This window comes from Phasianus colchicus, chromosome 3 (assembly GCF_987193195.1).
Source record: "Phasianus colchicus chromosome 3, bPhaCol1.hap1.1, whole genome shotgun sequence".
NCBI lineage: Eukaryota > Metazoa > Chordata > Aves > Galliformes > Phasianidae > Phasianus > Phasianus colchicus.
The window spans coordinates 2,014,006-2,086,094 of NC_143438.1; the positions used below are offsets into that span (position 1 = coordinate 2,014,006).

Genomic DNA, 72,089 nt, shown 5'->3' on the forward strand with positions numbered 1-72,089 from the left:
AAGTCCTGTCTGGATGCCTACCTGTGCATCCTGCTGTAGGGAGCCTGCTTTGACAGGGAGTTGGACTTGATGATCTCTGGAGGTCCTTTCCAATCTGTGCAATTCTGTGATTTCTTCCAAGTCTTTCTGTAATTGTGTTTCTTTTTTTGGTTAGATAATTAGGGTAGACTTAGACAAATTACATTTGTGAGAGCAGTGGGGGGAAAAAAAAAAAAAAAAAAAAACTAAAAAAAACCCAACCCCACTTTGCATGTGTTCAACGTTGTCTTCACTGTGAACTTCAAGTCTTGGTTTGGCTTTTGGCTCTTGCCTCTCCTAGCACAGTGCTGTACTTTCCCCTTGTGGCTCTTCTACACTGGGTATTCCTTTAAGTGTTCCAGTTACCCAAGCCAATATCTGGCAGTCAATTCCACCTGAAGTCATCAGGCTGCAACTAATTATTCAGCCAGCTGATACAGTGTGTTGCATGAGCACTGTTGGTACAACACCTGCTGAGCCTTTCACATTGTACCTTCCATAAGGACTGAAAAGTTCAAAGGAAAATCTTCCTTCTGCTATACCTGATATTTTTATTTTATGATAGATATTTAGTGTTAACTAATCAGTAAAGATACGCTTTCTTTTTCTTGATAATATCTGAAACTTCTTTAAAAGTAGGTTCATTCTTGGTGAAGCACTGTGACCAGGTGCACCTTCTTAGCAGCATATGCTGCTGTCTGATGTAGAGTGAAGACTGGAAGTGCTACCAAGATAATTTTCAATTCATTGTCCCCACCCATGCCCTAATCTTATTTTTGTGCAGCTTCAGATGTTTGAAATCGATTACTTTTTCTTTCTCTTGATTAATTCTAACCTTTATCTAGTTTACTGGACAGTAACAAATGTCTGTGCTGGCAGCACAGCAAAATGATGAAAATCAGCTGAAGTGCCAGCTTCTGACTTTTATAGGAACCAGCATGCTCAGCAGCTGTCTATTGTCAGGGGTCAGAAGAACCCAAGCAGATGCCATGTTTTCTGTAAGTGCAATAAACTCAATTAAACCTTTAGTTGATACACTGGTGAATGCAAATAGTAGTTTCGTGGCTACCTTGGGGAAATAATTAGTCTTTTTTTTATCAAAGTTGATCGGAGGGAATTCCATTGTTTATAAACTGGAAAGTAGCTGTCACATGTAACCACACTATGGATGCTTTGAGATTACTGGAAAAATCTATGGCATTGGTGGAAAAAAACAGGAGCAGTCAGGTGTCTCTGATCCTTTACTCTCCCCCTTCTCTCCTTTCAGTGTCAGTGACTATAAGTGGTGACAAACTTAGCTGACAGTGTTCCAACTCACTCCAAATTTCCAGTTAAAAAGCAAAAGCATCTATTGTGCATCACTTCTTAATTGGGAATGTGATACATATGAAACAAACACATGGCGCTAAGGTGTAGCGTTCTTGAGCTTATCTTTTCCTTCTGTGCTTGGAACTGAAGCTCTGCACTGCAAAGCAGACAGATCAAGAGAAATGTGATAAGGCAGTCTTTGTGTCTGGGCACTTTTGCTACTGTGTGTGGCAACTGTGGTGAGACAGAGGTGTAAGTTATCTGTGGGTGAACTGTGGTTGCCTTGGGTCTGTAAAGATTATGAGATTAAAATAGGGTGATCTATTGCAATAGAAGTATAGCTGTGTGAATGTAATAGCTGGGTGAATTTTGCCTTAAAGTCTTTTTCTTCTCTTAATCTTCCTTTAAGAGGAGAACTGCAGTAGTCCTATTAAGCATTAGGAATAGGGGAAAAAAGAAGTTATGTCTTGCACATATTTGTGCTTCCAAATTATCTTTTATTCACTGTACCAATGCTTTCCACTTTTCATAATACTGCATTTTTTCTGTACTCATTTATGGAACTCTCCCATCTAAGATGTGCCCTAGGATCTTATCTTGCTCAGCCCTAAAACCAGTCTTTCATTTGTCTGAGAAAGATAATTGGGCTGTTTTCATGTTAAGGGGATGCTGTCCATTTTCTAATTGCAGTGATTAGAGTCAATATGTGGAATCAAACTCAGGGCTCTCCCTGAACTGAAATAGGTTTTATTGCTTTCCATTGCATTATGTTGTTACTATGTGCTGTTTCACCAGTCTCTGAATTTCAAGAGTTACAAGAGGATTCTCAAATATTCCTTCAGATTACTGTAAAATTACTGATAATCTGAATCTTGTAATCTTTTTTGTATAAAGAGAAGCAGTATTGTTATCTCTTAAAAAAAAAAAAAAAAAGTTGGGGTGGGGGGAGGATTCAAATATGAAGGGATTTCCATTTCTTATACCTTTCTCTTTGATTTTCCAACCTGTAATCTACATGTTCCTTACTGGCATTTCCCAAGATGCTCTGTCAATATGGAAGAAAAATAAATGCATTTCTGAGTAAAAAAAATTCAGGGCATCTAGAACATACTTGACAGTGGAATGTTTTAAAAGCCATAAATTATTTTTTGGCTTTTAGTTTGTATGGAATAGAACATTGTGTGTATTTATTAATGTTTACATTGAAAATGAAGGCATTATTTTTTTTTTTCCTGTGCATGAGCCAAATTGCAAAGACTCTTATGTTGAATCTCCTCCCTGATGGACAACAAAGAATGGTAGTGCGCAACAGGAAGGAAAGATCACAACGTGCAAGGCATGAACTTAGAAACAGACTTGATGGTCCTTTTGATAGGGTAAGTGTGACTGGAAATCAGTTTCACATCTCATTTCTTGCAGACTAGGTCTCCTTGAAGAAATCCTTTTATACTGCTGACAAAACAGGCACATTAGTTGGGATAAGGGTGAGAGAATATCATGCTGGTGATCTGTTCCCACTGTAGCTGCTGTTTATCCTATTTACTGTGCTGGGGACAACTTCTTGGCATGGTGTGGACTATGGAAAGGGCAGGCATGTTGATTGAGGTTTCTGTTAAGGTGTTTTGCCCTCCAGCAGCAGTAGAGGTGATGTTGGCTGACCGAGGAAAGAATGCTGCTTACCTGTGTTACGGTCTGGTATGTGAAGTGCTTGCTCTTCTATGGAGCTCTTCCTGGAATCCTGGTGTCACCTCCTGCTGGTACTGTCTGTAACTGTATTAACCTAAAGCACTACTTTAGAGGTGTCTGTCTTGTTTCCAGAAGCTGCTTGGACCTGGGGAGGTGAGAGGACAGGAAATAAAGACCACACAAAACATGTAAAAGCTACTTCAGTTATTTGTTTCTCCCTGGAAATATTTTATTTCCCCTATCTCCATCATGATATTAGTGTTATTAGTTGTAGGCATGTTAATGATGCTAGTAACCAATTATCTTAAACTTTTTGCATCAATACGGTTTATCGTACTAGAAACTTAAAAGAGTAATGCGATAGATATTATTTTAGAAGTAATAGATTCATTCTGGTTTCTTCAGACCTGGTTCATGTTTTGTGCCAGTGGGAAGGCTGTCGTGCAGCAGCTGGGCATATAAAATGGTCTTAAATACAGCTCAGCACCTCTGAAATTGAGTGCCTGTTGGATATGTACTGACTGTTCATTACTTAACTGTGAACACAGGAGCCCTGCTTGGGTCACAGAATGCATTCACATACGTCTTAAACTGTAAAGTTTTAGAATGCTGGCAAAATATGCATTTTCCTAATCCATGTCTGCCCTTATGTTTAAAAAAAAAAAAAACCTTGCATCAAAAAATGCCCATTTTTTTTCCCCCTTCAGATCATATAGACATGAGGATTTTCGGCTCATCAAATGTGAGAAAACTAAAAAAGTTTAGTTTTTCTGTGCACTGTAGTGTTCATTTCATATGAAGAAGCCTTCTTTTACTATGTCAATATTTTTGTACATTTCCTACACTGGTGGTAAAGAAGAAAACATAGGTATGGAATTATGGAAACAAAATACAAGAAGGAATTATTTTAATTATCTGGTGCCTTTTATCTCTACTTCTTAATTGCTGGAATAAGGAAGGCATATTCCTGGGGTGCTGAATGAGAGAGCATGGTGACCTACTTTAGTTGAAAAACAGAGATGAAGTGAAGCTACTCCTTCAGGCCTCACAGGAGTGAGCAATTCTTTTCAAATATGGTTTTAAAATCTTAATGCAAAAACGTTGCATTAGTAAGAGGATGAGAATACTTTCCAGCCCACATCCAATGAGGCCTCTTTCTACACAAGCACATAGGCAGTCTATCTGGGCCGTGACTGCAGGCTACAAGGAAAGGTGATGTTGATGCTACTGCAGCTGAAGGGAACAGTCTTAATGAAAACCTTAAAACACCAGAAGTTGCTCTTCCTGATGGTTCTAATGATAGTTTTGTTTGTGTGTTCATCTGCACATCAGATGTACTCATTTTACTTCATGTTGCTGAAGATAATCACCAAGTGCATTGGCCAGTAGTTCACTACAATGTGACTATCTCCAAATTAGTTAACTTATGTATTTTAGGTATTTTTCTACCTTGAAGATAATAACTGCACCTTGGTACTGGTTATTATTATCATCGAACTTTGCTAGTTGAAAGCAGTGACTTTCTCACCTGAAACAGGTGAGGGTAATGATACAGGTGAGAAAACTGGTGGCATTATCTGTGTTCTATGCAACAGAAATGTTGATTGTAAACGGTGCGTTGTAAAATACATTGTTTTAAGGATGTGTTCTAGTGCTCATGAACATCAGTTCAAATTCTTGAAAATACTAATAGTAACTTTGGATACTGCCTGATTTTTATGAGGAGATCAGGCTGACCTTGATAGGAAGGATGCTATGTTAAGTATGCAGCATACAGAGCTTCCTGCATGTCACTACTCTGTGTTCTGTAGATCCCTCTGGCAGAAGTGGCTTGCAAGTGCTCTTGGAAAAGCAGAAGCAGCAGTCCATGTGCTGAACGATGACCTTCCTCAGCTATGGGTTATTTATGGCTTACAGTATTGTACAAGATTTCCTCTCAGCTGAGAGGAAATGTAGACAAATAATAGAAAAAAAAAATCATTATAACTGACATGCATCTGCAGAACTACTTCAATGCTTGGGATTCACAGCCTTCTCAGTGGCTTCCCAAGTTCTGTCAACCCAGATGAGTGCATCTGTTGGAGAGTTGCTCTTGATGTACTGAGCAACTTGTGCTTGAATGCATATGTAAGTAGTTTTGCTGCACTAGGGTCGCACTATCCAAATGAGTTTGGAACACACCTTTCTAGGCATTTCAAATCCATGGGAGCGAAACAACTGAAAAAATAAAAGCAGCTACAGTCTTGTTTATGGCATGAAAATATTTCTGCAATCTAATTTTATGGTACGCTTGACCTTTAACAATGATGACTGTGATATAATGTTTTACTGAGAGGCAGTTACTGAGGTGAATTGTGGCTTTTTATTCTAGAGCAGTACTGATACTTTCAGCTTAGAAAAGGCTTCTTTAGTAGCTTCTCAGCTGTTTTCTTTGTGCAGATGCTTATATCCTAGAGAGATAAAGAACTCAAGTTCACAGCTTTTCAAGTATTTAAAAAAAATGAGGGCCTTACCATTCTCCCTATGGACAGGGCCAGGCAGGGATGAAACAACACAAATCATAAATAAATTTTGTAGTGTTTGTGGCTGCTCTACTCTGGGTACTAAGTTAGCTTTCTGCACATGTTCAATTCTAGGAGCTAACACGTGGCTCTCCAGCCCCTCATGCCTTCAACCTGCTGCTGGGTTGAAGAGGCAGGAAGTAGAGGCTGCTTCAGCTTCTGGAGCAGGTGGAGAGTTCCATGCCCCCCCTTGGATGCTGGTGGCACACACGTTTCCTGTGGGTGTGAAAGAGCGGAATCCTCCTTTAGTTCAGCTTGTTGGGCGTGGTATCCTGCTGCTTGCTTGCAGTGGCTTCTGGGGGCTTAAGGGGAAGGGCATGGTTGCGCATATGCATGCATATTGATGTACGTGCATAGGTGCACACATGAATCACGCAGCTGTGCACTTGCATGCATGGATGTGCAAATGGGAGCATGCATGCACATGGGTGTACACTCAGTCATTAGGGAACCTGCTTTGGCAGGTGGGGGGGGGGTTGGACTCGATGTTCTCTGGAGGTCCCTTCCACCCCCTGCGGTTCTGTGGGTGCATGCATGTGCACACATGGATATGGATGCACGTATATGGTTGTACCCGGGCATACGCACGGCTGCGCACAGGAACGCACACACGTGCACTCACACACGCGGCCACAGGCACGCTCCTGCACACCCAGCTGTGCAATGCCGTACACAACCGCACACCCAGCTGTGCAATGCCGTACACAACCGCACACCCGTGCGCACGCTCCTGGCTCACCCGCATCCCCCGCGCAGGTCCTCGCAGCCCGCCCTGCCCCTCCCCAGGAGCATCCCGAGGGCGGAGACGCTGCGTTCTCCCGCACCCGCTTCGCCGCCTCCCGGGACCGCCCGCCGGGCCGTGAAGCGGAGCCTGCCCACTGGAAGCGAGTGAGACGACCGTGGCATTGCGCGGCTCCAGACCGGCCCCCCATGTGGGCTCCGTTCTTCGCGGCCCCATCCGCGTCGGGATGGAGGCGTCCGACCGCTGCCGGCGGCACCTTCCCGTTCTGCTTCTATGGGGTAAGCGGGACGCCGGGCAGGGGAGAGGCGTGGTGGTGGGGAGCTGCTTGTCGTCCCGAGGCTTTCCGTCCTCGCAGACGCGGGGCTGAGCTGCGGGTACGGCGCGGCTTCTGCCCTCGAGCAGGGAGAGCCGCCCGCTGCAGTACGGTGTGTGCGTTCCTGAAACTGAGCTGAGCAGCGCTGTTTGCCGCTCCGGCTGGGAGCCTCGGTCCGGTGCCGGTGAAGCAGTTCCGAGTGCAGGAGCAGGGAAAATTTTCAGTGGTAAAAGAAGGGTTATTTCGCGTTAGAGAGGCTGGATTGCACACGGGTAGTGGTAAAAGTGCAGGCATCCTTCAGACCTTCCACTTAAGGTGAGATCAACTCTATTGCCAGAAATACTTGCGTGGCTTATTTATTTATTTACTTATTCGTCATTAGGTAGGTTGTCTTAGGACTCAGAGGTGTAGTATGTTGTGGTCAGGTCAGAAGTTTGTGGCAGATGTCAGCTCTGAACTTCACTCCACAGTAACCCCCCCCAAGGTACAGCTAATGTGTCGTGGATAGGAGAAAAGAAAATCAGCCTTGTAGATTTAGACTGAGTACTTCATAAACTTTGTTTGCTAACTTCTTACTCTTTTCAAAATACAAAGCTGGTAAATGCTGGAAATACCAATAACTATATTGGTAGTTACATTGACAGTGTTCAGTAATGTTGTCTTGATCTGCCTGTCTCAAGAATGTAATGTCAGATAAATGCAGTTTGTGATTCTCCGTGTTTTGGGTGCTGCTAAAAACCTTACCTTGATCATTCAGATTTTTTTTTTTTCATTTTCCAGCTGTAAAGGAATAATAATAATAATAAAGGCTAACACTTGCCTTGGCATGTGATAATCTGTGCAACCTTGAGCTTAGTGAACTAACTAGTAACTTTTCTGAGTGGGAAGACCTGATGTTACTGTGACTCTTGCAATGTGAAATTACTTACTGAAGATTTTGGAGAGTGTGTAATGAGGGACTGTTTTGCTGTGGTTCTGAAAACTCGCAGTTATTTTTCACCAGGAAGGAACAGGTAAATCAATTGTGCCAGACAGTTTTTGACTGTGCTAGTTGCTTTCTTAATAACACTAACTAAATGGTTTTAAGGATATCTGATAATGTATTACTTTTGCTGTAAGTTGGAAAGGATAGATATAACAAAAAATTAAACTAAATCATGCAAATTTCTCAGTAGAAAAGCCATTTGGGAGCCTTGGAAATTTTATGACATGAAATTGAAGGTTTTGATTTAAAAAAAAAAAAAAAAAAAAAAGTCTTAACAGGTAGGAAAAAAAAACTTCCAGAAATGAAAACATGTTATCAATTACTTCAGAGAATTTTTCCTTGTGTGTGCATTTCCAATTGAAAATTGGAATAGTTTTCCTTTGAATGTGGAGGCCCAGGAGTGTCTATTGGCTGAGGACTTGTCCTGTGAGCAAAGGATTCCAGCTTGATACAGGAGACTGGGAGATGATACCATTGTATCCTTTGAAGACGATACAAGCTGGCCTCTCCCTACTTCCTCTTATCTCCTGATCGAAATTTGCAAGGCACAGGATACAGGAGCAAAGGATTTCCTACAGAGATCCTGAAGCCAGGAGCTGCCGCTCTCTTGAGCAGGCTTGACCACTTTTGGTCTATAAGTAAGAGTTTGTAATGTCATCCTACTTATCAGCTGAACAGCACAACCCCCAACGAACCTCTGCAGAACCTGACACCAAGACATCGCTGGTTCGAAGAGTGGTGAACCTCTGTGTCTGCTTCTTTCCCTGTTTTCTCTCTTTTCTCTTTACCTTCTTTTATTCTTTTTGTAGTAGCTGTTGCCTAATATTTTCTTACCTATAATGCTCAGTAATTAGAGAATTTTTAAATTATTTTTTATTCCCCCCCCCCCACCCCGAGTATTAATTGTTGTTAAGAAAGCTCTCAATAAATCGATGCATACGATTCCTATGAGTCTCGGATGATTCCATCGCGGTAGCGACCCCTGCTGACTAGAGGAGGCTCGATACGTGAAATAGATTTATCTCCCTCGAAACCTACAGCGTGGGACAAAATTCCTCGGTGTCAGCGCTCACTGAATGCTGTAAGAAGCTTGTCTTGGTAGGGACTGGGACCTCATCTCTCCATACTCACACCACTGCTTTCTGCCTGTCTTTCTGCTTTTAAAATATTATCATTACATAGAACCATCTGTTGTGTTGTCCCTCTTCCCAAAGAATGGTAAAAAGGCAGCGTTTGTTTGTTTCCCACAAGCCCAGAAATTACAGAAGTTGGATTTGCTGTGACGTATTCGTGTCTGCTGGGATGAAGCAATCTGTGAGCTGAGGTAGCTGATGCAAGGGCACATAACTGATACTGTTCCTATATGAAGTGTAGATGCTTAGAAGTTATCTACTAGCTGTAGGGTAGGATCTAAGCAACTCAGAAGTAATGATGCATCTACTGTAACATCCTACTGGGTTCTTTTGTTCCACTTCTCTGTATGGAAACTCATACAAGGGCTTGACCAAGATATTTTACAGACTAATCAGGCTTTTTAAACAAGTATTTGTTGTCTAACTTTTCCTCCTTCATTGTTTGCAAGATGTCTGCCTTTCAGTGATATTACTTGTACATGAGTTGAATGATTCTCAGTAAAGCTGGATATTTATCTTGATTCTAGAGAAGTCTTTGACAGTATATGTATGAATGCCCATGTTAAGAGCCATTATGTGATATTATCTGGAATAGTTACTCTGAAGACTTCAAAGATTGGATATACTTGTTCATGTTTTGTAATCCCATTTCATAGAAGAATCTTCACTTTATGGCCGGAGGTGAAAAACCAGCCAGTTGGAGAACTAGGAACAAAGCTCCCATTCTTACAAAAGACCATGTCATGAAAAAATGTGTGCTGGAATCTGACTTCTGTAAGGCCCTGAGTTCCCCTAGCATTGCATACAGTGCCTGTATCTCCTAGGGAATTGGGACTCAACTGAAATTTGGACTGGGGGAAAAAAAAAAAAAAAACAACAAATGGGAAACAAGATTGTTAATCAAATCAACTTTTTTTTGTGTGTGTTGTTTCCTTATAAATCTATCATACTGTCCTGCAGCTGCAAAGGGTACAATGAAAAAAGAGAAAAACAGTGTGGCAGTGCTGTGTTTAAGAAATCCAGGTGGGTCTGTGAGTAAAACAAGCAAACTTTTGCAAGTCAGAGCACCTGATTTTGAAACAGACTGGAAAGTGATAGCAAAGATGTTTCTCTACCAAAATGAATGTTTCAAATTCTAAGTGTATGATTTTCAACACCAAATGAATGGGAAAATAATTAGCAGACCTCGTAAACATAGATTCTGAAATCAGAGCATCAAGTGTAAGTGCAACCTGTATTCCAACTTGATGCAATATCCAAACACGCTTCCCACTCTCCTTTGCTCCTCTGTATCTCCTGATTCCTTTTTTGGAGGAAGGTGTTTCTCTTTCACCGAGGTCTGCAGAGGCCATAGGAAATGAGTTCATGCTATGTGCAGAGGGCAAGCTGACCAGCAGTATTTTACTGTTGGGGTTCAGTTAATCTGAAGTGGCTACAGGTGCTCTGTAGGTGGTAGCACAGAGCATCAAATGCCCATTTCCAGCTTGTCCAGGCCCAAAAGCTGGCAGGGATGACATCCTCTGGGCTTGAAGGTCACTCCATATCAAAGGTGGAAAGGAAGATGGGCTTCCTGTACCTGATTTATGCCAATGTAAGAGAGATCCAATCCCGAAAGCTGTTTAGGCAGTGAACTCTTCCTCTTGAATTAGTAAGATTCCACTAGCTAAACAGTAGCTAGTTTTCTAAATATCCCCGAGGTCTGAGGTCCTAGCTTTTGGGTTTGGTTTAGCCATATCTGCAAGGCAAAATGTGGGAGCATGTGAATGTAAGTTAGAAATCTTTACTGAGGTTGCCAGGTAGTGCTGTAGGTATGGACATTCACAAGCAGTGAGATTTTTCACAAAGGGCTCTCAAGCAAGACTGAATTGTATCAAGAGGATCTATGGGAGGTTTTGCCTCAGGAGATTTTTTTATTTAACCATTGCAGCAATGCCTGCTGTTTTGTACAGCTTAAGGTTTTTTCTGTTTCTCCTATCTCTCTACTGGTAACAGATTATTTGTGGATTAGGTTAGAGGCAAATGAATCAAATCTCAGTTTTTCCTACTTCAAGAAGAAAACGTAGTGAGGAGATTCTTTATAAAATATTTACTACCATCTGTGCCTTGCTGTTGAACTTAACGCTTGAGAGAGAGATAGGACGGAAGCAAACTTTTCAGCCTCGTTAAGAATTTGTGACAAAGCCTATTTTAATTCACACCTTTCTATTTTAGCAAAAGCTGTATCATGAACCATCTTATTTCAGAATAGAGGTGCACTGTTTTGTGCTTTTTCCCTTAAAATAAGAGTCCCCTCACAGATGCTTACATTTTCCATATTATCTCTAGACAGGCCTGACAGAAAACAGAAAGTTTTTACTGTGACTGTATATGTAGAACAACGTAAAAAGCTGCTTGAAGAAGTTTTGGGTCCTTTGGGAGGAAGGTGTGTGGGTATGAGGAAAGAAAGGAGCAGAAAGCAGAACAGTATGAAACCTTCATTTCTAGAAATAATCAGGCTTAATCTCTGTTCATATTTAGGCTTCCCTGGAACCACACTGAAGAGAGAAAACAGTTTTGATTCTCTCTAAGGACTTTAAAAGACAGTAGGATAGTGCTATTAAAAATGACCTGAAAGTTAGAGAGGATCCCTGAGTTCATCATTAGAGCATCTTGACATGAACTACTCTACTGGCTTGAGCAAGAAGCCTATCTGCATAGGAGCTACAGGCCTACATTTAGCCCTGAAATAGGGGATTTTGTTGTGCAAAACAGATGGCCAGATTCATGGCCTTTTGCAGAAAAGATTCTGCTCAGTTCAACCTATGCTCCAAGTGGGACTTTGATCTGCAGATGATAACGTGGTGGGCTCTGCTGTGGCTGTCACACAACGCTGAACTGACAAAGGCACATCTTGTTTGCATCTAGCAAGATTAAGCTGAGTAAGCAAAAGACTCTGCAGAAGCACCACACCCTGCAATAAAGCATCTGTTTTGTTACTTTCACAATCTAATAAATGCGACTAATTTGCCTTTATTTTGGAGAGCATGATTTGGGGAAAAAATTCCGCAGGCAGTGTGAAATACTGTAATTCACGTTGGCTAAAGTTTTGTTTCCAGATGTTCTAAGTGATCAGTTTCTTTTGCATCCCTTGGTGTGCAGAGAGATTATAGTCTTTAGCATCGATGTTTAAAATATTCCTGCATTTCAGTGTCTCAGAAACTCAGAGTTCTAGATGCAACAGGATATGCTGCCCTCCTGCCTCATTAAAAAAAATAAAATAAATAGTTCACAGCCATCAGTTGTTGTGAACAGGTAGGGAGGTGACAAAAATAACGTTTTGTGAAGTCATTCAATCCTCACCAACAAGGCGTAAAATCCAGGTCTCTTCCAAGACTTTATCTCAGTGAATACTGAGACCGAAGAGGCTTAGAAACTGTTGGATTTGATTCAGTCCTCTGTTTTGTTCTCTCCCTGCTTCTGCCACTTCACGCACTGAAGAATATTACAAAACCTGTGTGAAGATGTGCTCATAAATGTGGATGCTCACAAAGGCCATGTGGGTGCTCGTAGACTAATTGAAAAGGCTCAGCTGTCAGGCACTCTACAGTTTAGAAGTGAAAGGGATCTTTTTTTGGAGGGTATCTCAGCACTGGCACATGGGCTTTTCCACCTGGCAGCCGCACAGGGCTATGGTACAAATTTCTTCTTTATGTTTGCTTCTGGGGAGTCACTGCAGGTGTTGAACAGACCTTTTAGATCTCGTGAGTTTGTGAGCTGTTCCAATGGAGATCCAGATATCAAGAGCATCGTTTGTCCAATTTAATATTCAGAGGTTTCTTTAATTGTGTAGCAGTGTGCCATCCATGTTTACTATGCACATCATTAAGTTCATATCTTCAAGTGAAATATGAAAAAAGACTTTTGAATTGCTTTCGGTTCTGGGGCACTCAAGACTGGTATTTCCATGGAGTCATTGATTTTAATGCAGCATGTATGAAATCTCCTATATTCCTGTTTCATTTTTGTAAAAACACAGTATAGAGTTTTTTTTTAATAGCTAAGTTCTTACCATAAAGTAACTCAAAGCTAGCACTTACTGTATTGTATTTAAAAAGCCATTGAAATCTCCTTTATTGTTTTCAATCAGTGGACCTTGACTAGATTTGCATTCAGGGAAGACAGCCTTTGTGATTTGGTTAATGTTGCTGCTAAATGTATTTCCAGGAATATGTTTGGTTTGGGAAGTGTTATGCAATAAAATACTAAGTAATGCACAATGAAATAGAGCTAATATTGATGGAGTAACTGTGAGTCCAGTTTCTTTCTAACTAGCTCTCTCATAAACCAGAAATACCAAGGAAGTCAGAGCAATGTGAGCGAAAGTTCAAAAATAAAAAGAAATGAAGCTCACAGTGTTTGTTGTTTTCTTCATATTTTAATATTTTGGAAAGAAATATTAATGCTCTCCTAGAAATAAATTATATTTTTAATAATAGGGAAAATATCTGTACGCGTTGATGTTATGTGTTGAGCCTGGGATTATCCAGTGAGTTTTAATTAAAATAGGTTCCAGCTCTACCTTTTTCTTCCTTTTCTGTCAGGACAGTACAGGCCAGGAAGAATGATCTGCTGAAGATTTCAGCATTGTATGCTTAGACACATTTTGGTTTTCTTTTTCTTCCAGCTACGTCATAATTTGTCATGTAATGAATTACAAGGCACCTTCCTACTGAAATATTTATTTGGCAGAAACAGTTAAAAAAAAAAAAATTACCATTTTTAGGAAGTAGGAGATTCTCTATCAGTTGCAACCTTGAAATCTATGCTGGGAATATTTGTAAATAATATACTGTCATTAACTGAAGTTAACGGCTTGGTGCAGAAATCATTGAAATTATTCTTTCCTACTACCTTTTCTACTGTTCTTACATGCTCCAAAAATCTTGAGGAGAATTTTCCTCAGGGTTGGGGGAAAAAGCAAAACAAACAATGGTTCACCCCCAAATGATATCAAAGCTATGGAAAATTTCAGCCTGAGAAGAGTGTATCGGAGACAGTGAAAGCAGACAGATTTAGACAAGCTGTTTTGCAGCTTCACTGATGGTATTTGTGCTAAACAATAGGGAATAACAAGGAATAACAAAGATTGTTCAGGGTGATTCTTTTCTTTTCTTTTTTTTTTTTTTTTTGTAAAAACAGGTCTGAATATGAAGCAAAATGACTGGACGTGTATGGAGCACTCTTTTCTCTAAGCGAGGGAGAATTAAAGCACTGCACTTACTCCCCATCACATGAACAGAGAGTTGTAGAGAGGCTCCCACAGCAATGCAGGGAGTCTTGTTTTATGCAAAACTAAGAAGTTAGCTCCAGTGTCACTTATAAAGTCCAAATTATGAAACTAAAGTCTAAAATGAGAAGGCAGTCACGCAATTTCTGATGCTTTTCTCGAATAGCAAGACATGTTTTTTTTTTGTGCAGCCTCCCAAGAGGAGCTTTTATTTTATTCTTAAATTACTGAAGAAGTTTATAGTATTTATAGTGTGTAAGTTTGAGGGGAGAAAAAGAAAAAAAACTATGTAAAGAAGATTTGGATAGTGTAACAATAGGAATGCTGTGCAGTAGGAAACTCTGATGATGGATGAGTCATCACAGAACTCAAAAAATGTATGGATCTGACAGTCTTGCCAGGATTGGGTCAGATATCTTGTCTGCTTGGGGTCGGTTATGTTGAGTGCTTCAACCTGACTTCACAGATGGCAGTGAATCTGTACTCCCTCACCATTCTTTTGCTTCAGGGGATCCAGGGGATGCCCTGTAGCATTTTTCCATACAGTGTTTACTTTCCATACTGTTGTTTCCTAGAGATTGCACCCTAGGGCATGCATGAGCTGATTCAGGGGAGGGTCAGTTTGGGTATTAGGGAGGGTGGTAGCCAGGAGGGTTGTCAGATATTGGAACAGGACAGTCACAGCACCAAGCTGCTGGAGTTCAAGGAGCATTTGGACAGTGCTCTCAGACATAGGGTTTGAATTTTGGGTGGTCCTGTGTGGAGTCAGCAGCTGGAATCAGTGATCCCTGTGGGTCCTTTCCAACTCAGGATATTCTATGATTCTAGGATTCTAATAACTCTGGAGCACTCACAGATGACTTTGGCTACTTAAGAAAAACAACCTCATGCTTGAATAGTCAACCCAACTTACTCTTTCATGATAGGCATGGAGATGACTGAAAAAAATGACTCAGTTGAAATTACATTGATAAAATGACACAACATGGTAAGTAATAACATTAGAAGAGAAGTACTACATATAGCATCAAAAAAAGGTGGATATACTGGGAAGGGATGTCTTCAAGTGTTCCATGGTTTTAAAGACTTCCTCAGGAGGGAGTGTGCTGTGTGACCCTTGACTGTGAAAATTTCATGGATCATTTCCCCTTCTCATGGCTATTTGAAGGGAAAGAAAACATCACTTAAACTCAGGCTACTCTTCAGGAGTTGATCAGACATGTTATTTGCCTTGAAGGACTGGTCATTCACAGGTGGATAGGCATAAAGTCAGTATTGTGCTGACCTTATGTTTCCTTATTACAAGGAATCCTTATGTCCCATCACCTTTTCTTTTGTCTTTTCCTGCCTCTTCAGCTAATGTCTGGTAGCTGAGTTACAATAATAAGCACCCATTACATCGTATAAATGCTTCCAGGTGAGCAGATGCTAGAGTGCCAGACAGGTCCTGGGTATGAACACCACATTTGGTAGATAACACTGTTCTCAAGCAGACTGGGAGAATCTCTCTACTGCAATTACAAGTCGTAAGGCTCTTTTGGGTGAATAGATTTGAACTGTGTTGCCTCATTTATTGATGTCTCTTCTGCAATTAGGAGACATATTTCACATCCATGTTTTAGGCAGAGAGAGGTTGTCATGTAATACAGTTCCTCTGGCAACTTTATTTGAGGAAAAGGAGCAGGTGTGTGTCAGAAATCCTCTTACAGGACTACTGTACTGCCTGTGATGTTGATTTCCATTAGTGGATTTGGACAAATTTCTTTCTAGCTGCATCATTATTTCCACAGTTGATGTGAAACGAAGACTGCAGTAGCAGTACTTTGCAAGGCTACAATGAACCTGAACTAGAGCAGATGTTTAGGAGAAAGAAAAAAATAAGCTTTTCACCTCCTCTTGCTAGAAGCATATTTATCTGTAGGCATTAATGATTAAGAGCTATGATCTGGTTGATGTAGAGATTACAAATCCGTGTGACTCCTACTGTATCCTGAGATCTCAAAGACAAGGTCTCAGGGTGGAATTTTAGATGAAAATGAGCACAACTTTGCAAGACCTGTAGATACATCCCTTTATAAATTCCCTGGGAACAGGGACAGAAATAATTTCAACCAGTGAGAGTCTGGATTTGTTTGGGAAGCTGTTCTTACATTTCTGCCTGGCTATAGGCCTACAGCACTTCCTGAGGAGCATTGTCATCTGGAATTCAGTTCTCTTTCAGAAGCCACCTTAAATTAGGTTCTGGCCCCTATATTTCATTGACTGTAATCTCTAAACAGTTTCTAGTACCATGAGTTAATTATTCTTTTTCAGTTTTCTTCTACGGAAAGATCTTGAGTTGGGATTTTCATTAAGGAGCGTATTCATCTATATCTCACTTTCTAAAATAGTGTGAAGAGTTTACTTCAAGCAAAAGGTTCTGCTCCTAGAATATTTATTTCACCCACTGTCTGAAAATAAGTAGTTGTAAAAGTACTATTTTATATTTCAGTTACGGTGTGCTTCAACAAAACCATAGTAGAACAGAAGAGAGTGGAAGAAAGTATTATTTGATATTTTAGATTGAGCCACATGACTTCCATGTAATATAGGTCTAAATATTTGATTGCTAAGTAGTTGCCTTCCTAAGTCTGTTGTTGAACTGGTATGCTTTATTTAAATTTATTTAAATACAACTTGTTGATTAGACACTTCTTTAAATACAGCATTCTGGTTTCAAGCGAAGCAGTACAAAACCCATCCAGTAATTCTGGAAGTATACAGAGGCTGTTCAGGCAGTGTCAAGTATTATGCTGGCAGCAATGCTTTAAGCACTTTACAAAGGAATACATAAAAGAAAATTGCTCGTATTTTTGCACCAAAAAAGTCACTATTGAAGTATGAATTCACAATAATTGGCATATTTCTTTGTAGTCACTGGAGAACTCTTCATCAGCGTGAATCGGAACAGTTGATGCCCTCACTAATGTTTCCCATTGATTTGCACTGATGGAATGAAAAAGCTTAAATTGCTTCCTTTCATGCTTTTCTTACTCTGAAGAGTGAAGACTTTAATGTCCAAATTTTTAATTGTCTGGAATTATCTTACCAGTTGAAAAGCAGTAACATTATATTTCCCACTGTGATGACACACAGTTTAGTGCTGTACTTTTAAATATTACCTTTCCTTGACTAATACATCTTCCACATAGCTGACACAAGAAAATAAATGTGAGGTGTTAAAAAGGTTTCAGCATCAGAACAAGAGATAATGCAGAGATGAATTCTGTGTTAGGTTTAGTCTTCAGACGATCTCTTGGTCATAAAGAAACCACTTTAAATTTCCCTGTTATACCAAAATCAGATGTATCAGTTACCTGTATGTATTCTGCCTACATTCTTTTAATGGAACCCATGAACTGTTAGTCTTGATTAAAAAAAACTAGCAACAACAACAAATAAACAACCACTAACAAGAACCATTTTTCCTACACGAGATCTCCCACCTGCTGCCAGCAGTGAGAAAATCCCTGAGCGTTCCCTTAGAGGTCAGCCCAGGAAAAATAATTTTACAAATGCCACATTGTATGCTCACATCTCCTGGGTAGACCAATCCTCCTTTCCAAACCCAGTCTGCTTTGTAGTATATTGCTGATATACTACAAAGCAGGAGTTGTGTAGAGCTGGGCTGGTGCTATACTTTACCGATGCACCAATATATAAATCCATCCTATGGTTTACCTTGTTCCTGTGTGATACAGGCATGATTCCTTTTTGGGCAATTTTGAATGCAAGTTTAGCGTGTTTTCTTCAAGTACTACATTTATTGCAAGATTCTGTTTGTTCCTAGCATCCTTTCTGTGTTGGATTCTTGTTGTTACTTGGCTCTGTGAACTTCATTTCCTCTGCTGCTTTCACACTATATGGCTTTCTCTTTGAAGGTAGGCTGCCTGAGAAGATATAATGCATTTACCCCATGAGTATATGCTAACATTTCATTGCATAGCAGGTAGAGGGCATGCAGCTGGACCAGTTTTTGATGGTGGTAGAAAACCAAAAGTGAGCAGGTTTGCTTGCAGTGCTTTGTATGGGCAGACTAGACATAGCAAAAAGTTGTGGTGGGGTTAGGGATGAGAGAAATTCCAAGTGAATCTGAGGTTATCCCAGATGTGAACTGATTCCCTATCAGCCAGACAGTGCCAGGAGGGCTCAGGTGATGGATCATCTTGGGCTTTCCCATCAAGTTTCAGGATTGCTCAGCTTTGTCATCATCTGAGGTGTCTTGGCCACATACATTTGATATATCCCATGTGGGACTTTTAGAGAATTCTTTGGAAGAGGCAGCCATGTGACACTGATGTTCACCCATTTTTTTTTTCTATATTTATACAGACTCTACTTCAGTGGGTTCTTGAGCTTGTAAATCCCAGGGCAAAGGATAATAAAGAAATCATATCTCAGCTGTAACCAAGTGCACTAGGGTGCCTGTTCACTTGTCAGAACATAGGTGAAGATCTTTCCATGGAAATTTCTTAGTAGATTAGATACTCACAGCACATATTTCTGCCAGAAAACTTGTAATGGTATGACTTTGGGTTTAAATAAAAGATTGATGAATTTGCTGACTAAGCAACAGGTAATTCTATGTAACATTTTCTTAGTTTCATATGACATCAACTGGAAGGAGTTTTTAAGGGAGTGGGAGGGCATCTCATTTCCTTCTGCAGGCTGGGGCTAGCTGGGCATCTACTGGGGGGTGGTAAACAGTTGCTTGTGCATCACTTAATGTATACATATAGTCATATCTATTTGCCTTTTCTCTTATCTTAGTAAATAGTTTTACCTAAACCCATAAGTTCTACTTTGCTTTTTTTTATTATTATTATTCTCTCCTCCATCCCACTGGGAAGAGGGGGAGCGAGCAAATGTCTGTGTAATGCTAAGCCACCTGCCAAGTTAAACCAGAACAGTCAGTTTGGCAACCAGCTTGGGGCTTGATGGGTTGAAACAACACCAGATTCTGTTAACATAGGGTGTTATGCTAGTTTGATAATTGTTGGTCTTGAAATTGAGGTTGATTTTTCCCCTTGCTCCTCCTATTTATGGAGTTCTTTGAGAGTTTTCACATTGAACTATAGTGAATAGCACCTTGCTTGCTGTCTGTTTTTCCTCCTGCGTTGTTTATTATCTCTGGGAGTTGGATTAAAGCTTTTATATTGCTATGCTTGTGACACTGACTTACTTTATGATAAAATTGGCAGCCAAGAAATACACATTTTGTGTGTATCTGACATTGTAGTCATCTTTGAGTTTTGGAAGCTATATTGTTGATGATATTAGTAATTATACTCTGCTTCATGTCCCTGGGGAGCCCGACTATGGAGGAGATAGGGGAGAACACTTTCCAGCTGTTCTTCATCCTCTCTTTCACTTTTCTTTTTTATTCCCTAGAACTTGAGTGCTAGTTACAACACTCTTGAGAATTCAAACCAGCATGCTTCTACAGCTATGTGTCATGAATGTGTTTCAGGTTATGTTTAAGATTAAACAATTATCTAAGAGTAGCATCCAGTGATCTGCCCTGAGTCAGGAATAGAGTGGCAGAGAGTGTGGAAAACTATGGGCAGGTGCCTAGGGCAGTGAGCACCCCCAGTGTTTTGGAACTTCACCTCTGAACAACTGCAGAATCCTGAAAAACTAATAGAATATTTGGAAAGGTCTGCTGTCACCCTGGCAATCCTAAAGAAGCACAGATCATTGCAGAGTGCTGGGGCCTGGCCTATGCCTACCAAGCTCTGATCAACACTATTCAGCATCCTCAAGGGGAAGAAAATATTTCAGGACCTAATGACAATATGTCAGGCTGTATGGATGCTCCAATTCCCAGGATGGGCCCTGCAGCTGCTCTAACACTTCTCATGTGCCTAGGAGGTGCCACGACCTTCACAACCACTCCTGTGGTCACTCCAATCTCTCTGACAAGTCCCAGACTGAGGGCCAAATTGATTGTTGTGGTTTAATCTGACAGATGGCTCAGCTCCATGCGGTCATTTTCTCACTCTCCATTACAGTGGGATGGAAGAGAAAATAATAATTTAACAGAAAAAAACACCAAAGTGGAACTTGTAGGTTGAGATAAAATCATTTACTAAGATAAAGAAAAGGGAAATAGTTGACTATATATATATATACGTATATATAAATGTATGTAACAAGTAATGTACAAGCAATTGCTCATTACCTCCTGGCCTATGCCTCTAGAGCAGCAGAAGAGAGCAAGATGAACTCTCATTTGCTTCAAAACTCCTTCTGCATGATGTCATATGGTATGGAACAGCCCTTTGTTCAGTTTAAGTAAGCTGTCCTAATCTTGTTCCCTCCCAGCTCCTTGGGCCCTTTGCTGTGAGTGGCCTTGGCTTTATACTGTATATATACAGTACTGCTTAAGAGGCAACAAAGGCAACATCAGTGTGATATCAACACTGTTTTCTCCTCAAACTAAAACATATCAGCATATCAGACATTCCGAAGAAAACAATTCTGTCCCAGTTGAAACTAAGATAGTCTGGAGAACAAGTCTTATGAGAAGTGACTGAGGGAACTGGGATTGTTCAGTCTGGAGAAGAGGAGGTTCAGGGGAGACCTCATTGCTCTTTATGACTACCTGAAGGGAGGCTGTAGTGATGTGTGGGGTTGGCCTCTTTTCCCAGGTGAGGAAACTAGTGGCAGGATGAGAGGTGATGGCCTTAATTTGCACTATGATCTTTTGAGGCTCACTGCAGCAGTAACTGTGGAAGATTTAGATATCAGTGATAGGAAGTGATACAGGAAAAATTGAAATTGTAGGTACAGTCTGTGGTCTTCAAGGGAACTAGTTACGTCTGTGCTTCTGGGTTGTTTCCTCAAAATGGGAGAGTTTGGCTTCCTTATAAAGTGGGCATTTTTAGTTTGATCTTCAGATTTCTGCAGTTGATATAAGTACATTTTCAAGGACAGATTAAAGAAAATCCTGTCCAGGGACTCAAGTATATTTACTAGTACAAAAACTTATAGCTTTGGAAAAAAGGGGCTTTATGAAAGAGAGACAGACATCAGAGTGTATAATGATATTTCCGTTCTGTGTGTTGGGATGTAAAAAAGATTTCTAGTGCTTTGATTCCCGCTCTCCCATTTCAGTATGTACTGGTTCGTTAGTAACTAGCATAAATGTTATTCCTTGTCTAGAAGATAAATATATTCCTGAGAACAGGGGTGTCCAGCCTTTTGGCTTCCCTGGTCTGCACTGGGTGAAGAAGAATTGTCTTGGGGTAGGTCACACCAAAAGTGTGACCTCCTTTTACTTCCACGGAAATAACAACAGCTACAAAGAACACAATTACCCTATTTGGTAGAGCACATTATCAGCTACTTGTCAACACAGTCACCACTATTATCTATGCGTTTTTGCAGCAGTGAACAAGAGCATGCTTGCCTCACTCATAAACATCTGCACTAGTGGAGGTGACCTGCTGTTGCTACTGCCAAAACACATCATCCACTGACTCACTGTGCTTACATCTGCTGTTTGGTCTCCAGAAACGTTCAGCAAGTGTCAACAAATGTCAATGGTCACATTTTTTTCTGCATGGAGTAACTTGATTACACATCACTGCTTCATATGCACTTCCATGTCAGACTCCATTTTGTCAGACTGTCTCTTTGTTACTATCTGTCACACGGCAGCAACACTTAACAGAATACTGGTGAAAATGGTCAGTCTCTACTTTCATGCCACCAACATCTGCCTCTGACTTAGTGCGCCAACATATTACAATGGGAGGCATTACTTTCAGAGCAGCCCTTGTATATAATACAGTTAATGTAGATAAGCAACAAAACTTACTTTTTATTTTTGTTAAAACATAAAAAGAGAGTGAGCAACAAAGACATGAAACTAGCAGGCTATTTGATCTTGTTTTTGTCAACCTAACGTGTCAATGTCTGGTTCGTGGAAGTGGATGCAATTCTGAGTGAGTTCTCAAGGTGCTCCTCAGAGAATTTTGATGAAATTTTCCTCTTCCCGTACTTCACCCAGAAAACAGTTGTTCATAAATGTAGCTACTGCCAAAAGCAATGACACGAATAAGGTGTGATTGTGAATTAAGGGATGTTTTTCTCTGGTAAGATCGGTCTTATGAAAATCTGGTAAAGAGACACAATCAAATCTTTTGGTTGAATATCTGATTGCAACTCTATACATTTCATTTCAGAAAATGTATTTATATTAACTGAAATGGAGTTGCAAATACACAAAAAGCCAAGATTTTTTCATCAATCTCGAAAGCTATTCTCAGATTTGTATCAAAATACGTGAGGTGTCACGCAGTGGGGAAAAGCCACCCCCGTAAATGGTGTGGAGCAGGAGGTGGGTCGCAGGGAGGTGTGAGAACCATCTCTGTGAAATTACTCATTGCATTTCTGATGCAAAGGAAACGCTATAAAGATTTGCCAGCATTTTTTTTTTTTCTTCTTTTTTTGCTTTTCAGGAGAGCAAAAATAATCAATGCCACATCCCTCTTAGTAAAATCCAATTTTGGAGTTGTGCTAAGACATTGGGTTCCTGTTTATTTCATCCACCTGGTTGTACTGTGAGTTGCTGATTAGAAAACCCCTCCTGTGGGCATATTTCCATTTGGATACTCATCTGTATAAGACAACTATGGATTTTCAACTTGTGTTTCTAAAAATGTATGGCAAACAGGATTGCATTTCCAAATGAGTAGAGAACCCATTATTTATGTTTCTGTGCTTGCTTAATTTTACTAGCAAAAGGATTTCTTTGCTTGTTTGTTTTACACTTTAGAATGTGCAGTTGATGTACATTTCAAGTGGATGTGTTAACTTCTCTAGCTCTTTCATGTCAGCACTTTCACATCAACTTTAAAGAAGCCAAAGGAAAAAAAAAAAAAAGCTATCCTCACTCTTTCCTGTAGTTTCCAGCTTAAAGGAGTAGCATAGGCAGACCTGTGGTAAATCTGTATGGCTCACCCATTTAAAGGATAGATAAAAAATAATTTAAAACATAACATTCTCCAGATTTTCCTCTCCAGTGTTTTCCTTTCAGATGTGTTCTTTAATAAAACTGAAACTTGTGTTCAGATGAACATTTTGAATACTCTGTTGAGTCAAAAAATAGGTTTAAGCCTGCATATATCGACATTAAAACTCTTATATAAGTGTGATTGAATGAAGATATCTAACTCATCTTTCTCTTTTTTTGTTCCACTAGTTAACGGTCTAATGATGCTTGGATTAGCAGGTGAGCTTTACTTCTAAAATCCAGACTTACAAATTTCTGTTTTGTTAATGCCAGCCATTTGAGAAGCACTTTCATTCTATCTCATTTCAAAACTATCCAACTTTCCTGATTTTTTTTTTTTTTTTTTTTTTTTTTTTTTACAATTGATCTTTTCCACTATATGAACACGGAGTGTTTTAGTATTTTGTAAATGTCAATCGCAATGGGAATGGTAAAATTGTAGAACTGTGCATAATTTTGAACTCCTTTAATTTAGATTTAGATAGTAACATGATGACACTAGTTTCTATCAGATGTCTCTATTGGAGTTTCTTTTACAACACTGTAAAATACTGAAGTTCTAAAAAGAAACAACTAAATATACCAAAGCCATAGAAAATCCATTTTAAAAATCTCACTGGGAAACAGCTGGAACAAATTTTCAGTGCAAATTACATAATGGAGAAGAAACTTGTATTCTGTTGGATTATAAAGTAATAGTTGGCAGTCTAGATTACCCTGCCTGAGAAGTCCAATTTGCCTAACTTTTGTCTAAACATCAGTGTGAAATTTAAGTTGACAGATCTACAACTTGTATATCTGGCTTTGGATTCTGCCCGGCTTTAATATTCATCTACACATCTAGTTTTGGAAAGTATAACTTATAACTGCATATGAATTGGTGGGAATGTTTAAATAGAAAGATTCAGAGTTTCATGCTAAGTTTCAGAGGTCAGAATTACAGTGCCCTTATTTAATAATTTTCACCATTTTTGTCAATGGTGATTAATTCTAGTCTAGATTTATTTTCTTTTTTTTTTTTTCCCCTGGGCTTAGTGTCACACATAAGAGCACTGTCTTTGAGTATAATGAAGGCATGGTCAGACGTAAGGGGTTTATTTGGTTGGTCTCAATTAGCTGTACACATGGAAAAGTTTGTGGCCAGTATGAGATAGAAAATGTAGCATAGACTATCCAGTTATGGGCCTGCTGCTGTTCGAAAGCATGTTTTCATGCTTCCAATAGATGTGATAGCTGTCTCTCACTTGACATATGGCATTAGTGGGTCAGTGACGTCGCTAGCTGAAGTCATTGGCCTGAACAGATGGAAGTCAGAAGGTGACAAATCCAGAATATACAGAGTGTGGTAGGACAAACCAGCAAAGACTGACAATGTGCTCTACAGTCTTCAAGCTGAGATGGCACCGGATGTTAATGTATTGCACGAGAAAGGCTGTCTTCTTCACTGGCCTGATTCTGGTACTGCAAATCTCTAGCTTAATCAGCATTGTGATGTAGAAGTCAGAGCTGACCTGGTTTGTCCGGGTTCCAGGATATGCAAAAGGATCATCCCTTTCCTATACCACATGACAGCACACATCGTTTTACCAGCTGGGAGCTGTGTCTTGAACTTTTTATTCACTGGGGAGCTCACATTGTCACACCATGTATTGCTGTTTTGACTCTGGCTTGTAGTGGCTTATCTTTCATTGAGCGTACATCACCACCGCACTGTGCTGATGTTCACTGTTCGGTCAACATAAATGCTCAGCAAGTGTCAAAGAATGTCAACGGGTGCAAATTTTTTCTGCATGGAGGAATTAAATTCCACGCCTTCGCTTCAGACGCTTCAGACTACTGATCTGCTTCTGTCTGTTATGTGGCAACAAAATGTAACGGAATATTGGTGAGAAGGTTCAACCTCTGCTGCCAGAACACAAATATCTGCCTCTGATGTTATAGGCCAACAGAATAAAACGGGAAACTTTCAGTGTAGCCCTTGTATTTCATTTGATGGCTATACTAAGGAAAAAATCTCATTAGCGACTATGAGAGCTAATCAGAGCTAATCAAATGCTTCTTGCAAATGTTTCTATCTCAGTGGGACACATTTGTATAAGCTTAGAAAGTACTTTCTACACTATGAATAAACTCCAGTTGGCTTTAAATTATAAGTGCAGATGGGTTGTAGTATGTTAGTAAAAGGAGAAGTTAAGATTTCAAAAGTTTCTAGACAGATTTCTCTGTATTAGATCTAATGGATAACACTTTAGATAGTCATGTACTGAGTGACATTTTGTATAAATTTATGTAAATGCATATTTTATCTAAAATTGTTTAGAAATTTGAATGTTATGTCTACAACATTAATTGTCAAGCAGGAAGAGTTTGCAGATCATGCATTCATGGTTCTTCTATTTCAATACTTGATTTTACCTAGGTGTGCATCAACAGATTAATCTCTGCAATGAATCTCTCATGTTAGAAAAGTTGCCTGTCTGTGGAAAGTTCTTTGAAGGGATGATGAAGAAAGTGGACTCCAAAAAATGGTGCAACCTGACAGAATTTATCATGTAAGTGTTAGTTTTGGTTTTGATACCTGTCACTCTAAAATGGTGTTTGTTCTTAAAAAAAAAAAAAACAACACCTGATGACCTCAAATATCTTGAAAACACCTACTAAAAATGTGCATGTTCTTTAGAACATAACAGGTTGGACATGTCTATTTTATGTCTCAAATATCACCGGCTAGGTTTGCTAACACAGGAACATAGGAATTTCCCTAAGATCAAGAGGAAATACTTATTTACTTTGAGGGTGACAGAATGCTAAAACAAACTGCTAAGAGAGTCTGTGGAGTCTCCTTCTCCAGAGATATTCAAAACCCACCTGGACACTTTCCTGTGTAACTTACTCTAGAAAAATTCTTTAGCAGGAGGGTAGGACTGGATGATCTCCAAAGGTCCTTTCCAATCTCTATGAGTATGGTGACATTTTGGCAATCTTGAGGAAAAAGTTCTTATTTATTTTACTTAAAATATCCTGCAATCAGTGAAAGAAGATTTTGCTTTAGCCTTTCACCTGCCTTTGTATTATCATTCAATTATGACAGCAGTGAAAATTCATGACAGTACTTCATGAAAGAATAATTCCACTAACAATTTTTTTTTTTTTTCCCAATTTCACAACACTTTTGTTTAGTGCTGGATGTCTTTTTCACCATATGGAAGACAGGACTTACTAGTGTCCCTAATGAATATAAAACATTTGTGTTCCAGATAAATTGAAATCTATTTGTATTTGTTTTGAAGTTGCAAAGTGCAAAGCTGTAGCTCTTAAGTCTCTTCAATATGTTCATGGGCACAGAGACCAAGCAATTTTATAAATGTGCATAATAGAACACATTAATGAATACTAACCAGAGAGCTAATCAACACTGGTATTGCTTTTACCCTAGACAGTTGTTTTATATTGTAATCTGTAAAAAAAAATATAATATAGTAATAATAAGTAATAATAATATTAACTCAGCAGAAGGAGAAAAAAAATGGATTTTCTTGCTTTAAGCTACATGTAGTATTAGTTATGTGGTAATCTGCTGATGGCATGAGAAGATATGAATTATTAGTACCTGTTTGTTCTGTATTTAGGATCTTTGTTCAGCGACAGATCTTTATTATAGAATGATACTTTAAAAAAAAAGGACTAAGCATAGGTAATTAATGAGGCTCTGGCATTTCTTTACCCTTGTTGGAAAGTAGTACTTAGACAAGAAATGTGGTGTTCATAGAATCATGGAATGGTCTGGGTTGGAAGGGAAACCTTTAAGGTCATCTAGTTCCAACTACCCTGCTATAGGTGGGGATATCTCTCACTAGACCAGATTACTAAAAGCCCCATCAAACTTGGCCTTGAATGCTTTCAGGGCATCCACAGCCACACTGGGCAACATGTTCGAGTGTCTCACCACCCTGACAGTAATAATTTCTTCCTGATATCCAGTCAAAATCTACTCTCATATATTTATAACCATTTCCCCTTGTCCTGTCACTACATGTCCTTATAAAAAGTCTGTTCCCAGCCTTCCTGTGAGCCATTTTCAGGTACTGGAAAGCTGCTATGAGGTCCCTCCGGAGCCTTCTATTCTCCAGGCTGAATAGGCCCAACTCTCTCATCCTGTTCCTGTAGATGAGGTGCTCAAGCCCTCTGATAATCTTTGTGGCCCTCCTCTGGGCCCACTCCAACAGCTCAAAGTCCTTCTTGTGTTGGGGGGCACAGACTTGGATGCAGTACTCCAGGTGGGATCTCATGAGAACCTTCTGGTCATGCTTCTCTTGATGCAACTCTCTGACTGTGACCTTCCAGCCAATTCCTTATCCAGAGAGTGGTCCATCCATCAGATCCATTTTTCTCTAATTTGGCAAATCCTTTATAAGGATGTCATGTGAGACAGTATCAAATGCTTTGCGCAATCCAGGTAGATGACCTCAGCTGCTCTTCCTTTATCCACTGATGCTGTAAATCAGTCACAAAAGGTTACCAAGTTTGTCAAGCTTGATTTGCCCTTGTTGAAGCCATGTTAGTTACCATGAGTCACCTCATCTTTATTTTCCATGTTTCTTAGTAAGGCCTTCAGGAAGATCTGCTCCATGATCTTACCAGGCATAGACTGACTGGCCTGTAGTTACCTGGATCTTCTTTTTTTTCCTTCTTGAAAATGGGGGTTATGTTTCCTTTTTTCCAGTCAGTGGGAACTCCACCAGACTGCCATGACCTTTCAAATATGATAGATAGAGGTTTGACAGCTTCACCAACCAGTTCCTGTGGAACCTGTGGATGGATCTAGTTGGGTCCCATGAATTTGTGCACCTTCAGGCTCTGCACTTTTAAAGAGACTGAACTTTTTTTTTTCCCCCTCATAATTTGCGAAGTACAAACAGATGTTTTGCTAGCTGCATTGATAAACTTGATGGTAATGTATGAAATTACTGTAGTATCTAGGCAAGATGATACTTGAGATGATACAGCAGCTTTGTAAAATTGAGGTTTTTTTTCTTTGAAAATAGATGAATCTATAAGGGGTGGTATGAACAAAAAATTCCCAAGGCACCATGGAGCAATTGGAGCACAATTCTTTTACAGCTCTCAATAAATTGATGTTTTACACTTCTCTTGGGTGGACAAACGTCCTTCATACATTTCACTGACTCTAAAATTTTCTACAGGTTGTTCTTTCAAATCTCATGTTAAAATATAATCATGTACTTGAGTTTTAAAGCAAGGCTTTTCACAGCTCTTCCTTAATCTTTATGCTACACGTTGCATTCTTTTCCGATGTTGCTACTGTCAATCTAACTCTGTGGTTAATTTTACATCAATTTTAGTCTTGTTTCTGAACTGTCCATGCACAGACTGGAATTTTAAAGAATATGTTTGTTATTGAAGACTGCAAAAACACTTTTCATAATCAAATCAAATCAAATTCTAATAGATAATAGTAATCTATTATTAAGAGTAGATATATGATTTGAAGTTAATGATCTGTAATTAGTTGCCTGATTTTTGAATCCTGCAAATTATATTGTGGAACCCACCTGGCACAAACTTTGTGATATTCCAACATTGTCACCATTGTTTGTAACTCACTGAAGCCAATAGTGAGATCTGTATGCAGTTCCCTGGTCGTAATCAGCCAATTTGCATGGACAAGCTGATAGAGACACTTCATTTTGTGTTGTGACAGCTGTGCATGGCCATCCAGAAAGTGGCTTGTCTTCGTTTGCTATAACCAAGTGTATGGTTGAATATTGGTGTTGAAACATACCACTCACTGCCTCATACTGCTAACATCTACTGTTTGGTCTACAAAAACTTTCAGCAAGCGTCATAGAATGTTTCTGCATGCAGGAATTCAGTGACACATCTTTGCTTCATATGAGCTTCCATGTCAGATGCCATTTTGTCAGACTGCCCTTCTGCTTCCATCTGTTACATGGCAACAAAATATAATGGAACATTCGTGGGAAGGTTCAGCCTCCATTGCCATACCACCAACATCCGCCTCTGATGTTATGGGCCAACATAACAGAACAGGAGGCATTACTTTCAGAGAAGCCCTCCTAAAATATACAGTATCATTAATATGTAAGTAACAAAACATTTTAATTTAAAATATTTTTCTTAAAATATATATTTTTTTTTTTTAAAGAGAGAGGAACAAAAAACATAAATCTACTGGGAAATTTGATCCTGTTTTTGTGAAACTAACAAATCAGTCTTGTTTGATAGCAGTAGCTGCAATTCTTAGTGAGCTCTCAAGGCGTTCATTAGAGAATTTTGATGACATCTTACTCTTCTTATACTTTATTCTTGACAATAATGGTATAAAATATACATTCTGCCAAAAAGTGATGACATGAGTAAGGTGTGATTGTGAAGCGAAGGATGTTTTTCTCTGTAAAGACAGGGATTATGAAAGTCCAGATTTCTGAGTTGAATATCTGATTGCAACTCTATACATTCCATTTGCAAATTTGCAGGTCGTGTATTTATATCAGCTGAAAATGGTCTTGAAAATGTAAATTGATAATTTTTTTTTAAGGCAGTTTTGAAACCCCAAGGTGTGGGCTGCATTTTGCATGCCCAATGGACAGGATGTCGTCCTAGACATGCTCGAGCAGTGAGCACAGGAGAACCTGAGATTCAACAAATCTAAGTGCAAGGTCTTGCATCTGGGTTGTAGCAACCTCCACAACCAATACAAGCTGGAGAATGAAAGGATTGAGCACAGCCCTGCCAAAAAGGACTTGGGAGTACTGGTGGATTGCAAACTGGACATGAGTCAGTCACGTGCCCTTGCAGCCCAGAAAGCCAACCTGAGCTTCATCATAAAAAGTATGGCCAGCAGGTCAAGAGAGGTGATCCTGCCCCTCTATTCTGCACTGGTAAGACCTCACCTGAAGTGCTGCATACAGATGTGGAGTCTTTAGAATAGGAGAAACATGAATCTTTTGGAGCGCATCCCGATGAGGCCACAAAAATGATCCCAGGGATGGAACACCTCCCCTTTGAGGGCAGGCTGAAAGAGCTGGGGCTGTTCAGCCTGAAGAAAGGAAGGCTCTGGGGAGACCTGATAGCAGCCTTTCAGTATCTAAAGGGCAGCTGTAAGAAAGAAGGGGACAAACTCTTTATCAAGGTCTTGGTGATAGGACAACGGGAAATGGTTTCAAACTTAGAGAGTGGAGATTTAGTTTGGGTATAAGGAAGAAGTCTTTTACAATGAAGGTGGTGAGGTGCAGGAACAGGTTGCACAGAGATGTGGTGGAAGCCCCATCCCTGGAGACATTCAAGGTCAGGATGGACCAGGCTCTGAACAACCTGCTCAGGACATCAGGCAGTGGATGTCCCTGTTCTTTGCAGGGGAGCAGGACCAGATAGACTGTTAAAAATCCCTTCTAACTCTAAGAATTCTATGATTCTATTTTCAAATTCTTCTATGAAATTGGAAATCATGGCTGCATATTCTTCACTGCTCAGCGCCTTGTCGTTAGCCAATGTATCAAAATGTATATGATTATTTGCCACCACTTGACTCAGCACTGCACAGTGCTGCCCTCGTGCTTGGGTTTCTGTTGACACCAATGATCTGGCTGTTGCTGAGAGATGGATTTGTGGCCTGGGCTGCTCCATGGGGAAGAATTGCCACCTTTAAATCCAGGGAAGGAGGTGGGCCAACGTTACAAGTCGTGCTGGACTACTTGTGGCCTGTGGGCCATGGGTTGGACATGCCTGATGTAGGCCATTTTCCGTGAAGGCTTTTTTATTTGCATTCCCACTAGAATACCATCTCCTTTATTTGTTTCTGGAGTTGATTATTTAGTTAGCAATGACGAATTCTATTCTAGGTCTGTGACTTAGATATTACGTTGTTTTTCCTGCTTTGGAATTGGAGGGTTAGGATTTTTCAGGATTAGTGTGTTTAGTGTTTTGGGTAGAGGAAGAACTCTGGTCCTAAGGAACACAACATTTAATTAGACCAAAGTTTAGCAGAACATTACTATGGGTTAACAGGGACCATTCTCACATTACTTTACTGGTAAAGCAGTTAATGGCCATGCTTATCTAGATGTGAAGAAGATGACTCGAGTCAGGGCCCCTGGCAAAATGTAAAATGCTGCTGCTCATACAGGTTTCTGTTCTCTAAGCTGCAACCATGCATCATTCTGCTAACTTAAAACTGATAGCACGGTATGTTTTTCTAAAAGCAAAACTTCCTTCTGCATTGTGGGGATAAAAATAAAACAAACAAACAAACAGACAAACAGGAAAAAAAGAAAACACCCAATAGCACTTGAGAGTAGAAAACCAATTAGTAATGCCCACCTCAGCAGTACTTTGTATAATCTTAGGACAAACAGGCTTGTGAGACAGACCTTGTAAGAAGTCTGACATGTTTTGAAAATACAGAAAAACCCTTCTATCTATGAGCCAGATGTGTTTTGATGTACAAAACCTGCTTCTTGTCTGTCAAGAACCATGTCCAGTTTTATCAGTACATGCAGAGGTGGCCAGTGGTCACAGATGGATTGGTGGAGACAAGACTCTGTAGGTGACTGCAAGCCTGGTGCAGAAGCATTGCCAAAAAAAACTGTATTTAAATCTGAAATCTGCATCCTGAGTTTACTCTGAAAGATGAGCTTCCTTAGGACACAAAAATACTAAGAACATTCCCAATTTCATTTAACAAACACTTGAGATTTCTTTTTTTTTTTTCTTTTTTTTGTGACTGAGATGGACTTAAATATCTGGCCTATAGATAAATGGAATTATTTATTTTCTGACTCATTCTTATCTGCTATCAAAGATCTTTTATTTGATCATCATTTTAATGAGAAATCACAGAAGGAAGAAACAGTAAGCATGAAAATCAAGTTTAAAGTAGTTGCAAAAGCATTATGAATCCTAAAATCTGCCTAAACTCCTCATCTTTTTGACTTATTTAAGCATATCTCAAAAAGTATGATTTCAAGTTGACAGGATAAGCAAGTTTATGTGACATAAATTTCATATAACGAGCTCTGCTGGAACTGTGTAAAAATTAAAAATTGACAGAATCGCTTGTAGAATCTAAGCAGGGTTTTGATCTCTGGATAAAAACTACAAGCTTGATACAGCAGGGAAATGAAGTAAGATCAAAGCAAGATATAGTGAGTCTCACATCTGTCTTTTTTCTGATTTCTGGTACTGCGGTGTGGTTCACTTGCTGTGAAGTGTTCCTGAAGCTTCATTTGTTGATAGCCCACGATGAGGGCTCTGCTGAAGCTTTTCAGGGTGGACTCATAAGGCCTGTGTTCTGAGATCTGCATTTGTGGAAACAAAGTGAGAGAGGAGGTGTGCATCTATGCAGAATTAGCTTGTAATTAAGTTCCCTTTAACCTGGGAACTGTTGTGCAGTCTTCAGCAAAATAAACACAATTGGAATTTACATCCAAGAGCTGTCTAGGAACAAGAGGATGTCTAGGAACAAGAGGATGTCTAGGAACAAGAGGATTTCTCTTGCATATACTCAGAATTGGGGTATGGGTTATCTTGTATACCAGCTAAATATTTTAAATTGATGATGGTTGTTTATATATTACTTATTTGCAAATGAGCAGCTTCAGGTCTCAGTAACTGACAAATCTCCTTCAGGCCACTACACTTTTGTGTATGTCTTGAGATAACTGACCAGGTGTAACTTTGTACTTTGCATTCTGTCTATGAGTTTGCCATGGACAACACTTTCCCTTCCTGGGTATGTCAGTTCAGGCAGACAGGAAGTAGTAGAAATAGGTTCAGTGTATACTTACTTTCTTCCAGATCCTAGTGGACCTCATGTTCTGTAGTCTGAGTAATCCCTGAAGGCTGAGCTTTTCTAGAGCTCTGTTTTCTCTGAAAAACATGCCAGTTTATGGCAGCTGCCTAGTTTCCTAACTAAATAAGTCATACATAGTCAGAGTCAGTGTGTGCATGTGAGTGTCAGTGTGCCAGTACCTCTTAATAGCAGTTGAACCCCTTAGCTGACTTTAACAACATTTGGAAGAGAACAGTGATAAGCTTAAGACATAAGGTTCATACAATTTTCACAAAAAAACATGTAAAATATATTGTTTTTACTGAGGGAAAGGTTGTGAGAGAAGCTTAATTAATGGGGATTTCACAAAGAAAGAGCTGTTTTCAGTACTCCAGTTACTGTTAACAGAGAAGAATCCAAGTTCAGTTTTCATTAACAGACACTGGAAATCTTGACCCTTTGGGGCTTCACGTTCTCCTTGTATATCTTTTAAAAGTGGTAGTGAATAAGTAATAGTAAATAACAGTGTCTTCATGAGTGTTGTCTCTTTTATTAGTATCATCAAACAGCTTGAGGTAGGCTGAATGTCATGCTACCTGGGATTACTTCTGAGAGTGCTCTGCAATATTATCTGTGCTTTGCTGTAGGTCTGAAGTCTTTACTGCTTGCTTTTCTGCAGTCTTAACTACTTCCATATATTTTGTGCACGTAGAAAACCAATCATGACTTGAAATCTTAGAATGGGCTTCAAAATTGAGTGGAAGATGAAGATTCTATATTCCTCTTTTTCTTCCCCCTTATGAAAGTAGACATGGATTTGTCTGAGAGAATAGAGTCTTTAGTCTCTCAAACATGCATTCTGCATGGTTCTTGCACCTGGGAGAAATGCTTGTGTTCAGTAATCCAGGCTCAGGCAGAATTTGTGATGAATCACAATTTATTTTACACTTTTGTAAAAATGGGTGTCCTTCTGGATGTAGGCACCAGCACGCTGGAAAGATACAGCAGTTTATATTCCCTATGGTCTGACTGCAAGTGAGCCCTTTCCCCATTGGCTATGGTATTTGGGGTTCACATTCTTCTTGGTACACCTATCATGCGCTCATCCCCCCCAGTAGCTTCCCCCTTGGTTTCCTTTGTTCATTACATACTTTGTAATCTGGATTCAGATTTTGTTGCTTTGACCAATTACAGTTATCTTTGTGTCATGTTTGACAAAGTCCATCCCCCTCTGTCCTGTCAAGCAGGCAATATTTACAAGTAGTTGGTAAAACCTGTCTATGTCTGTCTTGCTAAGGAAGCAAGATTTACAAATAGTTGCCAAGCTGGCATCTCCTGCCATATATCTACACGATAAGTTTGTTTAACCAATTCTTCTCAGGTTTTATTTTGCAAGAACATCTTATCCTTTCTTCTTTGATCTCAATTTCCCATTCTTCTTTTTGCCATCTAATTGTTAGCACACACAATCTTTGGGCCTAACCACAAGCAGAAACTTACCTTGTAACAAACACCCTGAGGCATATCCCTTTGGTTTCACAACATACTATTGCTATGTAAAAACATTTCTTCCACCACATACCATGTGGGAAGTCCTTGCTTCATCCTTGTCTGTCTCAGACTATGATTCCCTGTGAAGAGTTAACCAGTAACAGAAGCAGCCTCATTAGTTTAGGTAGATATAGCCTCTGTTAATTGCACGGTTCCTGAGTTTTGTTTGTGCACTTTACGCTCTTCAGATTTTTGGAGTCCTAGTAAGTTTCATGGGTTGTATCTGGACAAGACACATCCAACCTGTAGCCTGCAGGCTGCACAAAGCCCTAAACAACTAGTAATGTGTCCCCAAGAGACTGTAGAATGTTTAACATTACTAAGTGATTTTTCAGTGATATTTTTCACTAACTGATTGTGCATAGCACAAGCACGGACTGTGTAGGTGGCAATGGAACACTGTGGAGGGAAGGGCATTGCTAACTCCACCTTCTGTACCTGCCACATACAGTCAAATCAAAGCTGTGTGCGCTACATTTCACATGCGCTTACGCCACTTGACAAGTAAGTAAAACACAGTGCTTAATCTAGTATTTCAACCTACCTATATGTGTGCATGCCTGTGGTGCCCTTGTGACAGTCGGTAAAAAAAAACCATACCCAAATGGGACTTAGAAAATGAATAGAAGATTATGCAATAGCCCCCTGCAACTCATCTTGTATGAAATGTCACTGGATTGTGATGTCATTGGAAAATCCGGGAACAAAACTCTCTTAACGCCTATATTGTGTTAGAGAGCAGGCATTCTTTTTAGTTCACAATATGTACTGGGTGACTTGGCAAATCAAGTGCGCTTTCTTGGAGCTCGGATGCTACGTTTATTCAGTTAAAACATACATATGCAATATGTTTCCTGGAAATAACACATATATTCATTCGTTTTCCAAGGACTCATTAATATATGCTAATGTCCCCTGAGCAGGCGCAATACAGTTCTTTGGTGGTCTTAAGACCCAGTACTTCATCCCCTTTATTCCATCTTGAGCTTCTTCACCATGACCTTTGGCTGACTTTCAGCTGTTTTTTCCCTAATTTGGCAAATTTCCATTGATTGTTATGCCATAATGAGCAACTTCTTATCTTGGTACACTATAAGTCGAAACAATCTGTATGAAAACCAAGAAGTATCCTTGAAGCTGGATACAAAGAACTCAGGACATGTTACATAGATAAGAACTGGATATTGTAGCTTCAGTGAAGCAAGGACTTGTTCATACAAATAAAACTGTTAGGCCTTCGTGTACCAAGCAAAGCTAAACTGGAAAATCTTGTTGAAATAGCACACATCAGTTCCTTTTGCTAAACTAATATACTGGTCCTTAAACTAGTATGTTTTAATCCCCATCGCTAAACCAGCCTATATCAATCCTTCCTTTTCTTTTGAGGGTTATGATGTTTATATCTTAATCCTCACCAGCTTTGGCCCTTCACATTTAGGGATACATCCCCAACACTGAATCATACAGCAAGCGAGAATGAATATAGTTATTACATATGCTATCCTTATGAATACCTTCTTTAACTAATCCAACCCAGAAAGCCAGAAAATCATTTTGGTCAAAAGGTTGGTTAAGCTCTAACTTGCATTATTCTGCGTTATCCTGTGCAGTACTTTGAATGAGATCTTGCCAGGGCACATGCTGAGATTCTCAGGATCCCCATATCGCAGGATTGCTTCCATAATTGAAAACTAGGGCCCCTTGTGGAACGGAGGAAATAGCCATGTAGGCCAGGGACTTTTGGATGAGTGTCCTTAGCAAAGATACACTGATGACTAGAGAACCACAGTTGTCCATATCCACCATGGCATGGCCACTGGTAATGGCTTTAAATCAATTGAATGTGTCTGAAGAGGCTCTGGCTGATCACTACTACTGAATCACTGCTACGTGACTGAGTTGAAAAATTTGAAAGACAGGTGACAGTATTGATGGGGAAAAAACTGAATCAGGTCATTCCCCTGCAAAAGGTCTAGAACATCTCTTCAGAATGTACCAGGGACCCTGAACAAGGATATGTGCATAAAATAGACTCTATAAATGAGGGAACTAAAAAGTTGGATCTTGAGACTGTCTGTGAGCTGTCCCTTCGAGATTCATCCTGTCATGATGCAAAAAAAACCACAAAAAAGTTGCAAGATAGACAAGGAAGTGTCCCTTGATGAGTGTCCCCCCCCCAGACTACACTGCATATAGTGGCACACTCACACACAGCAGCCAAACTATTGGATCTTGTGCAGCGGTTTAGACAGAAACTGAAAGAAGATGCACCAGCATGGCTGCTCCAGCTAAGGGACATGGAGGCTGAGTGCATGATAGTAAATGGACCAGAAATTTCAAAACTGGCATCTGTTACTCACCTTGCCCTCAGGAAAAGTCTATACGCAACAGTCCTACATAATGAAGAAAATCATTCATTAACTCAATGGCTAATTGGCTGTATGCGAGTAACATGGCCAAATAAAAATGATATATCTTTAAACATGGGTTTATCTATGGAAGACTTACAAAACTGTATTAGAGAATTAGGTTTGAAAGAAGCAGTCTGTGAGGATGCCTTTGAAAGTCTGGATCTGATGACATTTTCATCAGGAATGAGAGATTCATCCTGCAACAAAGCCCACTATACCATTATGGTACTTTGGTATCCATAGTAAACTTACCTAGTGGCCTTGGAGGCCATAATACAACAGCCTGCACAATTGACTGGGGCTCTGTGGGAGACAGAGTGCCTACAGGGAAGGTGCAATGTCCGAATTGTGGTGGAGAGGTTGGAGGTCTGTCTGCAACCATGACTTTGGAGATTGGCCCCCAAAGGATTCTAATCTGGACCCATTAGGGTCTCAAGAAAGCAAATGTTTAATGACCTGATTAGAGCAGGAGTTCAATTTAAAAAGATGGGGCATCCCTGGAGGCATTTAAGGCCAGGTTGGATGTGGCTCTGGGCAGCCTTTTCTTGTGGTTGGTAGTACTGGAAGGCCACAATGAGGTCTCCCCAGAGCCTTCTCTTCTCTAAGCTAAACAAGCCCATTTCCCTCAATCTTTCCTCATAGGAGAGGTGCTCCAGCCCTCTGATCATCTTACTGGCCCTCCTCTGGACTTGTTCCAAGAGCTCTGTGTCTGTCTTGTTGTGGGGTTTCCAAGCCTGGATGCAGTACTGCAGATGGGGCCTCACAAGAGCTGAGTAGAGGGGGACAATCACCTCCCTCTTCCACATTTGCAGTCACTTGAGGCTAATCCTTACAGACATCATTTACATTCCTGAAGTAAGGTGATTAAGCTGGGTAAAATGCTAAAAAGATTTTATGATGTATGAAACGAAGTCAAGTTATTTATGGAATAAAAAAAAAAAAATTGACCAGAACTTGAAGATTGAAAATTGGCTCGCAGGTTTAGCATGTTTTTTCTTCTGGATTTGGCCACTTATTTAAATGAGCTAAACCACCATTTAGAGTGAAAATCAACTCACCTGTACAATGTTTCAAACAATAACAGCATTCAAAATGAAACTTAAATTATGGCAAGTTCAAGTTATGGTGAATAATTTTATGCATTTTAATACGTTGGCTAAACACAGACCTGTGAATAGCAAAAAACAGGCAGCCTTAAGATTTCTGAAAAAAATCGTCTTATTTTTAGTATGTTTGAGACTCCATTTTCAGTTGGCATAAATAAACTACCTGTGGAATGTGTAAGATTGCAATTGGATATTCATCTGAAAAAAAAAGATAGATCATATCTCTTTACTAGACTTTCATAACACCTGTCTTAGCCGAGGAAGATATCCCTTGCTTCACAGTCATGCCTCTTTTATGTCATTGCCTTTTGGCAGTATGTCCATTTAGGAACAACTGTTGTTAAGGATGAAGCACAGGAAGAATAACATTTCATCAAAAATCTCTGATGGACACTTTGAGAACTTAAGAATTGCAACCAGTGCCATCAAACCATCCTCACGTATTAATTTCACAAAACCAAGGTAAAACATCCCACTAGTTCTGTTTTCTACGTTTGGTAGATAGCACTGTTCTCATGTAATCTGTGAGAATTCTCTCCACTGTGATTTCAAGATGAAAGGCTTTTTTTGGGTGAGATCTGAACTACATTGCCTCATTGATTGGTGTATCTTTTGCAATTAATTTCACAGGCAACACATTTCACAGCTGTGTTTTAAGCACAGAGGGGTAATCGTGTACTTCCTCTGGCAAATTATCTGAGAGAATGAGACAGTTGTGTGTCAGAGATCCTCATACAAGACAGCTGTTGGGGTCACACTGCATTCAGTGTGATGTTGATTTCCCTTTCTGGCTTTGGACAAATTTCTAGTTGTATGATTATTTCCATAATTTACGTGGAGACTGCAGTAGCAGTACTTTACAAGGCTGTAGTAACTTGAAGAAGAGTAAATGTTTAGGGGGAAAAAAACAAGCTTTTCACCTCCTCTTGCTAGAAGCATATTTATCTGTAGTCATTAAAGATTAAGAGCTATGATCTGGTTGGTGGAGAGATTATATTTTGTTGATCACATCCATAGGGTTCTGATGATGTCCATCTTACTATTTCATTCCTAAGAACTTTATTTCCTGTGCAGGTCCCTTGACCTTACTTGTTTTATGGCTAAGCTGATCTTCAGAAGGATTTTGATTATTTTCATCCCTTTCTCAAAAGCTTCCTCTGCTGTGTTGCCTCACACGATGATGCCATCAAGGAATTGCAGGCATCAGTGTAGCATACCATTTAGCTGCCTTTGATTCTATTTCAGACTGAAAGATGAGCATGTCTGGCACAGCAGCACTCAGTGGCACAATTCAGTGATATGACTTCATTCAGGTGGTCCACTGTTAGCCTTCACTCTCAGATAATATATTTTACATTGGCCATATGGGACTAGTAAAGGATGAATGAGTCCTGCTGATAACTTCTTGGTTCTCCAGTTGCATAATAAGTTTATGGATGGGAATCAAGGAGTCTCAGTTTGTGAGATTTTGCCACTGATGTGCATTGTTGTGGTAGTGATCAGCATCTGCAGTTCTTCTACTTCTAGCAACTCTACAACAGGAGGGTCCTTGAGAAACCAAGCAAAGCAGTCAGCTACTTAATGTCCTATTACCAAAAGCCCTCTAGTATCATTTTGGGTCCCTGAAATACCCTCTCCTGAAGTAGTCTATGCCAAGGACGCATGGATCCTCTGTGCCAGTCAGAAAGCTTTTGCCCCTCATTCCTAGTTAAACTCACTTCAGCTCCCAGTACCTTTAGTTCTTGGGATCCCACTGCAGAACGACAGATGGATTTTCCACTTTATAGATTGATGGATTTAAAGTACACTGTGCACCAGTATCCACTAGAGCTGTATTCTTTTGTGGTTCTGATGTGCCAGGCTATTAAATCCACACAGTTCAATAAACTTGGTTATCATTGTCCTCCATGTGGCTGGAGGCAGTGCCTCTCTCATCAGCACCCACTCAGTTCAGGCTACTAGCCCCTCTATCCCAGCAGCCAGGTAACAATACGTTGACCTGGATGATGACTCAAGTCTTTGCACATATCTCACAGCTCACGCATGGTTAGGGGTCGGGTCAGCCAGCTATTGCCTCTGTGAGTTCTTCTTTTTCCTCCTCACATACTTGTTATGGCCCTCTTTCATCTGCTTCATCTTCATTTCCTTCTTACATCTTACCAGGAGTGGTTTCTTTCCTTACTAAATGATCTGACTTTTGCAACCATTTTTTCCTGTTGTGTCTAGGGGTGAATGACACTGGCTGGTTTGTTCTCTGGCTGAACTGCAAGGCCTTGTCGCAAGGGTTGGAGTGGCCGTAAGGTCTGTCACATTAAAATCTGTTTTAAAAATTATTCTGCTTTCTCTCAAATTTCAGTGAATAACAAATGGCCCTTCTTATCTCCGTGGATGTTATCTGTTTTCCATCAAATGTCGGTGTTACTGCAGTATCTGCTAGTGTTGGACCAGGGCAGAGAGCAGGCATGAGACTTTATTCAGTAGTGATGTACCATGTCCTCAGTCCTACTTGCAATATTGCATGTTAAGCTCATTCTGAATTGAGATAACAAGTTTGCTACTGCAAATTTGAGGAAGTTTTTTACTGAGGAACTTGTTAAGCAACTTTGCTATGTCTCAGGATCTTAGGCAGAATTGAGCAGTGGCTGTAAGCGTGGTCTCTATCAGCTGCTTTACCACTGAAGTTTTAATTCTATTTTAAAAACTAAGCAGTGGTTTAAAAGCAGTGATCCACAAATGACCTTATCTTTACAGTGAAGAAATATCCAATCATAAGACTGAAATGCAGTGTCCAATGTACATGTTAATTAATTCAGCAGAGCAGTATACGTTGTGTCAAACTTGCGAAAAGATTTGCCTCAACTTGGCAAATTCTGATTCAATCCATGTTCACTGCAGTGATCACTGCCGTTAATATTTACAAAAATCAAGAAGTACTTTTCCTACAAGATGTGGTAGAATATTGTTTAGTTTCCTATGATCCCTGGAGGTCAGCTATATGCATACATGAATGCGTTCATACAGAAAAACTCATTGCCAGCAGTGTTTTATTGTGATGGACATGAAAATGATACACTTATTGTTCCTTCTGTAAACATATATTTTTCCTCCAAAAGCTGGATAGTAGTTCAGCCTTCTTCATTTTAGGTCTCGTCCTTGAAGAACTAATGTCTTCTGTCATAACTTGTTCACGTAACAGCATATTAAATAAAAGTTTAGACAAATTATATTGAAGCTCCAGTTCAGGCACGTACAACCTGCTGCCTGTGGGCTGCACATAACCCAGAGTGACTTGCAATACAGCCCACCCCTTCCTTGTGACTTAAAGGTGGCAGCTCTTCCTGTGGATTGGCCCTGGACACGCACTCATTACTCAGCAAGAACCAAATTGTCAGTGTGCTATTAGCAGTGTCAGCTGAAACCAGGGCATGGCGAAGGCAAATAATTGTATGTATTTTGATACATTCGCCAAACACAGAGCTCTGAACAGCAAAGAATACGCAGCAGTGCTTTCCGTTTTGATGAAGGAATTTGAAAATGGAATCAAAGAATCATAGAATCCTTAGAGTTGGAAGAGATCTGTAACAGTCACCTAGTCTAACTCTCCTGCAGTAAATAGGGACATCCATTGCTTGAGCAGGTGCTCAGAGCCCCTCCAGACAGGCCCTGACTATCTTGAGGGATAGAACATCCATCACATCTCAGGGCAACCTGTTCCTGTGCCTCATCACCCACAGTGTAAAAGACTTTTTCCTTACATCCAACCTAAATTGACACTCTTTAAGTTTTAAACCATTTCACCTTGTCCTGTCACCACACACCCTGATAAAGAGTCTGTGGTTCAGTACAGAGAATAATAACCTTCCATTACTCGTTTATAATCTGAGAGGTAAAGTATTTGAGCTTATATTACTGTACTGCTCTCCAATTACTTGTTTTGGAAATAAATAGAAAATGACATATCTATTTTCCTATCACAAAGTCTGTAATTCGTAAGCATTTATGTTCAAGTACTTCCAGGCAGAGACCAGGACTATTTTGTCATAGGATTTTTTAGTTTAAAAAATAAAAATGAGTTGTTCTAGCTAGCCTTTTCAATTTGAACAAAGGGAGTTGCTTAAAAAATAAGGAAATTAAGCATAGGTAGGTTGATTTTGCGTTAAGTATTTATTAACCTCCACCTCCCTTTAAAAAACAATAACTAAAAAAAAACTTCTGCAAAACAATCAAATACAGAATGCACATGCCATTGTAATTAGAACTCAGTTGTTCTCTTTAAAGCAGTTGTTACGCAGTACCACATGGAGGATTTTTTTTGTTTTGTTAAAATGCAAGATATTTGTTGCAGTGCATAAGCTCTGAGCTATTAAACAGAGTCAATATTTGAGTAAACTTTCCTGTCAGACACATAGTTCTCAGATGAGATTTTTCTTATGTTCTTACAATTCCATGGGAAAAGTAGCTAACTTCTTTGTTTTGATAGAAACAATAAAGGGAAAGTTATGAGGAATTCAAACTTAGGATAACATTTATATTATATTTTGAGTCTTTCAATACAATATAATTCCCTAATTTTTTTTTATTTGACCTTCTAGTACAGTTTAACCAGATTTTTCTGGCTATGTTTGGACTTGAAATGCAAAATTGGCAGGAAATATTTTGGTTGTACCTTCTAACGTTATGTAAAAAGCTAACAACTCTTGAAGTAGTAGTAGAACTTTCTGTAGGACCTTACAATCTGTACTCCGCACAACCAGACAGGCGTACTGAGGTGGCAGCAAAGAGCTGAAGCAACATTAGTGGGACAGCTTGCTCACCACAGAGCAGGGCTGGAGCAGAGCCTGACTCACTCTGGAGCCCTGTCTGGTGTCTGTTCTAGACAGAACACTGACCTCTCAGGGCAGTTCAATGCTACGTCTAGCACCTCAGCATTGTAGTCTGTGGATCCTGGTAGACATGCCCTCAGATGTATTTTTCTTCAGGTCCCCTGGGGCTGTCTCTCCCACACTCAGCTAGACAGCTTTAGATTCTAATTTAGTCCAAGAACAAAGAGAATGAATGTAAAGGGGTTGCAGGGAAGAACGGCTCTATAAAAACAGCAAACAGCTAGTATTCATGTTTTATTTTAAGCTTATTTCCTGTTTTTGACTGTGGCCGCTGACCTTGTCACAAAAACTTCCTTCCTCATTGCTTTGCTTAAAATATACATACATTGTTTATGTATGCATCTGTGCGACAGAGCATCAAAGAGTGGACTTGTGAGATCATTCTGGTATCAACTCAAGCTCACCAAGAATGAGAACTGCAGTAACTTGCAGAAGGAACTTTCTGTGAAGCCTTTTAACCTTCTGGAAACACAGTTCTAAGAATATTGCGCTGCAGCCTGTGTTCCCAACCCATTTTCTTGTAGCATGGGCAAACAGACATTTTTCCTGATAGACGGGCTGGAGACAGTCTTCAGACTTGACCCAGACACTGACTCTCTCTCCTTTACTACTTCACAGCAAAGAACTGAATCTGCATTTGTCCTCTGTGGTATATAGTGAAAGAAAGAGTAATTAATCAGAATTTTATTTCCATTGGAAGCGAGTTTCAATCGCATAGAACTAAAAGATACGTATAAAAACACAAGAGAATATTTCATCTTCCTATATCTTCCCCTATTCATGAACTGACCAGAAATTTTGCCATCTAAATTTCTAATCTCCTCCTCGGTAATTCATTCACTTCCTGAATTTCTTTGGCTTGTGATAACAAAAAAATCTATCTGATTACTCATTTAGGCTTATTGTTCCTTATTATTATTATTCTTTTTTCTCTCATTTTTTTTCAGAGAGTTTGCCTTTTCTGATCACCAACCAAATGAATTTCAGCACTGGCTGTTTTGAAATAAGGTTTTCGTCATTATTAGGGACTCCCAGTCTTCAATGAATATTGAGAACATTCATAAATAGGAAAGACTTCCTCTTCTGCATTTACTGGAATTGAGAAGGCTGTCAAAGATTAAGGTTGTTACAAGTGAACTTTGTGTTTATTCTCCCATAATCTTCTTGCTACCTAGGAGTGCAACAGAACTGAAGTTTTTACACAGTAATGCATGCTGTGTCTCAGTTCCAGTATTGCATCATCACTGTTGCCAAAGCCTCATGCCCAGTGGTGGATGAGGTATTGATTATCCATATTTTGCTCAAAATATTTTGTTCATGCCCCATTTGTGTTCACATCTTTATACAGTACTCTAGAGGTCTCTACTGTGCAAAACTTAAATGGTGTTAGAAGGTCCTGATTATAGTAATAATATTCAAGAGACAGAGTTTTGACTGCTATCTGTCCAGGTTCTCTGGATTTCACATGAAATTTCTTGGTTGTATGAATACAAATCAGTTCTTCATCTGACTCATTACGTTTGATACCTCTAGCTTCTGTTGAAGTTTCTTCAGCGGTAGATCAAATTTTATAGATTAGCTATTGTCATGTGTTATAATTAGAAATACTGGCACAGATGAGATGGCATTACAGAAGGAAAGATTCTCACCTGTCTCCAAAGATCTAGCCTCCCAGAAGGGACTCCACAAGGGAGGGATCTCCAACCAGAGATCCTTCCTCAGGTGCAATCAGACCTTAAATGGGGTCTAAGAGAGGTGCAGCCAGGCTCAACCCCTTCCAGTCACGCAGCTAAATTGCCTTCACCTGTGCTCCCAGGGCTGACCCTGTTCTTTTCCCCAGGTGATCAATCAGCAGTTTAGGCTCTGATTCAACAGTTCCCATACATCGTGGTTTTATGATTTTTGTTATCAGTACTCCACATCATAACATCATGTAGTGTACTGGGAGTTAAAGAGTTAATGCTCCAGTTCTGTGGACTGTCAATATGTCCAAGTACCTGCTTCTGAGAAGAGAAGAAGAACTACATGCTCCAGGGAACTTTGCGTTTCTGTTTCTCATTCAGAGAGAAAGATAAAAACCGTTTGCAGTTCATGAGACATCTATTTTTCCCTTTCTGTTCATCCCAGCAGCGCGTGTGCTCATCTCACTTTTGGCATTAGAGTAAGATCTTTGGTTTTTGGATACTTTCTCTCATTTTATTTGATTTATTATCTTCAATTCCAATTAAATTGCATTATATTGTATCATATTGTGTTATCTTGCATTTAGATATATTTTCTAGCAAATTAGCTAGACTGTTTTGTTTTTAGGCCCATCTCCTTACCCTTTCCCCTTTTTCCCTTTCCCAGAGCATGGGTTCAGGGGTCCACCTGCCCCATTAGTCAAAGAACCAGGCTGAACCAGCCCATACACCACTGACATACATAGCACTCATTTTTTGTTTCTGTATGTGTAACATACATACATGTTCAATTGAAACTTCATTTTCTTCTTCTCCTAGGTATTATAATAACTTTACCCAGTGCACAGAACGTGAAGCCAACAGTGCAAGTTGCTTCTGGCCAAACCCCCTCGCAGAGAGCTTTATCACTGGAATTCATAAACAGTACTTTTCAAACTGTACTTTGGACAACGTTCACTGGGAAGATCCACCAGATGAAATTCTCATAACTCTGATCTTGATTCCAGTCATATTAACGTGCGCCATGATAATGCTGGTAGTATGGTGCAGTAAGAGAAGTGATATCCTAGTGTAAGTTGTTCCCAGTGGCTTTATTTTTTTCAGCATTTCCTTCTTCAAGGAAAAAAACCAATGAACTAAGAAAGAAGGATGAAAAAAGAAACCACGTAAAAATTCCAGACCTGCAGGAATGGAACCTGTGAGATGCTGTGACAGAGATGATGCTTCTGTGAACAAACAGCTGCTTGCTTCTGCCAAAAGCCAGTGCTTCTGAGGTTGGTCATCAGTGTTCCCAGTGCAAAGACTTCACTGTTGTTGGGTATCATAACCATAGAGTTCATGGGCATTTCTCAGAATTAAGGTAGTCCCCAGGTAAGTGGGCCCCTTGGCTGCAAGAGAGGTAAAGCTACTTTCCCATAGGTAAAGCTAGTTGGTAAACCAAGTTTTGCAAAACTGTATGTAAGTGTATATATACACAGTGTAGCATTATCTGTGAGTAAGGTGTTATCTCTTGAGGTTCTGTGCAGAACTCTTGTAGTTTTTATCTGTGAACCTTGTAACACAGACGTAAAACCATTGGCAAAGAAATTGAACATGGATGTGTAACCAAGCAACAATCTCTCCTGAAAGTTCGTGCAAAACAATAGTATCAAGACCTGGAAGTATTGTCTTGGAAAAAGGAACAATTAATGTGTTCAGTGCAACATGGGAACAAGTCATGCTGCATTATGAAATCGCTTAGGAAATTTATTTGAGCATAGTTGAAATTCTATGGCTTACAAACAAACTCTAGAAAGAATACAGATCTTACTTTACAGAAAATCTGTGAGAGGAAGATGATTGATTATAAGGGAAGAAACTTTCTTATGTTAGACTATTTATTTTTCTCTTTTATTATTATTATACTTGATGACTTGAATTCACTGTATACTCCCTGCTCTCACTTCAATTTGTGCAAGTGACATCCTTCAAGTAAATATGAAAGTGTGATGTTGATTGAGGTGCCTTTTAGAGGGTAATTTTGTACATAATTTGTTTTTTATCCTGTGAAGAGTGTGGGAATTGAAGTATGGATATCAAAGAGGTATGAATATAACTTGGAACAGACATAGGAGGAAAGAGAAGAAAAATCTACTCAGAAGTCTTATTCTATAAAGCTATCCCAATGTAAAGATTTGAATAAATGTCATATGCCCAAACTAAAACAAACTCCTTGTTTGCATTATAATTTTTTTTCCATTTCACAAAATACCTTCCAGTCAAAAGCCCTTCCATTATAAGCAAATAAAGTCTGTTACAAGTAATTGTTCATTTTATTATACCGTTTGCAGACAAATAGCTTGAATGTCAAAGGAATGATATCACATATCCTAGTTAGATTCTCTCTTTTAAGATTCTGGTCTGCTGTTTAATAACCAGGTCTGGATCAAGTTGGAAGCACTCCCGATATTGAAAATGTTTATATGTAAATACATAAATAAGTGTAGATATACTGTTTTGTGTTCACACCCTTTCACAACAGGTAAAAACACTGGCTTTTAAAAAACTACTTTATATGGTACAATGATTAATGTCCTAAGTTTGCATGTGTTTTTCCAAAGACACTCTTTCAATGTCTGGATGCTAATGGAAAAGCATTCCTTGTAAAGAAGCGTGAAATACGTTCTAGGGATTTCTATATGTATAGTCAATGAGTATCAAGATATTATAATTATGAAATAAACAAAAGAGTTTGGCAGAGCAGATTTTAATAACAAAAAGAAAATAGATAGAAAGCTTACCCATGTCCTGGGCTTGCTGCAAAACTCTAGAGAAGAGGTCTCCAGAAGAGATCCTTCCCCACTGGTAGTCAGCTCTTAAATGGGTCTAGGAGAGGTGCAGCCAGGCTCCACCCCTTCCAGCAGCACAGCTGAATTGCCTTCACCTGTGGTCCCAGGGCTGACTCATTGCTTGCCTCAGGTGATCAATCAGAGGTTCAGGTCATGATTCAGCAGTTCCCATACACTCCACCCCTTCACGGCATGAACCAAGGATCAGGTAGACTAAAGGGTAAGCTTTTCCTAATACAGAGATCCACTATATTGTGACACTTTTACAGTTTCCATCACAACACAGGTTGGTACAATTCAAGAAGAGCGAGGATTGGTGAACGCTGATATTCTTTTATGGGCCAGTGCTCGATGATGTTACTGGAGGCATGTGGTTGCGAGGCGCAGGTCCCTATTTCTATCCTGGGTCAACACTTCAGCTTGTACTGGGGCATGTCCCGGCCACCTGTACCACACCTTCTGGCCAGATGTCTGCGGCTACATAATTATATCAGGCACCAAAGGAGGTGTCCTGATCTGCCATAGGGACATGATGGGGGTCCCTTTAGCAATGAAGATCGGAGTGTTGACCACAATATCAGTAGGCCATGTACCTATTACTGGAGGAACCACTGAGCTTCCCACCTCCAATAATCTCCCCCAAGGTGCAAGTAGGCCACACCACTGCAGTCCTACCTGCACCTTCCAAGGCCATTTTATTCTATGGGTGCCTGGATCTAAATTCTCAGGGGCAGGGAACAGAAGATGATTTTCATTACCAATATGGGGTCCTCCTGATGATCAGTGCCCATAATTTGGATCCTAAGCAGGGTGGCCCATGTTGTCTGCAACATTCTCAGGGCACTGGGTCTGCCATCTCAGGGTCTTTCATTCAGGTCCTGCAAGGTTTCATACAGTCTTTTCGTCCACCCCTGCAGGGATCAATTTCTTTTGGTGCTGTGGTAGGTCACTGGGCCTAGGATCCTCTAAAGTTCTTCTTTCAAGGGTGATGAAGGCAGACTACTCCTCTGGCTGAGATAGGCGACCCACCGTGCCATTGTTTGCGCTTGGGCCACCTCTGTCTTAGGAAGGTGGATCAGATTTTTCACCCACCCCTGAACTGTCAGAGTGGTCTTGACTCTAACTTCAGCCATTTAAATTATCGGCTCCACTGCCTGTAATGCAGCTTAAGCAGCCAATAACTGTTTTTCAATCATACTGTATCTTTCTTCTGCTCCATGCCAGACCTGAGACCAAAACCCAATAGTTGAGACCCCAAAACAGCTCTGTGACATGATAAGAAAAGCAGATTTTCTGTACGAGAGGAATGGTGTACTAACTGTATTAAAGGCTCTGGAGCATACTGGCTACTACTTTAGGTAAAATCTCAGCAGAGAATTTGGAAAGAGCACAGATAGTAACGATGCATGATGAGCATGTTGGTCAACACCAACTGTGCCAAGGCACTTGGGAAATAGAGGTGGAAAAAGACCCTTTTTCCACATCCTAGGTAGTCATAGCATAGGCACCAACCTCTTAGAGCTAGCTAGGTAAGAGCTAACTGTTCTAAATTGTTGGGAGTCACATTTGTGTGATACTGTACTCCACCTGGCTTTGAGAGGTTAGACTTACTACCTTTCGCAAAGTCTTCCTAATGCAATAACCAGACTGCTGAGCTGGAGACTGTCATGTGAGGCTGAAGATGATGTGTCTTTGTAGGATTTCCTGAGAATATGAATATACAGACGTGACTACTGGGCAAATGACTAGTTTGTTTGGGAAGCTCCAAGTCTGGCAGGGTTATAAGTGGAATTATTCCATGAGATTTGCCATTCAGAGATATTTGAATTCTTAACAAATCCTTCTGAGTGGAATATTATTTTCTTTCTAAATTTAGATATCTGAATTGTAGCTATGTACACAACAGCAGGTTCTCTTACCATAGAATGGCCTAGGTTGAAAAGGATCACAATGATCATCTAGTTCCAACCCCCTGCTATGTGCAGGTCGCCAACCAGCAGACCAGGCTGCCCAGAGCCACATCCAGCCTGGCCTTGAATGCCTGCAGGGATGGGGCATCCACAGCCTCCTTGGGCAACCTGTTCCAATGCCTCACCACCCTCTGTGTGAAAAACTTCCTCCTAATATCCAACCTAAACCTTCCCTGTCTCAGTTTAAAACTGTTCCCCTTTGTCCTATCACTATCCACCCTCATAAACAGCCGTTCCCCCTTCTGTTTATACACTGGAAGGCCGCAGTGAGGTCTCCTGGAGCCTTCTCTTCTCCAAGCTGAACAAGCCCAATTCCCTCATCCTTTCCTCACAGGAGAGCTGCTCCAGCCCTCTGACCATCTCAGTGCCCTCCTCTGGACCCGCTCCAAGAGCTCCACGTCCTTCCTGTGCTGGGGGCCCCAGGCCTGGACGCAGTGCTGCAGATGGGGCCTCACAAGAGCCGAGCAGAGGGGGACAATCACCTCCCTCTCCCTGCTGGCCACCCCTTTTTTCATGCAGCCCAGCACACAGTTGGCCTTCCGGGCTGCAAGCGCACACTGCTGGCTCATGTCCAGCTTCTCGTCCATGAAGTGTTTCTCCTCAGGGCTTCTCTCAAGGACATCTTCCTTCAATCTGTATAAAAACCTGGGATTGCTATTTTCATCTCAATCCAAAGTAGATACCTCATTAGATTAGATTAATAGTTAGACATTCTTTCTAGAATCCGTCAACTGGATCTTAGTTGTAGTCACACTGTAGCCTCAGATACAAAGTAGAGGAAATTAATGCTCACAAGTGAGCTGAACTGTTTATTGAAAAGCTCACCAAAGGGACTGAATACTGCTTATAAATACAGGCAGTGAGTAGAATTACACAGATCCACTGGCATAATTTCTAAATGTGTCACGTTGTGAAGTTGCAAAACATTAATTGCTCACCTCATATAAACGTGTTGGCTTAATCATTCAAAAACAAGCAAAGGAAGCCTAACAATCTCCATCATGAACTTAAGAGACTCTTGTTTCTTTCTTCCCTTCAACAAGACTATAAGAGAGCTGCATATTGATATTTTCCAGCTGGGCTAATGGTTTATGCATATTCTATGGAGACTCCACTGTGCAATCAATTGTATACGACTGTGTGTGAACGGTATATCTACTCAACATTTGATGCACAAACACACCTGTTTATCCAGATCATAAACCCATTGGAGGATCATACCTTACTTCAGCAATGGCATCTGAACCAAAATACTGTTGGGAGATGAGCTAATAAAAGTGATTAAGCATGTCTGTCTGGTCATACTTCTGTAACAATATTGCATACAGATCTAGTCAGATAGAGGTGAAGAGGGCTTTCACAGGGGTATCTTATATTTGGTTAACTGCTATGAGAACAAATATATATACTACATCAGAACTGAATGAACAAACCAGTTGTTTTTGTTTTTTGTTTTTTGTTTTTTTTTCCATGGGAATTTGTATGTGAACTAGTTTTGAAAAGATAGACAATGCCACATGAAATTATTCTTATTCCAAATGAATAGAAACAGGCTTAGATTTGAGTCAGCTGTAGCCATTTAGTTCACGTAAATATCTGCTTTGGAATGAAATGATACATGTTAAGTTACACAATAATTTTAAAATGAATCATTCACTATCTGAGTAAATTTTAACCTTAATAAGAGAAAGAAGAATGAGAAAAATATGACTATTTATTTATTTGCTTATGCAGGCACTGGCTTGCTCCATAATGTAGACTTAGTATGAAATGAAACTACACTACTTTCTCTAAGGCATGGAGCTGTTAACCCAGCCAACTTTACATGTATGTAGATGTCTTGCTTTCTCTTTACCTAAACAGAGAGATATCACTGTTTGTTGGTTATTAGTCTTTTAGGACATACCTAGAACAAAATGCTGGAGATGAGTGTGACGGGGTCACAGCCTCTGAGCCAGCAGAACCGACGGAACTGCTGGGACAAATTTCAAAGGGAGTCATTATTCCTAATGGGGCTCTGAAATGGGAATGTAGCTCAAAGCTACCTGGCTGGAGTCAGCCTGCAGATTTTAAAGACTCACTTGGGAAGACTTGAGTTTGGTTTTGACAGTCATTTCTAAAGATAACTATTAATAATAAGAGTCATAGTTTACTGAGATCTTATAGAATCTGCATCAAACAGAACCTGTATTACTTTGTCAGGGCTGAGAGTAAGTGGCTTTCCATTAATTTCTTCTGAAGAAGAGAGATTTGTCTTGAGTACAGTATTTATAAGGTGATTGCAATTAATTTTCCTGTCAGCAGTGAGTGAGTCTCAGCTTTTCTGGACTCTCTAATGTTTCCCAAATTATTTTAAAGTGAAAAACTTTGCCAGCAATTCTTATTCTGTTTAGGAACTGAGCTGAGCACTAAAGCTATTTTAATAAAGCCTTTGGCTAAATGCCAGCACTTTGCAGTCATGTTGGCAGTGTATTTGCTGAGTTCCTTCTCATTTTTTTTTTCTATCTTTCAACAATTTATTTATTTATTTATTTATTTATTTATTCATTGATAGCAAAAATAGATTACTTTGGGAATAGTTGCTCTTCTTCAGCAGAGCAGAAGTACTGGCAGTAAAATTTCTAAAACACATTGGAATAACTAAACTATAATACTTCGAGCAAAATGCTCTTATAAATCTACTTTATAAATATTTATTTTCACTAACTGAATATAAGAGTGTCAAAATTATTAGGATAATTTTTCATGCTTCTGTTGTGGTGATTAATTAGTGTATCTTCTCCATGTACATGGAGTGTAGGACCTGAAATAATGAATAATTTTGATTTAATTGCACAAGGAAGGAAAATGTGTCTGGGTACACACAGTGTATATAGTAGATTATTAGACTGAACAATATAGTTATATAGCATACAGTATTTTCAATTTATGCAGCAGGATAATAGTTTAGAAATCAAGGACAGTGATAGGTTACAAATATTCCTGATGCTAGGAAAGCACTAGTGAAACTGCACGGTTTTCATTAGGGAAAAAAAAAAGCATGTGTAACAGTGTTTGTATAGGAGCTGTATTGTCCTTGTATAGGACAAAGGTCAAATATGCCAATTAAGACTTTTTTTCCAAAAACTCCCACCAAAATAATAAAGAAATCTCCAGTAAAGAGCAAGAAACCATTTACATGAATATTTGAAAGGGTATAGCTGTACATCTGTATCAGCTTCTAACACTTCTATTTGAGTCTGACAAAGGTTTTGGCATACTATGTCTTAATAGTCCTGGTAACAAGAAATTTTAAGAACATTAAATACATGAGAGCAAGCAAAGCCAATTAAGCAAAAGTGAAATAAAACAAAAGAATATGGCTTAGTCCATAATGCAATTAATTCCGCATTTTAAAAAGCCAGACTGCACTTTTTTTCCTTCCCAATATTCCCACTCACGTTCTCCTAATTAGCCTCTAAATGTCTGTTGATTTGGATGTGAGATCTGAAAACCAAATAATCTGATTCCATCTTGAAATAGCCAATATAATGACAAAATTTACTTGACAGACTATGGAGCTGAGTGAAAAGTGCTACAGTCAATCTTGCTACAACACATTCGAATCATTAAAGGGAAATATATGCCTTAAAAACTCTTGAGAATTACAACAACATTTGCAGTACATATTTAACTCCCTTTTTATGGTCTTGATCCATTAAAATGTTTTCACCTCAGAAAATTTATATCCAAAAGTAATGTAGTTATTTTCCCTTGAGAATATTTGACATCTAGCTTGGCTCAAATGGTTAAACTGCCCACACCTAAAATTTCAATGCAAAACATAAAAGGGAAACTCTACTACCATTTTGATGCCTTAAGGAGATATTCACTGTCAGACAGATTTATCATAAAATCATATTTGTTCAATTGACAACGAGTCTTCCTCAGGGAAAACTGGGGAGATACTTCAAAAGATGAAGCACCTGATGGTCTGTAGTGTCTGTATACATGTACCAGCTTAAAAAATCACTGTACCTACAGAAGTTTATATATTACAGAAAAGGTTGAAAAAAAGCTAGCAAACAGAAAGGTTGCTCAAATTTTCTCAGCAGTGCAAGAAAAAAGTCCTAATTTTTCTGAGTCAGTAGTATCAGGCGGTAATATCAGTACAGCCCTGGTATGGTTGCCTTGATTACAGGAAGCAGTAACTGCTGCTGTTGAAATAAAAAGTTCTTGTTCATCACTGGAAAAAATGCTTATAAAATAGCTAATGGCGGTGACTATTTTGAAAAATTAGTGTGTTGTAGCTAAGAATTTGCTCTATCAAGTAGAGCTATTGTGTTCTTTTTCGTCATTACCATGAAAATAAATAGGAGGAATTATTTTTGGAGTGACTTATCTGTTAGGATTTTCCTTCAGAAAAATAAAAAAGCCATCAGTATTTACATTAGTTGTTATAATTATAAAATGAATAGCAGTTTGACATGAGACCTGGTATATTTATGAAGTGAATAAGATCATAGTCTCAAGTACAGGCCAATACTGCAGTGTAACTGTAAACAGATTCATAAATCTTAGAACTCATGAGCATAAAACAGGTTAAAAAGTGACGTGCATAGTAAGTAAATTACTGATATAAACAGGAAGATTTCCAAACTTTCCAAAACATTTATAAGCTGACTCCTGAACAAATAGAATCCAAGAGACAAATACTGTATGAAATTTCACACAGATAAGTAGTCATTTCTAGACTGATCCAACTCCTTTTGAGTTCAGTTCACTGATTCCTCTGAATTTCAGTCAGCTTTGACACTTAGTAGTTTTTTTTTTTTTTTTTTCCCTCCTTCTTTCAAGCCTAGAAGGATGCTGTAGGTGTTCTCCCCTTTAAAGCATGCACTGCCAGGACTTTTCTGTAGGATTTCTGGAAACCTACTCATTTCTTGCAACTCTTAAAAGTGGGCAAATGTGAAGAAAATGCTCCCACAGATGTTGATATATGTCAATCCAAATATATATTTTCCAGTGCTAGCTAGCTTGTACAGTGAATGTAATTCAGAGCTCCATGCATTTCCTAAGTTGATATATGTATGAATACACTAAGTGAATAGATTTTATCACGGAACAGTATCAGTGCTGACAACAAATGAGTAACTCTGGTGTGTGTGCTGTCTGTTGATGTGGGAATCCAGTGGATTTCTTTTTTCCTCAGTAATGTAATGAGTAAATGTTTGTAAGGTGTAGCATGACAGTGATTACGTCTCAAGTGGATCTTAATTAAGACCACTCAGGTTTTGTAGCTCTCCTGTTTCATCTGCTTTGATTTCATAGATTCTTTGTGGAATAAAGGGTTTGTTTCATTCAGCTAACTGCATTTTCGTCAGAAATACAGAAAACTGACTTTCAAATGGAGAAAGAGGGGAAGTATCTGTATCTCTTTCCATTTTCTACCGACTAACTAAACAGAATGAGAAAAACTAGTTCTTGTGGTACAATCTTGTAAGGTGATAAGCTATGAAATCAAGCTGTGAGAGGATTGCAGTTTCACAGCTCGTGATTTAACTAGTGTAGTTATATGTGCCTTTTCATTACCTATGCAAAATTCATCTGCACTTTAACAAGGAGTTACAATTTAAGTGTCTTCTTGCATCAGTGCACAGCAGGTAATACTGAAGCAGACTGATGAGGTAGAAGAATAGAAACAAAATGCATCCTTCACAATCTTTATGTAACACTTCTAACCAGAACAGTTTGTACTGTGCTGTCTGATTTATTGAGCTGCTAGATTACCTCTGACATTTTGTAATTTTAGAAAAGAAAGGGTAGAACTGACAAAAAATCTATGAACTTCTCCATGCAGACTCACTTCAGATTTTTCCAGCTCAAAAGCTGTACACCATCATCCTAAGAGTGAAAGTATGCTTCATTCCTATATTTTCAAAACGAGTTTAACATGAGTCTTGCATAAGTCCAAGCTCCTATAAAGAAAATAAAGTTGTGCATGGTACAGTTTATGTAACAGCATTTCTTTTTGATTCTAGGACCTTTTTAGAGTTCCCCTTCCATAACAAAGTTGAGTCAAATCTGAATAGCAACTGAAAACAACTATATATGCTCCTTGTACTCTTTCTTTCCTGCAATCAAGCACTTCACATCTACAGATAGATACAATCATTTGTTGGTGATATACTGCTCTAGGTTGTTTGTGTTTTATACCTTCAATACTCCTTGCAGCTCTCCTCATTGTTTGCCTCTTTACTGCCCTCCGTTATTTTTGTTTCTGCTTTGGATTGGTATATAGCAAGAACAAGTACTGAAATAAATCACTTGCATTTGAATTAAATATATATTGTTTATTTTATGTAGACAAAGGCTTCTGCAATCAGCTGGTAATCAGGATAAGATATGAATTGTGACAGAAGTTCAGTATTCAATATTTTAAATTTCACAAGACCATAAAATCTGACAGTTTTTTTGCTAAATACCAAAGGTACAAATATTGCTAGATAAATGACTGAATTAAGCCATCATAAATCCTGAAAAATTAAGATTGTGCCACATGCATAAGCTACTATAAGTAGCCAATAATTTCAGAAGAGTTACATGTGTTTCACTGGAGAAAAGAGTAGATGGTAATCTTAGTGCTCCTATATCTCTCCTTGCCAAGAGGTAATGGTACCTTTTTTACCACAGCTGAGCAGAATTGTTATTTAGTACGTGGATAGTACTAAATATAGCTTCATGTTTGTCAGGCACATTCATTAATCACACTCATTAATCTCTTGTATGGGAACTATTAGGTCATGGCCTGAACCAGTGATTGAGCACCAGGTGAAGGGGTGTAGCCAGCCCTGAGAGCACAGGTGCAAGCAATTCACCTGTGTGAACCTGGGCCCAAGCCTCCCTAACCTAATTTAAGGGCTGGCAGCTGCAAGGGGAGCATATCTACTTGCAGACTGTCTCCTTTGGGAATTTTCAGTGAGCTCTGAATATGGGAAAGAGGCAAGATATTCCTTCTTTATTACTGACTTGTGAATGTTACCTCTCTTGCATGATTCAAAACTGGCTGAAGGCTACTATACCTACTGCTTACTATCTGATTTCCTGCATTACTACTTCTGAAATGATAAGTATTTACTTACTACTGATATTTGTATCATAAAACCATCTAGGTTGGAAAAGACCTTTAAGATCATGAAGCTTAGCCATCAGTCTGACCTGTCATTGAACAATGTCCCCTAGTGCTGTGTCCATATGTCTCTTAAATACCTCCAGGTTTGGGGACATTTTGCTACCTTTTGATTTTGTTCAGATTCCCAATTAAGAACTAGTTGTGATAAACACAGTTGATATTAGTCTTGCTTGAAAATGAAGCATAAAACGTGGAAATTAATCTTCGTATTCAAGTAAAGTTGTGGCATTAAAAATGTAACTATTTTCATGAAAAGATATTTTCAAAGGTGCAATTATTTATCTCTCATCAGAAGTCTTCATTATCTATGCCTTTGATCTCTCCTTATGTGAGAGAGATATTATTCTAGCCCTCTAACGATTTTACTCACATGTCTGAGTTTGCTCTTTCCCCTATGTAGTGCATAGGTATTACTGCAAAGCTGTTATCAGGTGCCAGCTCTAAAACCAGATACCATTCTGTACTATTAACTTATGTGAAATCTAGTTTCTATTTACAAATTTAGCCATTTTCTTCTGTCAGCTATACTAATTAAAACTCTGAAATCTGTGGTTTAATTAGGATGAAAAGCACTAAAAAAAAATAGAGATCTGGGACTGTGATCTGATGTGTGTCTTCCAGTAAATGGCTGAAATTTATGTTATGCTGTCTCTCTCCGTGGACAATGTTCTTCAGTTGCTACATTCTGAGTATCTCCCCCTGTCCTTGGTCTGTAAATAGATTCATTTGAACTCCATCAAATCAGCCATCCAGCAACTTTGACAGCCTTTCTAGGAGCTTTGTCCTGAGGTTAGCATAAACTATAATATGTAAAATCAGGGAGAATTGCTGTAAGCAGAGACTCCTCATAGACTTTGATCATGTAAGCTATGGTCATAAAAATCTTGTAAAATTTTTTGCTTTGCTAAATCTTATTCATGTAAGTGTGGTTTGCCAGGTCAAAATGATCTATGAAGGATTACATCCTATTACATCAGCTGATGTAGTTTTCTTTGTCTTTTATAACTGAACACTGTATTAAGCAGATGACTACTAACTTTTTCTAATCCTTTGTGATTGTATAACCCAACAGGCAGTTCAGTCCCACATAATCACTCACTCACTATTTCCAGGCAGGATGGGAGAAGAGAATCTAGACAGTAAAAATGTGAGAACTCATGAGTTGATACAAAGATGGTCTACTAGGTAAAGTAAAAGCCACATGTACAAGCAAGGCAAAATGAAGAATTCATTTGCTCCTTCCCATCAGCAAGCAAATGTTTAGACATCTTCAGGAAAGCAGGGTTTGCTTTTGTAGTTTTGACAGGTTTGCTTTATTAGCATAATCAGGTCTTTCCATCACCATTCAGAGGTCAGCCGACTACTTTGCAGGCTTAATTTCACTTTTTTTTTTTTTGTGCTCTACTGGCCAGAACATCTGATACCTTGGTACTCTGATAGTACAAGCACAGGTAGCACTGTTAAAAATTATGCCTTCAGCTAATGCTCCACACCTCCCTCATTTAGACACTGAAAAGCCTTTATCAGGTCTCCCTAGAGCCTTCTCCAGACTGAACTGCCCTGACTCTCAACCCGTCCTTGTAGGGGAGGTGTTCCATCCCTGGAATCATTTTTGTGGCCCTCCTCTGGATGTGTTCCAACAGACCCATGTCTCTGCCATGCTGTGGACTCTACATCTGTATGCAGTGCTCCAGGTGAAGTCTCACCAGCACAGAGTAGAGGAGCAGGATCACCTCCCTCGACCTGCTGACCATGCTGCTTTTGATTCAGTCGGGGTACGAACAGTGCACCTGAGCAACCAGAAGGGATGGACCCTGAGTCTATGTCTCCTTACCTTCATTTAATGGGTTAGCAGCCAAGGGAGAAACGTCTTTCTTCAGTGAGTATGCTTTTCTTAAGGTGTCACTAGTCTTTGAAAAGGGTGTGCTGCCTTCTATATTGCTTTCTAAACTAAATCTTAATGAATAAGCGTGCTCTTGTCCTTGTAGAAGGCATTATCATCATTTTCCCCTGCTCCACATTAGTGGTGATCCAGGCAGGAGCCAACCTTCTAAAGGTAATTTTTTTCAGGTCTCCTATGATGGCTTTCTTGAAAGGTGTAGCAGGATGGGCTGGTATAGGGGAAATCTGTCTCCTTGGAGAGAAAAGGCAGTAACTTCATTAACTGCCCGCTCACAAGATTAAGGGTGGGGCATAAACCCATGAAAAGTACAAGAACCAGGGCTATCAGTTAAATTTCTGGGTGTCATATGGTTGGATAAGACCTAGTGCCACTGTAGACAAGGTTCAAGTGTTCTTGGTTCCCATAACACCAAAAGAGCTGCAGGAGTTTGGGGGCATATTTGGGTACTGGCAATCCTTTATACTCTTACTTAGACCTCTATAACTGCCTTTGCTGGCACTCATCTGCTTCTGAGCTCTTACCTCATTGATTCCTGCTCTCCCTCATCATATCATAATTCAAGCAATTCAGGAGTTTTCATGTAGACCCAACAACCAGGAAAAAGAGTTTCATTTTTACTATTGTATGTATTGCTCCTGATTTCTTCTAGAAAGATAAGAAAGGACTAAGAATATTTAAGTAATTGTTAAGAATATTTAAATATTTAAGAATATTTATTTGAAGAGTACTGCAGATCAGCCAAAGTCTTGATTTGGAACTACTTGTCGTCTTCCCTTAATAAAACTTCCCAAGAATCTAACCGAATTACAACTTCTCAGTCTAGAAATAACACAATAACTCTTTGAAAGGGAAGATAGAGTAAAATAGTGTTAGAAATAGACACTGCCGTGAATCCTGTTCCAGTGAGCATAGTCCTGCCCGTCAAAGATGCTGCCAGCCCTGCCTTCATTAGCTGCAACTGATTCCATATTGCCCCTCTATGAAGATCTGCTGACACCCAAAGGCTCATATGTTCCCAAAACTTTGTAGTGCATGCTAACTGTGGCAGATCCCCATGCTGGCTCTCTCTCTCTTTTCCCCTGACCAGTCAAAGGATCTCCTAGCTTACTGAGCTTCCAGGTCCCAGCTCTTCCTCTAGAGATTCCCACCTAACCAGATATTCAGTAGCTGCAGCAAGACAAAAAAAGGCCTTTGTTTTGTATTGCTTTGCCACTCTCATGTAACAAAGGACACTGAAGGATATCCACCCACTACTCTGCCAGCAGACCCTGAAGTAACCATTCCATTGCTTGAGAGTAGAATTGTTTCCTCTTAAGATAATGACAGCGGGTAGAGCTGATTATGGTGGCTTGGTTATCACATATGTTTATTGTCTGAAGGAAAATAGGATGTCAAATATGCTGCTGATCTTGCTTTTCAGACCTTGCCTTCTTACTCACCCCCAAGTGACCATCTTCTGTGGCTCCTGTGATCACATAAGCAGTGGATTTGTTGCACCTGGCAGAGAGGTGCAACCTTCCTAGAACAGGTGTTCTACTAATAGAATAATTATTCTGTCATCAGCAGATAAGATTTTGCCTCTTCTGATAGCTACTTTCCCTCGCTTTTGTGAGAGCAGTCTCCACTTCTTCAACTCATCCATCCCCACACTGCTGTTGCAATGAGGAGTGGAAAGCTTCCAGTGAGAGATAGAAAGAAAGTATTTAATGATTAGGTGAAATAAACTTCTAGAAATGCCACAAATTATGAACTTACTATTTCTGAAAAAAATCTAAGCTGGCTACTATTTAAGAATCCATTCCAAGGTTTTCAGCTCTATTTTGTGTATCTGCAAATCAATTACAAGAGTGATTGTTGCTACAGCCACTCATCAATTAAGGAAATTGCCTTATTCCTCACTAGGGAATCCTCTCAAAAGCAGTAAATACGCATTGATGTGGATCCATGACCATAATTTACTTGCCAGCAAGTGTCTCTGTATGTACCACAAATGACTGAAGTTATTCTTTGGGCAAACAGATGTTCAAGAAGCAACAATTTCCTGAATACTTCTAAACTAATAATGTAATCATTGCAAGGTGTCCTTTAGGCTAAAAAGTATTATACAGAGTAGCATCTCTGCTTCCTAGCCGGCTTTCCCTTTGTAAAACTCAGATACAGCTTCCTTTTGTTCAAGTGCAGCTTGTTGCTCTCGCAGGGAATAACCTTACGAACCATTAAAATTTCTTAGAAGCAGTACTGCAGGCACAAGTGGTTTGAGCTGAGAATCTTTCTCTGGGTGCTACTGAAGTCACCAAGATTAGACAAAAAAAACCCACAAAAAACAACAACAACAAAAACAGAATAAAAACTAAGACAGCCAAGTTATTTATGTCCATCTCTCCTTGCCAAAGAAATACAGATTATTTATTCCTCAAGTCTTGAGTTCCTTTTCCTGAAAATTCAAGTGTGCTTTCCACAATAAAAAACTGGGGAGGGATGGGGTCTGGGCATGAAAAACAACTTTAGAGGAATCCAATATTGCTTATATTTCTAATACAATTTCCATGTACTCTGCCATCAACATTTCTTTTTAAGCCAGCAATAGGAGCAATCGAACAAAATAAGCCCCTGAAAAGAAGCAGCCTTATGGCATAAATTGTTCTTAAAGTAAAAAGCATGGAAAATACATTTCAACAGTATTTTTATTCTTAACTAAATCCGAACAGCCATTAAAATATGTTTCTTTTTTCACTGAATGTATGTCTTACTGCAAGCTATTAAACAAGTACAAAGACTTTTTTCTTAAGAATCAGATGGTAATTCTCTTGAATTAAAAGAACAAGCTCACAGCAAAACACAGAATTTGGCCTTATGTGTACATTTCCACAGTATAGACAAAGCCATTCTCATGATAGAACACCTGTAAAAGATATGATGAACTGGATTCCATTGTCATTTATTATGCACTTGAAGAAAATAACTAGTTCTCTTATTTTACATCTGCATTTATTTATCATTTCCTTCATGTGTGTCCTTTTTTCCCCTGCACCTTTATTCTTTTATTCTGCATTTTTATGGGGGAGAATTAGTGTAGAGTGAGTGTTAACTCAGCTTTATGAGTCTACTTCTTAGAATCATTAAGGTTGGAAAAGACCTCTAAGATCATCTTTTTGAACTGTTCAGCCATCTCCAATATTGCCCCCTAAACAAATGTTATATTAGAACCACAAGCACATCCAACAATTTATAAAATTTGTATTCTGTGGTAGTTTTGCAGAAGGTCATCCAACGCCTTAGGAGAATGGTGAGAACCATTATTATAGCACATCCCATGGCAGCAGCTATTTCTGTTACTTACCTCCTGTGTCAGAATCTGATATGCATATCAGCTGTATTGTTTATTTAAACACCATATTTAAAGTATAGTCGGAATGTATGCTGCAGTTGCATCATGATGAGAATACTGCATTTTGGTATGGCCGAGGAAATATTCTCTATGCATTTTTAAAGCTGTAATCTTGACTCGATCTAATCTAGGTCTGAGAATTACCTCGGCCAATAAACTCGACCCCTGCAAGGATTCATGAAGCAGCACGCTTTATTCGCAATTGCAATGGTGGACTCGCACCCTCTTGTGGCAAAGAAGACGTGAGCCTTGTTAGCAAAATACACACCGTTACGCACCTTTTTCCCGGCACACATCAGCATCTCTCTTGTTTACTCATTGCTTGAGCATCCCAAGCCGACAATCTTCTCAACACGATTACTAAGGAATATTTTCATATTAACTCTGCTACCAGGCTGTTGTTTTTAAGTATATCTTGTATTTCTCTTTGGAGATAAGATGGCTAGATTTCTTAAGGTATCACATTCGTTCTGTCCTGTGCTAGGACTATCCTGCAGATTGATTGCCGTATCACAGATTAGTAAGAATGTTTCAGTTTCTGCTTTTAGGGCAAATGTTTTTGCATTATCTTGTGCTAGTCTCTGCCTCAGCAACTCTTTGTTTGAAGTAACGTATGCAGCCATTTTATAATAAAGGTATAAGTTTTAGTAAGGGCCTATACTTTGATATTAAAGATTGTGGTTTTGTAGTAGAAGCTAACTCACAAGATTTAGTGGCATAATGGTACTTTCTGTACCATTCTCACTGTAATTTTATCTGTCTTAGGGGCGACTTGGAGGTCTCCAGTCATGAGATTGATCTGAGTTTAGCCTTTGTCGAGTAAATCTGATTTACCATTACACAATCATTATATGTTTGATATAGTATTAATATATTTTCAAACCATGTATTTGGATAGTATGAATAGACTTTTACAGTTCCCTCCAGAAAGACTGTCTCATTTCATAGTTTTTACCACAAACTTTGCATGAATTCTATCCAGCAACTTCTATCTAATGAAATACCTAAACAGATAGGTCTGGTCTTCATCTGGGACCACAACTATAGTTGTGATACCAATTAATCCTCTGGCCCTTTTGTGATTCATTTGCAAAAATTGAGGAGACACTGAAGTAAGCAGGGAGGCTGAGTAACCTCCATTTTTTTTTCCCCCCAAATATACAATCATTTCTTTTGAAATGTTCATGTTATTTTGATAATAAAGCCTATTGGAAGCAATGCAAACCTTCTATTTTCTTATTTAGTTGCACATTTTATTAATTATTTTGAAACGTTTGTCAGCAGTTACTAACAAAATTTATATGGAAAATTGTTATAGGAACCTGCTATTTCTGGGGGACTTTCAGTTCAGATTTTAGTGCAAAGATGAAAAACTACACAAATATTTTGAGACAAAAAGAAGATATGCATTGAGATTATTTATAGTGAAAGGATGATAATTATAAAACTGTCATCCAAAATCCGGGAAGAAAACTGTCTACGTCCAATGTGGTGTTAGAAAATGGCATTCCTTTATTCCTCATGACTCAAACAAGGCGATTTGAGAAACAAGCGTGCTCTTTCAGAGTTCAGGTTCTACATTGAAACAATTAAGGCAGATACAGGAGTTTGCAAGTGCTCCTACACTCGGCTCTTCCTCTCTCTGAGCGTTCTATTTGTGAGCTGCATGGGGGTTGGCATAAGGCTTTCGTGTCCCAGCACCTGTCTGTTTTGGCCAGTGCAGACCACAACTGATGCAAGCCTCTAAATATACTCTATGCTGGACAATTGTCCCTCCTCAGATTACTAGGTCCACTGCCTCCCTCAAGACATGGTTTTACACTGAATTCCTTCAGTGAGAGTAGTAACAAATAACCCCTGTAGCAAGATGGGAGTTTCACTTGTTATTGTTTCCCACACATCCCAGCTTTCAACAGGTAATTTTAATCTCCTTCAATTCATCAATAGCTACAATTTTCCTCTGCAATTTCTACAACTGACTGCTCCGTGTCTGGAATGTGTTAATTGCCTTCATGCACTGTAACACACGCACACTGCAGCAGCTACAAAAGTAAAAAGGAAAGCCTAACACAATCTGCAGATTCACTGTACACACACTACGAAGAGACAGAAAAAAAAGAAAGCTCAGTACCATTACTGACATAGCTGTGCTCACATACGAATGCACAATGCCAGCAACCATAATGCAGCACAGTTATCTATTAATGTTTCCGTATTTTGGGGGGTCACCAAGCACACCTTTTACTGTAGTACTTTGAGGGTACATCAGAACTCCTTTTACCTTATGCCTTCACATTGCTCCTTTCCCTTACATGTTTGCATTACTTAATCATACTCTGGGACTTTACTCTCTCAAGTACCCCATTTCTTAACCCAGGGACTTGAGTGCTGGGTTGCTATCATACCCTGGATGTTTCCCTGATAGCATATGATAGGGTACCTTGGGATCATGTTTCCCTTGCTGTCCGTAGGTGATACAGACTTCTGTCACAATTTAATGGAGGCAATAAAAAAGAATGGAATACCTTACCATAGTACAGGGATCTTGTGGGCAGACCCAACAGGGCTGGAAGTTCCCCAGCAATCACTCAGTGTGCGTGCTGAATGGTCCTTTGGTCTATGAGGTCTCAGCAGCGACATCCCATCTTGGTCACCAAAAACTGTTATTCAAAATTCAGAAAGAAAACTCTCTAATTCCCATGTGACGTTAGAAAGCAGCATTCACAATTATGCTTGATTCACATCATCATCTATGGCAATACGTACATTTCTGGACAACTATTTTAAAGGATTAATTACAGTAAGAGTACAATTTCATCAAAAATCTCTGAAGGATGTCAACATGTTCAATATGTTCTCAGCCAGAGACTTGCAGATATTTTGAATGAACAAGACTGATGTATTATTTAAAAAAAAAAAACAAAAAAGGCCAACAGCTGCTAGAATCTGAAATTCTACATAGGCATACAGAAGTTCATTAATTAATTACTTTTACATAATGTACTTTTTGGAATCAGTGCACATATTTCTACAACTATTCAGGACACTATGATTCCCTTGTAGAAATACCCTTTGTATCTTTGTCTCTGATGTGAAACACAAAGACAGAATTGTTATAGGAAGAAAACATTTTCTTTCTTTGTCTTCCTTAGTTGTTTTTGCATACACACTTTTTTTTTTTTTTTTTTTTTTTTTTTAATCACAATTTCTGTGCAGTTGTATTTCTAAAGAAGAATTTGCAGTTTTGGTTTTGTGTGAATCACCATCATCTCCACTGACTCAGAAATCATAGACATAGAATTCTTAAGGTTGAAAAAGACTTCAAGACAAACTGTCAACCCACCACCACGTCCACCCTGAAACCATGTAATCATCTACCACATCTACACATCTTCCCTGAGCCTCCTCTTCTCCAGACTAAAGGATTCCTATTTCCCATCCACTGCTCATAAGACTTATCTTGCTGAAACTTGCACAGCTATCCTAAACTCGTTGATCCAATCTATATGTGTACAGATCCCTCTATAGAGCTTTCTTACCCTTCAGCATGTCGATATTTTCCCCCAGTTTTTTTATCAGCAACTCTACTTCCCTGTGCTATCAAAGAATTTCCTTTTGGATTTCCCTTTATATGTACTACAGAAATTTCATATGGTTGTAACTGGATTTCCAAAATCTGTCTAATCAGTTCTTCATGAGCCAACTCCTTCTTTCTGCTATTTATTACCCCTTTCTTCACATTTTTTTTTTCCAAATGTATGTACAGTTTGATATGCATATCATGAGTCTGTCTATACAATTCCATGTTTTTGTTGTGAAAATTTTAATTCTTGATTCAAGGCATATCAGTCATTTCCCCCTCTACTCTGCCCTTGTGGGATCTCACCTGGAGTATTATGTCCAATACTGGGCTCCCCAGTACACAAAAGACAGGGATCTCCTGGAAAGAGTCCAGTGCACTGCCATAAAGATGACAAAGGGCCTGGAGCACCTCTCTGGTGCTGAGCAACCTGGGTAAGGTCAGCCTGGAGAAAAGAAGACTCAGAGGGGATCTGATCAATGCCTAAGGTGTGGGGGGCAAAGGGACAAGGCCAGACTCTTTTCAGAAGTGCGTGGCAATAGGGCAAGGGGAAATGGCCACAAACTGAAGCATAGGAAGTTCTACACACGTGTGTAAGATCTTCATGGTAAGGGTGATGGAGCACTGGAACAGGCTGCCCATAGAGACTGTGGTGTCTCCTTCTCTGGAGAAACTGAAGACCTGTCTTGACGTCTGCTTGTGCAACCTGGTTTAGGGAGCCTGCTTTGTCAGGGGGACTTGGACTAGATGATCTCTAGGGGTTCCTTCCAGCCCCTACAATTCTGTGATACTGTGATTTACAAGTCTGAGCTGACCAGTAATTTGTGAATCTTCCCCTTTCTATTACCTTCCCATCTATTCCCCCAATAACTATACGACCATTACACTGTTTCCCATTTATGAGTCTGAGTGATTCATCTAGGAAAAAAATGTCTTCTACATCTAAAGGTACATTCTGCAGATCTAACCTTATTTCTATTTGGTAATTTATTAGGTCAAAAAATATGTTGTGTGTCTACAGCATCTTCCATTCCCTTTATTAAAAAGGAAGCAGAATTCATGATAGCATCATGGATAATCTTAAATCTTCTTTGTCAATCAGTATTGCCTTGTATTTAGGTATTTTGGAATGGACAGCCATCTCCTGTCTTTTGGAGTGAAAAGGGCTTTAACCTGATGAGGAGTAACAATCAATTGCCCCCTGAAGGTCAATTTCCTGCTTTGTCGCACCTGCCTGAACACAGTAGGGCCATCCCCGAGATACACGGTGTACTAACTTTGACAAGTATGCATTCATGATTCTTGCCAACTATGAGAAACGATGCAGCTGTCACTGCATTTGGGTCCAAAGTGATGCCACTGCCGTTGTGGACGGCTAGCACTGTGCGGCATAATCAAGATCGGAGCCTGTTGTTTCGGCGGCGATGCGGCGCCGTGCCTGCAGGACCGCGATTGCCCAGCAGATCTTGCTCGTTCACGAGATGCCATGCCGGCAGGGCTTTCGGAGCTTCGCTTTGCCTAGTCCTGCCGTACCGGCGGCGCTAGAGGTCAGTCCAACACTACCGATAGTCCTCACATGGGCTAGCCGTGGGCGTCGGAGAATTCTGCTGCCAGAAGAAAGCTGTGTTTAGGTTAGACTTAAGAACTTTTTCTCTCAGAGAGTGGTCAGGCACTGGAATGGCTGCCCAGGGAGGTGGTGGAGTCGCCATCCCTGGCAGTGTGCAAGAGGCATCTGGATGAGGAGCTGCGAGATCTGGTTTAGTGCTTGTGGTAGCAGTGGTAATGAAAGGAAGGTTGAACTAGATGATCTTGCAGATTGTTTCCAACGTTGTGATTCTATGATTCTATGATTCTACTAGCTCACATATCCACTCACAGAGGTTGAAGGAGACCCAGTGGAAGCAGCACAACCTGGATATGCTCCTTTGACTTTGGCTCTGCTTATCTACTGTACCCTTGCTGGAATGTGAGATGGTCTCCATCCACCAATACACAAGCTTTTCCCCTATGTTAGAACAGAGCACCTACAGAAGACTGAAGAAAATGCCCTCAGTGCTAAGTCACATAATAATGGCTTGCTTGTTTTGCCTTTATTGGCTGTGCTGGGGGACAATCTTCTTGCAGAAGACAACACTCAGCCCGTCAAAAGTATAACTCATCTCATTGCTGGATTTGCTACACTGGCTTGTGTGGCAGCCTTAAGTTGTTCAAGTACTCAGTAGAGCTTTTTTTTATCTAAAAGATAACTTCTCTCAGAGAGACAATCACTGACAGTTTTAAAGTTAGATTGCTGAAAGAAGGAAGAAGCAAATTCTTTTTTGAGTGGGACTGTGAAAAGCGTGCCAGAGGTAGTTGAATCCGCACCTATGCCTTTTCTTTCACGCTCCCTTTTTTGGATGAGTGATGGGTGTATGTAGAATGAGGGGCAGTGACAGCCCTATGAGTAGAATTTATTATAACTACCGAAAATATTTATTGTAGAGATGTTGCAAGTATGAAGCAGATACTCTTGAAAATGGTGCATCCTTTTCCACCTACAAACAGCACGATCACAGAAGCACGGCACTCCTTGTGCAGAGCAGAGCTAGAACTTGGCTTCATACATTGTCACCTGATGCTCATCAGCACTAGGAACTGTACTGGGACTTAGACTTGGGTTGGCTGTAGCACCACTGTTACTCTGTTCCTCCTCTCTATTGTGCCACCACAGTGACCATCAGAGCACGCTGGCCCGTGGTCACACTACAGTGACAGAGATGTCATTTTCTCCATCTGTGATGCCCCACTAACAATGCTGTCACTGATCTCCTGCCCAATGTGCCAACATTTCATGGAGTATCAGAATATGTAAAACAAATTCTTACTTAACCACATCAAATGTTATAACTGTAAGACTATACAAGTGTAATAGAACCTGTGAGAATGTTAAAAAGAAAATTTAGAAGAATGGGTAAAATGAAGGTTTGGATCACCACTACTCTTTACAGAGATGTCTCATACCCAGGATGGTGGGATACACACACGAGTCCTTGAGTTTGTGTCTTTTATAGTCTCCTTTGCACATGCTAACTCTGTTTTTCATCGGCCTTCCACGAGGGGCTTTGGGAGGGACTACCCTTGTGCATTTCTCTTTTAATTACCTGTAAGTTATTCTCAGAAAGGTGAACTGCAAGTTGTCCTTAGGCTAGGTTTAGGGAGATAAATAAAACCAGGCTTTTGAGATGTGAGCTTAGGACTTGCATGGCAGGGTTTGGAGTGAGATTGGTAGCCTATTTGAAATGCATCTATTCCACTGCATATACCATTGGCAACAAACAGCAGGAGCTAGAAGCCATTGTATAGCAGGAAATGTATGACATATCTGCCATTGCTGAAACGTGGTTTTGTGCTTCAGTGACCATCTGTAAGCTCTTCCTATGGGATTAGGCAAGGAAGCAGGATTGGTGGGATGGTTCTGTACGTGTGGGCTGTTTTGGTCTACTGGATCTCACTAGTGGTCATGGTAAAAAAGCTGAATCCTCATGGGCAATGATCAGGGGAAGGCTTTTTCAGATTGGTAAAGAATGTTTCAAATCAACATGAGATAATCAAAACACTTTTTTGGAGAGTTTTCCATTTGAAAGCTTCTATTTTGCTTTCAGATGGGGAGGCATAGAAATTTATTCTGGCTGAATAAATATTGGGAGTAAGTGATTCCAGCTTTATAGAGAATAGTAGTTATTGATATTGTTATATTCTATGAAGGCAAGATACAAGTTGGTGTCTCCCTGCTTCCTCTTATCTGCTGACTTAAATTTGCAGCACCTGGAAGCCAGGATCAAAAAAGTTACTGATGAGATTTTTCAAATCGGAAGATGTCATTTAAAATAAATGTGTTGACCACTGTGGAATATTAGCAAGTCATCTGTCATCAACTCACCACCACAATCTTGAATGAAACGACACTACGAAAGATCAGCACCACCATACATTGCTGGATTGAGAACAGATGAACTGCTTTCCCACATTTGTATATATGCTTGTTTTTGTGACTGTCTCTCCCCATTTTCTATGTTCTTTTGCTCTTTTTTGTAGCTGTTGCTTATTATTGTCAAGTAATTGTACACATGAGAAAATTTTACATCTAGGTAGAGTATTAGTTGTTTTTACAAAATCTCTCAATAAAATGACTTGTAGTATTTCTCTCAGTCTTGGATTACAGAGACCCTTGCTGAACAGGGAAATCATGACTTAGGAGACAGAAGAAGATTCACCTCCCTTGATATCCACCAATTGGTGTGAGACAAGGCTAATAAGTCTGACATCCTGGTAAGAGTCTTTTATGGACTGCCAAAAGGATGAAGAGACAGATGAAGCATTGTATAAACATTTAGCAATAGTCTTGCAATTGCTAACCCTTATTCTCAAGAGGGAATTAAAGTTATCATGCCTTAGCTGGAAATAAAATATAACAAATTCTATAAACATGATAGGACATTCGTAGAGTGTCTAGTTGCTCACTTCCTGACACATCTGTTAAGAGAGCCTATCAATGGAGCTGCCCTCTAGGCTTGCTGTTCATGAGTAGAGAAGTTAGTCAGATGCAGTCTTGGCCATAGCAAATGAAAAATTATTTAGATCCTGATTATTGCTAAAATAAGAAATTGGGGCATCAGGAAAACTGCTACCCTGGACTTCTGAAATGCTGACTTTGGATTGTTTATGATGTTGACTGAGAGTTTCTCTTCGGAGTCAGTCCTGAAGGTCAAACAAAATCTTCGTGTGCCCAAATCATGTTGTGCTAGTTGCCTCTGTCGCAGTTGTATGGAAATAAAATGGGAAGCATTTCTTTCAGAGTAATTGCAGGCCAAGACAGTTCCTCTTTATTTGATGTGGGCGTAGGCAAGCCAAAAGGGTTGGACAACCATGGTTTAAAAGAACAGATGCCAGCTGTCCTGGATCTTTGAATTGAATTTCATTACTGTTCACAAAAATACCCAAAAGAGCCACAGGAGGATTTTGTCTTTGCATAATATGCTGTACATTAACAACTTACTATATATAGTTAAATTTATCCAGAACTTTATGATATTGTTCTGGAGAGCAAGTGATTCCAATAAAGTGGACAATACTACCGATCATGTCTATAATTGGTAAATCTCATAAGTTTAATATATATTAAAGTGCAACCACTTTTCCATAAAAGTAACCAGTGATATTAGAAGTACCTAAAACACATTTCTGTGATACATACTTGCTTCATTTGAAATTTAATCATTTCTAGATCACATTTTATTGAAATTTGAAAATGAGAAGAACAATCTCAGATTTACAGGATAATATAGGAGAATTTATAAATAGTCCCTTCTTCAATAGAGAATTATCTATTTTTTTCCTAGACATCAATTTTGAGTGATTTCGGCTTTAGAAAATAAAAGTTGTTTAATCTTGCAGGCAGGTAAACACTACACAGTGGGATGTGGTAACTGGGAAAGAAGTAGAATGCATGTTAAAACAAAAACTATTATTTATTTATTTTTTAGCATTGACTACAACAGAAAAGGAGAAAAAAGTGATCATAACAATATATGCTCAACACAATTACTGAAGATATGCCAACCAAAACACAGTCAATCCCTGAAAACTGACACAGCCCCAACCGACTCCCCACAGCTTTACAGACTTCTGTATGATGTCGTGTGATATGGAATGATCCCTTATATAAATCAGGTTAGTTGTCCTGGCTTAGCCACATGCTTGCTCATCTGATTTGTTTCTCTTCCTACAGTTCTTTGTTCTTTTCTTTTTTTTTTTTTTTTACTTCTCACTTCTCTAGTGTATTACCACCGTGCAATTATTTATACAAATCTCATTTATGCTGAGTGTACTTGAACAGAGATTATCATTGGTGCACAATCTCATCCTTATCTCAAACTATCCCTTTGTCCCTCTGAGGTGAAGAAATGAGTTACCGATGCAGTTGCTCTGAATTGGCAACATATGTGAAATGCCTATTTTCACTGAATGAAAATCTGTCCCAAGGTTCTGTGGACTCCTCTGAATGGTGGAAGTTTTCAGGCAGTGGGTTGCTCATAGCGGTTTTGAAGCCGTCAAGAGCCATTTCCAACCAGCTCCAGCAGCACCTGACCCTCTTCCCTTCTGGTACCCAGTACCTCCTGCTGGTCATTCACTGGCTGTCCATGCCCAGCAAGGTGCACTGTTGCACAAGAGACACGTTTAAGGATTACTGGAATGTGCTTCCATTATAATTGTTACCATCAGCATCCTTATAGTCGTAACAAATTGCACTGCTCTACCTTTAAAGTAGAATACCAGGGTAATCCTCTCAACAATGGGTTATGTGCATTACTGAAATCATCACTGCCCCTGAGATCTGGCTACAGGGCTTACTGCTGTCACAGCCTGATTTTTTAATCTGCTACAAACTCAACCATGTGACCCTGGAGAACAACTTCCTGAGAGTTTATATTTCTGCGTATCATTACCAATGTGCCAGCGGTTTATGGTCTGATTTGGCCTGGTTCTGTGACAAGAGGGCAGAGGGACTCGTGGGTCTACGCCTCTGAAAAGGGGGAAATAAAAGGAGAGATGGGCCCCCAAAATTACAGTGGCAACGATCTGAGGAGAAACAAACTAATTAACTAAATAAAATATCAAAATGCAAGACAACGCACTATAATAAAATATAATACAATATAATTAGAATTGAAGCTAATAAATCAAATATAATGAGAA

The 72,089-nt window shown here is 39.5% G+C and overlaps 1 protein-coding gene across 2 annotated transcripts; it reads left to right on the plus strand.

Annotated features, from left to right (window-relative positions):
• The first annotated feature begins 6,118 nt into the window (after positions 1-6,118).
• On the plus strand, positions 6,119-47,234 carry RAMP3 (receptor activity modifying protein 3). 2 transcript variants are annotated; one of them, XM_031592024.2, is made up of 4 exons: positions 6,145-6,593; positions 23,260-23,289; positions 25,490-25,622; positions 45,334-47,117. In XM_031592024.2, exons 1-4 carry the CDS (start codon positions 6,542-6,544, stop codon positions 45,587-45,589), a joined length of 471 nt encoding a protein of 156 aa, XP_031447884.2. In that variant the 5' UTR covers positions 6,145-6,541; the 3' UTR covers positions 45,590-47,117. The 2 variants fall into 2 exon arrangements, with proteins under 2 accessions (XP_089992921.1, XP_031447884.2); XM_090136795.1 differs by lacking the exon at positions 23,260-23,289 and having other exon boundaries at positions 6,119-6,593; positions 45,334-47,234.
• The last annotated feature ends 24,855 nt before the right edge of the window (positions 47,235-72,089 follow it).

Bases quoted from the DNA above. Each gene is read 5' to 3' on its own strand.
- RAMP3 (XM_031592024.2), top strand. From the start codon at position 6,542: ATGGAGGCGTCCGACCGCTGCCGGCGGCACCTTCCCGTTCTGCTTCTA. The intron at 6,594-23,259 runs GTAAGCGGGACG...TTGTTCCACTAG, and splicing joins TCCCGTTCTGCTTCTATGGG to TTAACGGTCTAATGATGCTT. The intron at 23,290-25,489 runs GTGAGCTTTACT...GATTTTACCTAG, and splicing joins AATGATGCTTGGATTAGCAG to GTGTGCATCAACAGATTAAT.